Source organism: Medicago truncatula, chromosome 1 (genome assembly GCF_003473485.1).
Source record: "Medicago truncatula cultivar Jemalong A17 chromosome 1, MtrunA17r5.0-ANR, whole genome shotgun sequence".
NCBI classification, from domain to species: Eukaryota; Viridiplantae; Streptophyta; class Magnoliopsida; order Fabales; family Fabaceae; genus Medicago; species Medicago truncatula.
This window is the reverse complement of record NC_053042.1, coordinates 56,207,080-56,268,027: the sequence shown is the minus strand read 5'-3', so window position 1 is coordinate 56,268,027 and position 60,948 is coordinate 56,207,080. Positions and strand designations below refer to the sequence as shown.

Below are 60,948 nucleotides of genomic sequence, written 5' to 3'. Positions count from 1 at the left end.
ATGAAATTCCAAATACCCTATATTTGCAGGGATGAAATGCATATTTTAGCCTAGATTTAATCTCACATCAAAGATAAAACTCTTTACTAGAATTTTTAAATTGATGACATTCTTCACTTTACAAATCGATTTTATAAGTATGAATTAGACAATAAAATTCTACATTACATAATGTGTGACTTGACAATAAGTACTCGTTTGGTTGGACAGTGGGGATCTTAAAACGTGAGTTTAGAGATGATAAAAGTGAGTATAATGAAAAACAAGTGTTTGGGTCGTTATTTTCGAAATTGATTTTGGCATCCAAAAGCGAAGCGATCCCAACCGAAGTTGGTATTTCAAACATAAAACAATCTACTAACATAAAATGACGAGAATCACTTTCATATTAATGTATTCAAATATAAAACAATCTACTCAACTAACTTTTAATCAAAATCAATTCAATCAATCAAAATCAATACTTGCTCACGAGAGAACCAAACAGACACGTAAGAAAGTATTCTAGGCTTTCAGCTGACAATATTTACATATCAAAATGAATAACACCCCAAAATATTAATCTGAAAAAAAAACAATTATTGTGTTCCATTGACGGAGAAAAAATTGAATTGTATTATTTATCTGAAAAATAGTGATTTGTTTGAAAGGAGCGAGTGGTAAATTTGGATTCCCTTCACCGGTGAATTGGTTGATGATGTCGGGCTTGAAACTGAGCGCATCCGCTTCTACTTCTATCTGTTTTCTCCTCCGTTCAGCCAAGTCCAGAACCAAACCCATCCTCATCTCTTTCTCAAACAATATCCCTTATAGAAACATTCACCACCAACATGAACGCGACACAACTAAATTCCCAATTTCTTCTTCTTCTTCTTCTTTCTCAGACAAATTAGGGGTTTCTGGAAAAGCTCTTGTTTCAACACTTCCACCACAACCTGAACAGCCGGAACCTTCGAAATTGCTCACTCTGCCCACCATTCTCACTCTTGGCCGTGTCGCCGCAGTCCCCCTTCTTGTTGCTAGTAAGTCTTTCAATATTCCATTTGCAATTACAATTTCACATTCATTTTTTATTTATGTTTGTATATAGCTTTCTATATGGATGGTTGGCGAGGAACCGCTGCTACTACCACAATTTTCGTTGCTGCCTCAGTTACTGATTGGCTTGATGGCTATATTGCTCGCAAGGTACATTTCAAACACCCACACTTACTAACCCTACTTTTTTTCTTTTTCTAAATTTGATATTTTCAATGCAGATGAACTTAAAATCCCAATTTGGTGCATTCTTAGATCCTGTTGCTGACAAGGTACCTATTCCTATTGCATATTACATTACATGTCAATAATAAGTAACAACATACATGTCTTCTACTCTACTCATTGCAGCTTATGGTTGCCGCCACATTGGTCTTATTATGTACTAGACCCTTGGATGTTGGTGTCTTTGCCCAACTACCCTGGCTACTCCCTATACCAGCCATTGCCATCATTGGAAGAGAGGTAATGCACACTTATCTCATTTCTAAGCCATGTTTTACTTATAAGTTATTAACTCTTCTTTACATCAACGGCAACCATGTGAGGTTCCTTCTTCATCTATCACCAAATTCATGCATCTTAACTGTAATGTGTTATGTACACATTAACAAACTCTTATTACACCTACTTACCAGGACAGTGAATCTGATGTTCATTGTAACCGTCAATGACTAAGAATTGCTAATGATCTTATTTTTCCCATTACTGAATGAGTGGTAAGACTAGACGGGATATGATTAGGAATGACACCATTAGAGAGAGAGTTGGGGTAGCACCTTTAGTAGAAATGATGATAGAAAATAGGCTTAGGTGGTTTCGAAAATAGGCTTAGGTGGTTTCGGCATGTAGAGAGAAGACCGATAGATGTTGCAGTACGAAGAGTAGATCAGATGGAGGAGAGTTAGATTAGAAGAGGTAGAGGAAGACTTAGAAAAACTATAAGAGAAACTGTTAGGAAAGATTTAGAGGTTAATGAGTTGGATCCAAATATGGTTTCGGGTAGAACATTATGGCGAAATTTGATCCATGTAGCCGACCCCACTTAGTGGGATAAGGCTTGGTTGTTGTTGGTATTGAATGAACTGAGCCAAAGTAAAGGCAAGTTAAATAATCAGTTTTCCTGTGTGTTGGATTGGAGAATTCATATATCCCTTGTCTGGATCTACAATGTTTGTTTCTCAAGCAATTGATGATCTACTGTTTTAATCTAGAGTGCTCTGGAAGAGAAATATGTGATAGTTTAATTAATCCAGACAATTTGTTGGCATATCGTGCATATACCTATAATCGTATTTTGCTTTGCCATGTCCATGATGCATAGTTAATATATAATTACTCAAAAGCTTCACTGTTTAATGAACTGAAATCCATATTTATATGGTAATTAGCCATACTCTTGTGTATTTTCCTTATGCTTTTGAGACATCATATTTTCTTCTGATTTACTGGTTTTGCATTAGTGACCAAATCAGATTCCTTATATTTTTTTCTCCTGTGACTTTCCAAGTAGATTACCATGTCTGCTGTTAGGGAATGGGCAGCTTCCCAGGATAGTAAGCTTTTAGAGGTTTGTTTCATCCCCTGTACACTTGAATCAACTAGCTGGTATTAGCACAATGTCATGAGCTTGTATAATGAAACTTGGTATAATAGGCTGTTGCTGTAAATAACTTGGGGAAGTGGAAAACAGCCACACAGATGACTGCGTTAGCCCTCCTCCTCGCAACCCGGGACTCGAGGTATCTATTTACTTTGTATTTTGAGGATATACTCTAACTATTACCTGAATTGCCATGAAAAGAAAAATTATGTGAGAAACTCATTCGTAAATGAGCTAATAATTTGCTCTAAACTTCAGGTGTCCAATGCATAATCTTATTTATATAGAAAAATAACTCCTTTTAGATTTGAATTTATAAGAAGTTGTATCTTAAAATGATAAGCATTCATTTTGCTCCCCTCAAAATTGTGTTTTAAGCACTGTCATTGACTGAGTGGATTTTCTGTCTTTTCCCATTTTTCTTCAGTCATGGAGGAGCTGCCTTTGTAGTGGGGTCTGGTGTTGCATTGCTTTATACTTCTGCAGGGCTCGCCTTATGGTCATTGGCTGTATATATGAGGAAAATTTGGAAGGTTTTGTTGAGGTAGCATGCTTGATGCTCCATGTATTTCACATATATATCCAATTTTTTGTGGCTCTGATTCTCCTGTTGTGTGGTTACCGACGTCACGAAAGGGAGCTGCATAGTGGCATGTAAATGTAATATTTATTCTGCACAATGTCTAACTTATACAGCACCATTTCTACTATTCCTGAAAGTTATCTGCACACATTTTTGTCCCCAGTCACTGTAGGTAATAAAAAGAAAGAAGGCAAATAGATTTTGGAGTCGTCGGAGCTTTGCTACCATAGAAAATTCGAAACATGAACTTTTCTGCGAGCCTTGTTTACTTTTCAGTTGCCTTTTCTTCTGGTATGTTATTATTCATTATGTATAAATATAAGCACACCAGTTAAATTGCAACTACAGTGTGCATAGAGAAGCCTTGATCGAACAAACTATAACTTGAAAACGTTATGATATCGGGTATATTGGATAATGTGGACGTCGGAAAGTTGAACTTGTTTCTTTTCAGTTAGACTCCCTTTGGAAGTTAGTTTAATTAGGTATTTATAACATATACTTATTATTAAAGTGCTCATGTATAAATTATATCTATAACAAAATATAAAATAAAGTCAAATTATTTTCGTATAAACAATAGTATCAAGAAAAACCTGTGGAAATAAATTAAACAGTTTATGGACAGTATAAGTTGTTCTGGTAAGTTCTTCTAAACAGTTTCAAGTTTATTTTTTTGTCAAAACAATTTTAAGTGTTTATGATAATAGTTAAACTCGACTAAAGAATCCAATCAGACCTTTAGTTATTAATTGGAATTACTACTATTACATATGCCGTAACAGTTTACTTGGCCACTGCCTCAGTAGTAATGTCATATTATAAATTTTGGTTCAGAATATAATAAACATGCAAGTCACACGGGCATCTTCATATTATTATCTAATCATTAATTCATTCTGTGGCATTTTCTGGATGACATAATCAGTCTGTCTAGCGATCGGTGCTTGTCGTATGATTCCTGGTCCCTGGATGGATATAATGCATTTGGCTCTGATTTTCTGACCCATTTTGGAACTCTTGACTCCTGCTATGATACCGAACATTGAATTCATGGATTTGCCTACATATAAGAAAGGATTATGGATAACACAGCAATTGAGTGGCATTGTGAATTCAAAAAATGTATTTAGTTCTGTCTTATGATACCAGGAATCGCTTCTTGTAGCTTTCAACTAACTCCTTAGGATCAGAACGTGTTATTTTGTAGCCTTCAATGTTGTTTATTCCCTGTATTAAGAGCACAATTTTAATTCTTGAGCGAAGCTCAGAATACAAGTTTATGTAGTGTTGAACCTGTGACATATTCATGTCATACCCAAGGTTCCACCTTTATTGGTATAGGTTAGCAGCCTAATGTCCAAGTGTATGCTTGAAATCACAGTGAGTTTGCCATAATCACGGTGGCATCATGATTTTGGCAAACTTACCATGAATCCAAACGTACACTAACTTCTGGAATCGCTGTGGAAAAATATGTTACCATAAAACGACCTTGATTCAACGACAGGTAGATTTCCCATATCATGACATATTTTCTCAATAACTGTAATAAGCATACACAAATAAATAATATTTTACTGTATGCTCTACCTCAATCCATGCTGTCAGTCTAGGCCTGCCCACTGTAATGTCATAATTTTTCACATCCATTAAAAACGGTTGAAATCTTTCCATGAAAGGAGCATATGCTATATCCACCTGAAATTAATAGAAAACTTTGACAAGTTCAATTTAATTGTGAAAACGCACAAGAAGAGTATACTATGCATTGCCATTGCTACAAATCAATATAAGTATACTCACCAGACTGAATTGGCCAAGGAAGAAAGGTCCGTGATCATATTTGGAGAGAACAGTCTCAAGGTAATCAAATGCAGTGCCTAATGAAGCAGTGTAAGGTGAGTCATGCTTTACATGCACTAGAATTCTTTTTACACAGAGCTCACATAGATTAAATTCTCACATTCATTCTGTTATTTTCTCTCTCTTCTTATTTCCCTCTAAACAATGAAATCAACGGTTCTCTCCCCCCTTTCTCCAGGTTTAACATTTCTCTTATATCATTATATGTATTTATCTGTATGTAATAAAACAGCATCAAGAAAGAGCCATTTTACCAGCCTCAGTTACATCTCCTTTAAAATAAGAAACAACTGTCTTGTAAAATGTATCTGTGTAAGATAGCAACTCTTCAGCAAACTCCTTGTCATCATGACCCTGTTTATTAAATAGTAAAGTTTAAAATGTTTATATTTTGGACCTGAAAATAAAGATCAAAAGTGAAAGAAAAAAAATAAGTATCTAACACTAGGGTAAAGGGAGGGTCCTTCAAAATGAGTGTCAATATATTTAATCAGATCCAGACTCTCTCCTCTAACTTCATTATTGTGTTCAAGAGATGGAACCTGGAAATGGAAATACATAAATAAGTAAATAAAAATCACTATTAGAATGTGGTACACTTGAATTTCCACAACAAAACATATCATGGTTTTGGCACAAAGTTATAAGGATAAATAACCTTGTTGGTTGGGTGGACTTTGTCCTTGTACCAAGAAGGTCTGTCTTGTAGATCAATGGGAACCAACTGTATCTTGTCCTGCAATCCCTGCTTCCACAACATAGAGATCTTGATACTACCAAATAAATTGTGTGAAAATCACACACCATTAAGATGGTGTTTGGATATGCAACTTAATTAAGTGTTTGTTTTATAGTAAGAACTTATGTATATACTGTTTTTGCAACAGGAGGGGGAACATTGTAAACTGAGCATAAGCTGAAAACTGTTTATGACACTAAACCAATATATGGAGGAGCTTATAATAAAAGAATGAAGAATAACCTTAGTGTTACGGGTAATCCATACACGCTGGGCATAGGGGCATTTGTAGGAGATATACAACCTTCAGTTCACCCACAGTCACAGACACAAAGAATACATAAATATATCATTTAATTTGTGTTAGTTTGTTTGGTGAAAAAGAAGATAAGAAAGTAAGAAACCTGGTAGTTCCATCAAATAAGGAAGGTGGAGGTGAAGTGGAAGTAAGGGGTGGTGGAAGAACTTGTTGCACACTTCAGTTCACAATATAAAAACAAGTTTAGTTAGAAAGAAGCATAATTAGTTAACTGAGCTCAGCTTAGCCTCAGCAGGCAAGCAGACATACCCGGTTGATATGGCTAATGTTGTCACGCGAACATCGCATGATTTTGTAACAGAATTAAACCGCTGCCGGAGGTGAAGCTTATTATGAGGTGAATAATGGAAATGGATGGAAGTTGTGGACATGAAAGGAAGAGAAGAAGTAACCAAAATCTGTGGCCTTGCTGAGACTGAGAACAAGCTGCTATTATTATTGGTTACCAATGATGATGATGATGATGATATAGCCATAATTCCAAAATGATGACAATGAATATTCATCACTCTATGTTGATGCAGCTTAACTCTTCCTCACATCCTATTTTATAACGAACGTGTGGCCATGGCACTGTCTCTAGATCAATTTATTTTTTTATGTTTGAAGTGACTTTGCATTGCTGGATGCTTTTTTTTTTTTTTTTTTGAGAGGATTGCTGGATGCTTTTGTTTACTGCTAATATTAATAAAATGATAAAATTCGTTCCATCTCATCCTTGTCTTAATAAATTCAAAAGTAATATAATACTCTTTGATGATGTGGTCAACCATGTAATGTATAATTGAAGAAAAAAAACATCATCATGCTTTCATAGAACCAAGCTTCATATTTCAAGTCGAGGTTAACAGAGTTATTGTGGCAGTAAAAAAAACTGAATTATTGTAATTTTTTCAAGTAACGAGCTTTTATAATTAAAATAAGGTTAAATATGTTTTTGGTCCCTATAAATATATCAATTCGATTTAGTACTTCTAATTTTTTTTTTCAACTTTTAGTCCTTATAAAATTTTCAATCACTACTTTTAGTCCCTATTTATAATTTAATATTTGCATTTTTTAATGAAAATTGTGCAGAAATGTGTAAAATATTCTAAAACACATTTAGAATTTTTCAACAAAACACAAATTAAATATGAATTTTTAACCTTAAAAAATATAAAAATTCATATTAAATTCATGTTTTGTTAAAAAATTCTATTTTTTTTTTGTGCGTGATTCTTATAATATTATGAATTTTTCTGCAAACTTTTATTCAAAAAATATGAATTTTACATATAAGTTTACTTGAAATGAGGGACGAAAAGTGAAGAATGAAGATGAAATTTTTTTTAGGGACTAAAAAGTTGAAGAAATTTTTTAGAGACTAAAACGAAAAGTTGACATATTTACGGAGACCAAAAACATATTTAACCCTTAATTTCCACCATTTTCTTGAACTATATTATATGTAATTGAAACCATTAACCGATTGCAATCGTTTTTGGAGTTCTCATGTCAAATCTTTTGTAGTAACGTCTTTGTATTAGCATACCATCTTTGTATGTCAATTTTTTTTTTGGGTAACCTTATTGGTGGGAAGTATTCACCGGCTTTGCCAAGTTTAAAGGCGTGTGTCCTTGTGACGAATTTTGGAGGCATGGAAAGAGTTTGTTTTTCTTATCTAAGTAAGCTATAAAATGTTTCTAAAAAAGAAGGAAGAATGATTGCATTGTTATATGAACATACATCATGGTATTCTTTACATTTTTTTAACAATCTCAATTATACGTTAAAACATAGACCTTAACCATCCAAAACACTCTTAGTAGGATCTCCCCTCCCAACCACAACTCTTTGGTTGTTCAAGTGTCAAATTGTTACTTATAATAACGAACAAAGGTGCAGTAAAGATATTTCTCAAATAAAAATTGGGAAAAACCTCATGTATCTGCTCTTCTATGAGTCCCAGTCTCAAATGTAATAGTGCCTTAAGGAAGGGGGGGAATCAAACACTACATAAAAATTTGATGGAAAAGGATGAAAGTTGAAACTATTATCCCAGGAATGGTATATGGGACTGTGAGAAGAAGAAAATTTACATTTTGAATACCAATTTAAGAGATGATAGGGAACTTCAATTGATATCGAAGTGGAAAAACTCTCCAATTAGCCATTTACAATACCAATGCCAAAATCACCACCTCCTTTAATTGAAACGGCCGGAGCACGTGGATTATGCGAATCAAGATACACAACTATAACCGTTATATCATCATGGAAATGTCTTCGTACCCCACGGTCGATCTTTTTCAAGTCTGAATATCTCATTTCTCTTTTCTTTGCAGCTTCACAAAGCGCTGCTTTGATCAGTTTCTTCGCTACTCCCTGTACAACAGACAGCACAGTTGTTGTTTATACAATGAAGTGAACATTGAATATAGCAGATCAGAAGAAGATTTAGAGCTGACAGAAATAGGAAAAGAAAAAAAGAAAAAAACCCAACTAAATTAGAATCATACATTGCGTGGACAGCTCTGGACAATGTCAACAGCTTCTTGATTGCTCAAGTGCTCCCATAATCCATCTGATGCAAATATAAGAAATTGATCACAAGGTTGTAGTTTCTGTACTTGTATTGTTGGTTCAGCTTTGAGGATAGGCGTTTCAAAGGGTTCTGGGAGCCGAAATTTTGTTAACAGTGGTGCTTGGTTAAACTCTTTCTTCTTTAGATAAGCGTCGCCAATGGATCTTGAAATCTACAATGTAAATAAACAATCTAAACAACACAACTCTATGATTTTCAGAAGACATTCATGTTCATGAACACATACCTCCAACATGCACATCAACTCATAATTTTAGGAAATACTAACACTGGCATTGAATGCGTGCACGTGTATCTTACATTACATGAAAAGAGAAAATGAAACTTGAGATATAAAGCTTTTAAATAGTCACCTGAATGAGACCCTTCACGCGCCAGACCGTGTGCTTCATCACTACAATCTGTGGATCATTGGGATGCAACGAGCGTAGCTCCTCTCTTACAGATTCCAGGCTAGCATTGTGCTCATAGGATAGTTGAACCGCTTTAATCTCTTTTGTAGCCTCGTCCAGTCTACCTAACACTGCTCGTGAGTCTCCTGCATTTGCAATATAGAGCTCCCCACTATATATTACACCTACCAAACAGCAAGATCCAACTGACGCTATCTGTGGTTTGTGTTGCCACTGCTTCTTTACAAGAGCAAGAAATTCTTCTTCTGTAGCCAAAAATGCTTTAGTGATAACATCAGCTGACATTCCCTGATTTTCTGAAGTGAACTCTGCATATAGATCAGCTAAGAATTCAGAAATCATATGAACCAGGTAAAGTAATACACAAAAATCACCCTCCTCCTCCCTTATGTCATCTTACAATACTTGTTCAAAGAGTAACAAATAAGCAGGCAAAGGAATAAAAGGTAATCTGAATTTTATCAATACTTCACGCCACTATACTTCAATTTGATCGAGTTTAATAGATAAAAAAAGTTCTGTAAAACCTGGGCTTATTAGTTACAAAGAGTAAGCAAGCACCATCTAGTGACCACTTGAAAACAAATTTTCTAATTAGGGATCAAGTTATTAGATCACAAAATCAGTTAATCCCCGTCGAACTTAGTACCATCCATCTTCCATTGGATGTCATCCACATGAAATTCCATTAAGATAAAAGACAAATATCATAAAGATCTTGAACAATAAAAACAAAAACAATCATATATTGAAATAAATTGTGAATATCATAAAGATCTTGAACAATAAAGACAAAAACAATCATACACTGAAATAAATTAGACTTTTAGAAACGTGGAGAAAAAAGAATCAAAATATGCAATTATTTGTATTACATGGTTCTTAGCATCTAATAAAAACAACAACTAATCCATATCCCATCATCTGCATGAGTTGAATAGGTTGAACAACTCTTTAACAAAAATCTGATTTCCACTAAAACTATTTATGGTAAGGTTTTTCTAGTGGACGTGATTTTTATAGATGAAAAGAAGGGAAAAATCCCTCTATAGCTAAGGAGTCATGCCACAAATAACAAGAATCCAATTAAGACCAGCATGAATATATATCTATCTATTAAAACAAAATTATGTTGCAGGGTGAAGAGAGAAGAAAAGCATACTCTTGATATGTTTAAATAGACGTCCATTGACAAAGCGGGCAGTTTCTGGACCTCCATGCCCGTCATATACACCAACAAAAGTACCTCGAGGACTTCCTTCAATTGAGCTCATGGGTCCTGATTCAACTTGACATTGATCCTCCAACAAATTGTTTGCTTGAACAACAGCCATTGAGAAATCACCATCTGAATGTCTTCCAAAATCTTTATACCATAATAAACCATCGGAACGTCCACTTGCATCACCAGAATTTTCACCCTCAATAGATGGCCTCCAACAGGGTGACACAATTCGCCTAATTGTAGCAGATACCATGCCTTACAACATAACCTCACCCACACAACTGATCAACAAATATATCATCAAATAAAAGTCAATGACAATACAAATAAAAATGACCTAGTTTTTTTTCTTCTCTTTTTCTTTCTATCTTATAATCTACACCATCTATCTACGTTACAGAGCCAAAGTCACTATCACAAGCTCCAGAAATCAAATGCCTAGTAATGAATACTGACATCATAATAATATGTAAAAGTGGAAGAAACCATCAAAGACTTTGTTGTTATTTATTTGCAACAATGTCCCAAACCTGCACAAGGATTTGAGATCATAATCAATACAGATACCCCATCATTGATTATCAATCAAATTAATATCATAATGAGGGTTTCATCAATCAACAACCAAAAAGGATCAATCTTTACAATCATAATGAATCAAGGGCATCTCTTGAAATTATTCAAACAAGAAAAGAAAGACACAATGGCATGTAAAAAAATAAAAACCCAGATATTAAAAATTGAAAAGATTTAATTTTTGATCGTACCTTAGATAGAAAAATTGATTAAGGTTTGGGGGCAAAGAGTTTTGAGGGAAAGAGGGGTGAGAAAGTTGAAGGTTTGTTTGATTTGTAGATTTGGGGGAATTGAATTGAATTGGTATACTATATGGGTCTTTTCTCTTTCTCTTTCCTAATTCATTGTAAATTTTGTACCCATAAAAAGGAATTAATTAAAAAAATAATAAAAAAAGAACTAGGTTTGGTTTGGTGGTGAGGGAATTTCCCAAGCTAAGGGCTTTTGGGGTTGATTGGCAATTTTGGTTTTTTTCTATTTTTTTAATTAATGCATTGGTGGGGTTTTGACTTTGACCTTCAACTAACCACATTTTTAGCCTAATTTTCCTCCTTTTTCTGTTCTCTTCTTAATTTAGTAATAGTAATATTGAAACCTTCTCCTATATTCATATAATAATGTAACTAACTCCAGCTTTTATTCCAATATATCTCACTCTTCTTTGCACTTTCTAATTTTGATGAAAATATCTTGGACCATAACACTCCATCAACTTGTGTATTGTCAATTGACCTAATTATATTCAAAATAACTCACATTGTTGTGAAGTTGAAAATTGTATATTTCAACTCGCATTAAATGTTTTTTTTTTTTTATCACTTTACCTATAATTGTAGGTACTTGACATACGGACTTTATCGTAATACTTCATTCTTCATAAATTATATCGTTTTGAAAAAATAATTGTTCTAAATATACGTCGTTTTACAATATCAATGATTCATTAATATTATTTTTCTTATTACATCCTTAACTATTTAATACTCTCTCTTCTTTCAATTCTTTCATTTATCTTTTTCATATCATTTATCAACGACAAATGTTATTTTTCTTACTACATCCTTAACTATTAAATACTCTATCTTCTTTCAATTCTTATATTTATCTTTTTCATATCATTTATCAAGAACAATTTTGTAAAACAACTTATAGTATTTCCTTCTCACACAAAATTAATTATATTTCTTAATAAATATGAAATGTTCAAAACGTCATATAATTTAGGATGGAGAGAGTAGTATAAACAAATGTTTAAAATTTATGATCGAACGATTTTCATTCAAATTTACTTAGGTCACTTTGGATCTTGTTTTGTAAATGTTGAAGAGATTGAGATAGCGTCAGGTTCAACAACAAATTAAAGTTCTAGGACCACAAAAAAGAGAAAAATAATGCATCTTCATCTAAAATCTCAAGGCATTAGATATATGTGTCACATCTCTCATATATCTAACATTTTACACATTTATAAACGATGTAAACTTGATCACCGATACTTAAAACCCAACAATCTTTCTCTTGAGTGGGAGTTTCCAACTTCTATGATTCTTCCAAACACGTTATGCCGGTCATCTCCCCACCAATCCCTCACTTAAATTGTTTTATTCTAATTACTGCTTCAAAATATATTAAACATTAATAATAATAATAATAATAAATAATCAATCATATCATATCATTTCAATGCATTTGCATTTTTTTATTTTATTTGAAGCAACACTTATGATGATTTAGCAACACTTAAAAATCATATCTATGTTTATAAGATATTCAGGGGTTTGGATCATTTTTAGTTACTTGCTGTGTACTCGATGATATTTTATGTTGGCAAGTCACTGAAATCAGTGAATTCTTTGATTTAGCAAGATAATTTCAATGTATGATATGCATATTCAATATCATGATATTCACATTATAATGAAACTAAACAGATAAGTTTTAAATAAGTGACTACCAAAAACAGTTCACAAGTTAAGCAAGCATCATGTCAATCCTTTGTTTCAACACATAGATGTTAATGATCTTCCTGAACTGATTTATAATCTAAAGTAACAAGATATGTAATCAAGTCTAAGGAGGGAATAAACTACGGTTTGAGTCATTTGACAAGTATTGGTGCTTAAAATTTACTAAATTTTTTTGGGAGTTATCATTATCCTGCAAATTCAGAAAGAAAGAAGGAAAAAAATTACATATAGGAGATGCTTGTAAGTGTTTTTAATTAAGAAGACATCACCATTTTTCTATAATACAAATTCTGCTGAAGCCTTAGTCTAATTTTTTAAATTTCAATACAAGTTTGAGCATGAAACAAAAAATAACTCTTCTATTCTGTACTCAAGCAAAGGAAATCGACCAACTGATTATGCAGCAGATTAAAATCTTGGAGAAGACTCAAAGAAACTTGTAAACTAATAAAATCTAAATTAATCTTAATGGAAACAAGAGTGTCTGCATCATATGGTTTCAGCACACTGTTGTTGGAATGGTTTAGATAACATGTCTCTACCAGAAAATTATTAGACTTAATGCATACTAAACAAAAAGACAACACTTAAAACCTTAACTGAGAAAAAACAAAATAAAGAACTAAGTAGTCTTAGCTATAATCTGTTTCATCCAACTCTGAAGTTCCTTTACATGATCTTCCAGAACATCTATTTCAACTTGCTGGTTTTTCTGATCAACCAAATTCGTGGCCACTGCAATTGCAGATTCGATCTTCTCAATTTCTTCTGAGGAGAGCTTCAAATTAATATCCTCTTTCTTTAAAGCATTTCTGATTTTGTAAATGTAGTCATCCAATGCATTCCATGGTTTAGCCTTCCTTAGGAATTTCTTGTCTTCAATACAGTAATTCTCAGCTTCTTGAATTAATTTTTTAATGTCCTCACTTGACAACCTTTCTTTGTGATTGGTAATTGTAATCTTATTTGAACTGCCAGAAGCAATATTCTTAGCGGAAACTGTCAAAATACCATTTTCATCAATAGAAAAACAAACATTTGAAAAAGGGGAGCCGCGAGGAGCTGGGGGAATACCAGACAAAATAAAAGAACCGAGCAAATTGTTATCACTGGCTCTTGTTCTCTCACCCCCATAAACATGAATAGAGGAAATGGTTTGGTTATCTTTGGTTGTTATATAGGCTTTTGTTTTATTGACAGGGATGCAAAGTGTTTCATTAAATTTCCTATCACTTCAATGACAAGAGACAAAGGTGTAACATCCTGCAGCACCAACTTTGGAACATTCTGAATGCCTTCACTCAACAATGCAGCCTGAACAGCTGCGCCATAAGCTACAACCTCATCAGGATTAATGCCCTTGCACAACTCCTTGTCCTTTGTACATTGGGAAACCTAGAAGACCCACCAACAAGGACAACTTTCAACAATCTTCATACACTCCTTAAAAAGGTCCATATTCATTTCCTCAAACTTGGCCCTATTGATCGATGAAGAAAAATCAAATAAAGAATCTACTTCAATAGTGGCGACAACAACGAAAGAAAGTGTTCTTTTGAATTCCCACTAATGTCCACTCCATTATCACCGGCAGTGACCTTGAATGACCATAACAATATATCATCTTGAACAACAGGATCACTAAACTTCTTACCAATTAACCTCTTAGCACGTACCGTATTGTTCCTGCCATACAGCAACACATGAATACGTAGTACAAAGGTCTATTCCCACAGCAAGTCCTTCGTATTTTCTCTTCAAAAAGGAAAAGAATCACTCGAGAGAGAGGGTCTAATGCCCTAATAGGTTTCTCCACCTCTTTTCAAATACAAAATACCCTTTTTTATTTTTATTTTTACCACGGTTTCACACTAAAGTATAAATGTTTTTTTAAATCAAAATCAAATTCATTTAACACATATAAACCACATTCGTCTCTATAAAAATAAACAATTTCCTTTGAGGTGTCTATCGAGCAATTTCAACAAACTAGCTTGCCAGTGACAAATATATTGACATCAGCCCCTCTCATTCTTATTAAACTTGATTTTATCATATCAAAGGAAAGTGACATCAGCCCAATTTCCTTTGATTGTTATATATTAACAATATAACACATTTACAATTATAATATTAAATTAAAATCAAAATCAATAATATTTTTGCCGTAGTTAATAAAAAAAATCTACTCACATTAGCTTCTTTGATTTAATCAATAAATCATTCATTAAACATAATAAGATGTTCGTAAATAACCATCAAAATATCAATCCTTCAAAAATAAAAACTATCAAAATATCAAATACTTTTATTATTTTGCCAAAACAAAACAAGTATAATTTCATAAGTATTTTCATTATTATATTTCGAAATAAATTTATCTATTAATTTTTCAAAAAATTAATCTATCATTTTACCTAAAAATCCTCCGGACACTACCAAGTTTTCAAACATTCATAACATCATCGGCTAAATTAATCTATTCTGAAGTAATATTTATCAAATAAATATATTTTTTCACATGTACTTGTAAATATCCATTCAATAATCAAAATGCAAGTAGATTTTTCTCGAAATAAGAAATAAAAAAATAAAACTGAAAATAGTAGTTCTAAAAAACTAAACTTCTAAACAATTCTATAAAAAAAACACATAAAAGCTACTATGTTATTTGGACAACTAAAATTGAACAACCAATACAACAACATATAGCATTGTGAGGTACATAAAAATCGATATTTGACAAAATATATTTATAAATATAAAACAAGTTGTTCGTTGTACAAATTGGTTGTTCACGTATCATTTCTCTTGAAAAAAATTAGCCAAAATTTATCGTGAAAGAACAATCAAGCAATGACAGCATTCATGAGCCTGCTCTCACCCTATTCCTCGGACTCGGAGCCCACATGTTCTGCCATCGTCAACAAAAATATTTTAGTACCGTCAAAGCAATACCATAAAACCAAAGAACCTAGAAAGCATGGCTGCCTTGAATTCAACTTATTACTCACAAAAAATTTCACCAGACTAGATGTCAATTAGCTGGGGTTCCTTTGGCAAACATGGGCCGACATTATCGACACATCTAGATAAAATTCTCAGATACGAGCGAAAAGGAAAATTTGGAAGGAAAAAGCTCAATGACAACACTAAATCATATCACGATAAATATAATCTTACATAAAATCGGGCTCATACAATCATCACCAACGGCAGAAAATTCAGAATACACATTAAAATACAGGACAGAATATGGTTATACAATACAAGCAATATATGTCCCTAAACATGGTCAGCCCTGCCATCATCCTCACTCATTCCATCACCAGCGTGTCTGCAGCATCAATGAAAATCAGAGAAAGGTTATTGTTAATGCTCTGAATGCTATCATAACCAACTACAAAGATGGTGATAAAATATGAATGTTTTATGAGTAGTGACAATAATATCGTCAGAATTGAATCAAAACGAACCGCCAAGATGATGTTAGATTCCTAGCTTTTCTGTCCAATTGAAGATTTTCCAGAGCACTTGATGCTTGAATTACATCTTCGGGAAGTTCATCACTGTCATATCGCCAATTGTACTCATCCTTTCTGTATGAAGACGCGGAGGGTCCTCCTCTTCTATCTGAATGCTAGAGTGTAAATTAAACGAAATTTCCAAGCATACAAGTAAATTACTCTAAAAGTTAATCACAGTAAATACCCACCAGATGCCTGAGATGAAGGAACAGCCCTGCAACAAAATACATGTGTTACTTTAAAAATTTCTACTAAGAAAGAAATAGAGAAGTTGTAAAACAAATAAATAAATTTAAAATAACAATAAGGTAGACCAACTTGCAAAATAAAAGCATGTTTTTAACAGCAATTTTCATGAAAAAAAAAAGCATTTCATAAAAAAATATCATGTGATCTTCTGAAAAGAAAAAAAAAAAGTGTGAAGAAACAACAGGATTTCTGGTTATTTTGAAAAGCTACTAAGTAGCATCTAAAAAATAAAAACTGTAATTGAGAATACAGTTTAAACTACAAAGTGTTTTCTATAATGAAACCAAACAAAAAATATATTCTGTTCTATGTGAAATATCTAAAAAACTATATCATTCTTTTATGCAACTTCTTTTTGGACAGAAATCACTCTTTTATACGACTTTAAAAACATTTTTTATGCTTAAACAAATGTTCACTTAAGGTCAGCTATGCACCTTCCTAGTGGAGGTAAGCCACCAGCAACAGATGATGAAGAATGCCTTCGCGTGTTCCGTGATTCCGAGTTTGGCAAAGGCTCGGTGTCTGAAGTGGTAAGCCTCCTACCGCTAGCTCTTGCTTGGGATAAGTTCTATCAAATCATAATCACCATGCAAACAATCAATAAACAGTCAGTACACATTTGCAACTATTCTAATATCTGGTTTTCAAATCGTTTCATTATTTTTATTGCACAGGTCAGATGAAAAAAAATCCCCAATTGTACTATCATCAACAGAAGGTAGAAATTCCTGTACAGATGAAAAGATCCCCAAAATGATTTCTTGTTTTTCTGTTTATATTATTTTGTCGTCAAGTGAGTATACACAATCGCAGTACAACTCAGTCAAAGATCCCTAAGTCAGCAGAAAAATCAGGTTGCGCCGTATAGGTCACTCAAGCAAGGCAGCGGTCTTAATTTCATGTCATCTATACTCTAAATTGTCAAGATGATATTTCAAATTTACAAAAAACATCACTTCATCTGTTTCTATATATCACTGCTTCCTCAATATCTAATTTGAAATTTCAAAAGTCTCAGATTGCAACATTTCACCTCAACAATTCTCAAAATCATAATTAACCCAACCAAAGAAAACTACAGCATTTTGACATAACTCCAGCTGTAATAGGATTTCTAGCTAGCCAAACTTGAGTTATCACACTACATGCAACATAAGACATGTGGAAGGAGAACAGTTCACAAGCTGTGACATTAAACACGGTTAGCGCTTTCTAGCTTGACCAGAAGAACACTAGAATGTGAACAAAAAGGTTTAGCTTAGATTCAATCAAACAAAACCAAATAAAACTGCAGCTTATGCAATCCTAGATTACATTATTATAAGATCCAAAACCCATCATAACCACAATGCAGTACAACCTAGAAAGCCCAGATAAAAAAACAGCACGGTAAAAAATGAAAAAATAACATGATGAGTGCAACTAACTAACCTCAAATTTCAAGAATCCTTCGAGAACATCCAGAAGCACAGGGGCATCTCCATTTCTATTAAGATCGTATCCATTTTTGCTACTAAATTCTTTCAACTCAGACTTCCAGGAATCCTTTTCCTGCAAGAAGGAGTATGTCAAGTCCAAAGCAACATAATAACAGTAATTAACAAATAGCAACGAGATAATAAATACAATGGCAAAATATAAATGGATTGATTACCAAATTACACTCTGGAAGATAAACTTTTAGTGAGTGGTTTAGCTGGGCCCAGTCAAGGTATTCACATATGAGTGCAGTAAGAAGCCTACCTGCATGGCGAATAACCAAAAGTAAGATGAGAATTTGATAATAGATCATAAAAAAGCATTAGAAAAACATGAGCATCTCAAAACATAAGAGTGTGTTTGGTTAAATTATTAGAAGTCATTGGTTGAACTAAAAAGAGCATAAAGCAGCTGTCATTGTGAGCCTCGTAAAACCTAAGTAGGCAGGACAGAACAGAACACAAGGGTCGGATCGGAAACGATAAAGGCAAAGGAATATCTGGTAATAAATAAATTTAAGAAATTTAAGCTCAAATTATATTATGGTTAGGTGCAGATAACAATTGGGAAAAATATAGAGTAGAATATTGGTACTGACCAGAAGGGGAAGCATGAAGCTGTTTAGCACGATCATTGCAGCTACCTAACAATGCAGGTGGCAAAGCTTGGTCCTTTTCAATGACACGATCTTCTTCTTCAATAGCCTCGAATACACTGGCTCTAAGCTCAGCCTGAAACAAAGAATTAAATTGAATTGAAGAAGAACCCAAGGTTAGAGACGAATTAGATCTAAAAAGAACCCTAATTGAAATTGAAAAATGAAAAGGGGGAAAAGTAGGTAACATACGCGGATCCTGGCGAGAACGCCTTTCTTCTCAAGAGTGCGAGTGACGAGTGTCTTCAGGTCCATCATTTCTCGAGTATAATCATCCATCTTCTCTCTCTCTCTCTCTCTTTCAATTTTCCAAACTCCGTTCCCTCTTAATCTATGCTTCTTCTCTGTGCGCCAAATCCCCAATTATGTTATTTCTTAATCCATTTTATTCTCTTTTTTTTTTTAAGCTTTTTTATTTTCTTTTTTCTTTTTTGGATTACCATATTATTGTTTATACAAAATTACATACATAACTTAATTTTTTGGATAATTAATTCAATATTTAATTAACCATAAGAAACATATTGCATATCCTCTCTTATTCCCATCAAAATAGTGTATAAAATATAAGGAGTTCAAAATGAGAAAAAAACCATAAATTAACGGATCTTCATCATCTTTTTTCTTCTCTTTTACGCTTTAAGAATTATCTTTGTTATATTTTATAACCTAAAGCATATAGATGTTCATATATTATTTAATTTAAACTCGTCCTATATAATTTTAGCTGCACCCAATTTTTTTAAATTTTAATATCAAAATTGTCATTTCCATGTAAATTTCTTAAAACTTTGATTATTTATTATTGTGTCGTAGATCCTAACCTTGTATGCATGCTCGTATGTTTATTCTACACAAAAATATAACTATAGTTTTATTTTTATATAAAATAATTTTTTTTTGTAGAATCTTTAAAAATTACTCCGGTACTCGTTAACAAAACCCATAAAATATAATTCGTCTTCTTCCTGACCAAAAAATAAAAAAAATCGTCCTTTTATGCCTTTCTCTCTCACCGCTAAGAAAAGAATCAACCTCAATCAAGTTTAACAAAACAAAACAATAGTATTAATCTCTTGCATGTTCTTCTTCTTCTCCTTCCTCTATTCCCATTTTTACTCCATTCACCAACAACAACAATGGCACCCGTTGATCCTCATTCATACACAGATTCAACTCACCCACCAACCACTCACATTTCCCTCACACTCTACTTAGATTTCCCATCTTCAACCATTCATGCTTCAGCACTTTTCACTCTCCAAACCCCTCACTCTGGTCCTTTCTTCCTCGACACTCGTTCCCTTGACATCCACTCCATCACCGACCCAACTCAATCCACTCCAATTCCCTTTTCCCTCTCTCCAACCATCGACCCAATCAAGGGTTCTAAACTCACCCTCACTCTTTCTAACCACACCTCCTTTCTCATCACTTACACCACCTCCCCTTCTTCCTCTGCTCTTCAATGGCTCTTACCTCCTCAAACTTTCAACAAAAAACACCCTTTTGTCTATACTCAATGCCAAGCCATTCATGCCCGTTCTGTTTTCCCTTGTCAGGACACACCAGCCATTAGGGTTTGTTATTCGGCCCGGTTGAATATTCCCAAAGAATTGACGGCTGTTATGGCTGCAAAACATGTGGCGCTCCGCGAATCATTGGTTGACGACGAGTGTTTTGGGAATTCGTCCAAAGGTAGAGTGGTGGAAGAGTTTGAGATGGAACTTCCAATTCCACCTTACCTTTTTGCATTTGCAGTTGGGGAGCTTGATAACAGGGAGGTGGGGCCCAGGACTAGGGTTTATGCTGAAGCTGTGACTCAACTGTTGGATTCAGCTGCTAAAGAGTTTGATGGAACTGAGGATATGATTAGGGAAGGGGAAAGATTGTTTGGAAATTATGAGTGGGAGAGATTTGATTTGTTGGTTTTGCCACCTAGTTTTCCTTATGGTGGTATGGAGAATCCTAGGATGGTGTTCTTGACCCCAACAGTTATTAAAGGGGATGCAACTGGTGCACAGGTTGTGGCTCATGAACTTGCTCACAGCTGGACTGGGAACTTGATCACTAACAAGACCAATGAACATTTTTGGCTCAACGAGGTATTGCTATAATACTATGCTATTCATTATACCTGTCATACATGTTTGGATTGACTTATTTGAGCTTATATGTATAAGATTGTTTTCAACTCATGTTTACTTATTAAAACAGTTTATAACATGTCTATAAGCTTTTTTTTTTAACTTATTTCCACAACTCCCCATAATAGTTTGGGAAAACAACTTATGACTAATATGACAACAATTTGAATTTGTTTTATTTTTTGTGATAGAAATAACCAATGTTTAAGCACTTATATGATACGTGCTTATGCTATCAGCGCTTAATTAAGTTGTTTATCCAAAAACGTAGCCTTAATGCTTTAGTATTTGTGTGTCTGCAAATGAGAAAGTCACCTCATATTCTGGTTTGCTTATGTCTTCAAGTTATATCAGCTAGTCTAAAAATTTACTTATGGGGATTTATTAAGTTCACTCCTCGTTATATACGTAACGATAAAAATCACTACAGAAACAGGGCAGCCTTATTATGTATGTGCTGCTCCGGTTTTTATAGTTTGCATGTTTGATGATATTGTCGCTTCATCATTGTAGGAAAACATCATGTACTAACAAGTATTATTTTTCCGATTAAAAATGTAACCTTTGTTAGTTTTTGCATTCTTCCTTTGATTGGCTTTCTTTTGGAAAACCAAGAAACTTTTGCTTTGGTATCTTATCTTAAGTTGTTTATTTCATTGGTTGACATGGAGAACAATTGGTCACCCATTTTTGCTTTATAAACCGATTTCTGTTGTAGTTTTTCATACCAAAGTTAAACATTTGAACTTTAAGTCGTTATTGTTGATTGTGGTTTTAGGGATTCACTACTTATGCAGAGCGGAGGATTGTGGAGGCTGTACAAGGAGAGAAAAGAGCCTTGTTGAATATTGGAATTGGTTGGAGGGGTTTAAATGAGGATGTAGAGAGGTTCAAGGACAATATGGAGTTGACTAAGCTAAAAAATAACCAGGAAGGAATTGACCCCGATGATGTGTATTCTCAGGTTCCATATGAGAAAGGTTTCCAGTTCTTGTTGCGCATTGAACGTGAGGTATTTGCAATTGTTCACTTGTTCCTATATTCATAAAGCTTACATTATATCATGCTCCTGATTATTTTTCGTGTTTTAAGGAGTTTCTTCATTTACTAAAAGCTGCAATTGCTAAATTTTATGCTCATACTTTTTTCATCTGTGTTTTAAATGCTGTTTTTGTTTTGGGTTGAAGAACAATGCATATTTTGTCATATTGGAGTTAAACTTGTACTTTTTTTTATTAGTGGATTTTCTTGCAAAATGTACAGATTGGGAGACCTGCATTTGATGAGTTTCTGAAGAAATATATTGCCACCTTCAAGTTCAAATCGATTGATACAGAAACATTCATTGACTTCCTTAAAGCAAACATCCCTGGCATAGAGAATAAGATTGACCTTGTACTGTGGACAGAAGGTACTGGCATCCCATCTGATGCTTTTGAGCCCGACTCCAGTGTATATAAGACAATTGTATCGCTGGCAAATGAGTCGGTAAATGGGAGGATGCCAAGGGAGGATGAAATTGCTGAGTGGCAAGGTCAGGAGTGGGAGCTCTACTTGGACAACTTGCCGAAATCTATTGAAGCCTCTCAGGTATACTGACTGTTTTCACAATTTCTTAGTGACCTTTCTGTTTCCGCCATAGTTGTTGAGAACTTAAGATCAACATCCTACCTAGGATCGGGGAGGGGGTTGCAAAATCACAAAACCTACCAGAATGAAAAATTATATTAACAAACAAAAAAACATTGATTTTTCCTACAGTCCAACTCATTATGAGGTACAACAAAATCGTACTATCTTACAATTTAGATCGTGATCTTGACAACATTGTATGTGCCCTTATTTGGCAACTTGATTGATATTATTGATATGAGCTGCTCATTCTTATATGGAATATGTATTCATTTACAAAATTGCTGCACTCTTGTATGGAATATGTATTGATTGATATTATTGATATATGCTGCTCATTCTTATATGGAATATGTATTCATTTACAAAATTGCTGCACTCTTAGAGGAACTGATCACTTAATGTTTGTGGAAGCTTATCCTTCATTGATTCATTTTACTATTACTGCTGGTCATGGGAAATTCTACCTTTCCTTTCATTTCTTTTACTTCCCCTCTTTATTCTCTTTCTGTTCAATGTTATCAAATAGCAGTCATGGCAGATTGTGGTGTGGATTTTTTGCCTATTGCCATGGCCATTTTGTAAAGGATGACAGTGTCATGACGTTTTATGGCAGAAATAATGGCTTAAAATAGCAGATTTTTTGCTTTTTGCCATGGCCCACAATCCAAAATCGATAACACTGTTCCCGTCTAGGATTCTTTCTGGTGTTAGTAAGTTAGACTATTGAAATGGATCCCTTGATTTCATTCTGCTTATTGACTAGAATAGGATCCATTGATGAAAATGTGTCTGCTCTTGAGAATTGGTTGTTTCTGGTATTTTGATTTGTATTGAACTGCTTAACATGTAAATTTCTAGTTCGAATGTATCTTAAGGTATCTTTTTTATATTGCTAAATCAGTTGAATGTTAAATGGATTGCTTCATAGATGGAGAGATGTGATATATAGTCTGGAAAATATATAGGAAGTTTTATAGACAACCTTAGCTTTCAGTTATATAAATCAGCTAGTTTCATACATTTCTATTGGATTTGATATGTTAGTCACTAGCTTTTTCTGCTACAATACTGAAGAGTACTTCAGGCACAAGTCTAGAAATTCGTGTTTATGGCTCTTTAAAACAGTGCAGAAAGGTAAATGCTTAGTTTCTCTAAGCTATTGCATAGTATAACTCTGTTGTCAAAGCGGAAATACGGCGCGGCGCGGCCACCCCAAAAATTGACGCGGCGCGGGGTGCGGGTGTGTAGCGGGCGCTATTTCGGTGATGCGGACACTAATATATTTAATATTAAAATACTATACTGTTAAAAAAAAATACTAAAATTCCTTAAACATTACTCAAAATTCATGAAGTATTCCTAATTTGAAATAAAAGTCACACAAGTCTTGAGCAAAATATAAAACATATTTGCAAAAAATACTAATAAAAGTCAAGGAAACCGACACTTTACGCCTCTAAAGCTTAAAGTAACAAAAGTGCAAAACATTAACAAGTTCATCCTCCCAATTAACAAATTAACAATTAACAACTAACAAATTGACAAATTCTGAAATCAAGAGATGAAGAGAGGAGAACAAAGATGGGTTCTGAGATGATGAGAAGAGGAGATGGATTTTTTTTGTTGGTACGATGAAGAAGTTGAGTTTGTGGCTGTGTATTTGGTTCTGGTGGAGAAGAGTAATAGTTAGGGTTTTGAAAATTACAAAAATGACCCTTAAAACGGTTTTAAATGAAGGGAAATCTAGTATTTTACACAGGGTTGTCAAAAGCGCCCGCTTTGACCCGCATTGCGCCCGTTTCATCCGCTTTCTCCAAACGCTCCGCGTTGCAGCGCTGCGTCGCGCTTTGTTGTTTTTGGCCGCTCCGCGCCGCGTTCGGCCGCTATTGACAACAGAATATAAAACTAGTTATTGTTTTGATGCTCTTTGCATACTTTTTTCTAAGCTAGCCATCAAATATTTAACCTTTGATTTGAGAGTTGCACCACCTCATGAAATATGAACCTTTAAAACAATACACCCAAGCATAATTTTTTGCAAGAGAAATTCAACTCCACTAGCAAACCTTCTTTATATAGCCCATGCTGCTCATTCTTATTCTAAGCTCTTATGTAATATATACTTTCTTTTCTGGTAGGAGAAAGACAGTTCATATACCAATATGTTGGCCATTGTATTACTTTGAATATCATATACTATTGTATATTATATTGCTCTTTTGCCTTTGGTCCACTTTAAGCTCTTCAAAAGGAAGATAAAAAATAAAGAATAATTAGTATAAAGCTCGGCGGTTGTATTTTATATTGTATAATATTGTGCAGGTCTTAGCCTTGGATTCACGCTACAAACTATCTGAATCCAAAGATTATGAGGTTAAGGTGTCATTTCTCCAACGGGCTATTTCATGCGGATGCAAAGCTTACTATAGCGAAGTGGAGAAAACGTTAAAAGAAGTTGGAAGGATGAAGTATCTCCGTCCACTTTACACTGCACTGGTGAAAGACAGTGGCAATGAAGATGACAAAGTGTTTGCCAAGAGACTTTTTTCTGAGGCTCGTGAGTGTTACCATCCTATTGCTCAAGGTGTTGTTGAGGCCATTTTTGGCAAGCATATGTAGAAGCAATATTTCTCAATATGTGTGTTCGATATATTAGAACATCTACAAAGTGATTCTATCTTGAGCTGTTTGAGTATGCTTTTTTACAATCAATAAAATATGGTTTACTTTTATTCTGATGCTTCTATTTTTTAACATCTACAAGTTCTTTCATAATTCTTCCTCCCGTGACATCCCAACCGATTCATTGGTTTATTATTATAGATTGAGGGAGAAAAAAAAAGTTAATAGTAGTAGTAATGATGAAAGTTGCTTATACTTTGTATTCGGTAAAATATATGTATGCGGCATTTTAATGAAGAAAAAAAAAATTAATAGTAATGATGGTAGAAGTTGATAAAAAAGTATTTTAATGACTGGGTCAAAAAAGTAAGTATATAATAAAGAAATGTAAATGCTCAATGATATTTAGTTTTCAGAAGACTATTGGAGTTCAAAGAGCGATATCATAATGATGAATACATTCAATTTTTTTGCTGATTCTCTCTTGTATCTCTCCTGCTGTCCTGCATGTAATTTTTTCTTTCATAACAAACGAGTTGTAAAAGAAGATCTTGTACTAAAGCTAAGATACTTAGACTCTTGTTTGTGAATGTGGAGGAGGGCGAGCTTTAAAAAATATAAAGGAGAAAGTAGAAGGAAAGAAGGGATTTTGAGTTCATTTTTTTTGTCGTAATACAAGAATTTCGTAGAACTTCGATAAATTCTTCACACATTGTTATAATACACTAAATATTAAAAATATATTAAACACAAACATTTTCTACAAAATCACTCAGTAAAATATTTCTCTTCCCCCCTTAGCCCTCATCTTTCCTCCCCTCAAACTTGCAAACGGAGCCTGAAGAGACCACACGCTTTTTCCTCCCCCAGGCACAAGGGAGAAAACAGTTTCACCTGAGTAAACAAATTGACCAAAATCGTTCAAGACCAATACCAATCCGTACTCTATTTTATTAGGACATGAATGAGGAAAGCAACATCAATTTTACATTAAAACCTTCCCATTGCCCGTTTATTCCAACCTTGTTGAGCATGTTGCTAACGTTAGCGTCGGAAAGCCCATGGGTAACTTGCTCACCTCCATGGGTACCTAGGAATCCTGAATGATATAAGCATCCAACACGAGTACTCCTCAAACTCACATGTGTGGATGTCTCAACAAGATTCTCCCGGAATTCATTACTCTTTTGTATCCATATACTACACATCAGTGTTGCCCATCTTGCTGCATAATTATGATCAATGTTGCATGATGTAAAAAATGTTAGCATTCGCACTACTACGCCGTGCCTTGTGATAGTCGGTTGCACAAATCTTGTTAAGCCACTTTCTTGCCAACATCTTACACTGTTTTGGCACTGGGCGGGAGAATTTACTTATTGATCTTACACTCTGAGATGGGTAGGAAGATGCTTTCTACAAGCACACCATTCAAAGTTTTAAACCTTCAGTGGAGCTTTGATCCCCCAAATTAGATTCAACCGACCTGCAACAGAATAGGAAGTATCTACAGATTCATCAATTTAATAATGGTACACACTTGGCATCGAATAAGTATCCCCTTTTTTTTTATACTTTCCACACCTTCCAATCCTCCTTGACATAATTGAACAAAGGGGAGCTCAATTTTGTTTACCGCATCATGATCAAACCAAGCATTATGGGGCTATTCCAAGTTTTCTGATCATGTCACATCAACTGCACTAAATCAGGCAACTCAAGATCTAGATTTGTTAGCTTGACGATATTTAACCCACCCATAAGCCAACTTTCATCCAATAAAGCACTAGTTCTGTCACCAATGCACCATCTACTTTTTTGTGCCTCATTCCAAAAACTCGTCCATGCATAATTGTGATAAATTTTGGAATTAAGAAAATCACTCAGGAAAATATCTAACTTGGAAAAGAAAAAAAAACAGGTGATTAAGTTATTTGGATTAGTCATATGTTTCCGGACTTATTCCATTATGCTTGTGCATGAAAAGTCTAACCCATGAAAGGCAATGAATTCCTTTAAAATTATTTCCACTAATATCTAGAGGAGGTAGCTGGAACCCATCTCACTATATCTTTTCAGTTACACTGATATCACCATTTTTGTCTATAAAATGGTCTATTTTCAATAACGTTTTTTTGGTAAACAGAACGATTTGTTCCCTCTTGTAATAAGCATTCACAATCGTGATAACTCTGGAAATTTTGTGAAAATAGCTGATTGATATCACTAGTTGCATGATTGCATCAAGTACACATAAACAAAAAAGATAAAATTGGTATACACACTTCAATGGATGAGCATATATAAAGCTAAAATAACATACATTACCCTGCCGAATTCCAAAACCAAAGTAAAGCATACAATAAAAGGGCAGAGAAATAAACTATACAACAGAGAACAAATATGGTTCCCTGCTGGCACAAGTCTCTTCAGAAAGATGTTATATGATAGGGCAGCAGACAATCCATAATTCTTTTTTCAATTAATTTCTGATGGTAAAGGAGATCAGCATACTGTGCGCCCATAGCACAAATGGGCAAGATAAAGGTTTTTTGACCATTTTTCCTGAACACAAAAAGAACCTAGAATCAGAGGACAAGTCTTAATATTGACTTCAAAAAATCAATTAGTGATTCAACTTGCCCTACCTTAACATGAGCGCTGGGAAATTGAGATGTACGCAGAGTTTCCTGAGTTTCATCACCAGGTCTGTTCCTCGGAATGCTTAATATAAGCGCAGATTGATCCAATGTAGCTGCAGTTGCTGTAATCCTATAACCATTATCCCAACGTTTATGGATGCCTTCACTTGGATAGAGAAAATCAAGTTCCACCACCTACATTTACAAGGTTAGTAAGGACAGAAAGGGAAACTACAGTGGCAGAAAATAGAATACAAAACAACAGCAAACCTGATCACTGAATCCAGCGTTGCGAGACATAACAATACCCCAGCGATTTCCAGCAGTACCCATTGAGGTGACATGAAAACCTTCTTTCCACTTCTTGTTTATCCATTTGTAGGGGAAAGATTCGCTTACTTTGTATGATTGTTGAGTATACCTTGTACCTGCAGAAATTAAATCAAAACCATAACAAAATCAGAGGAAATAGCTTGGAATCATCGTACAACAGGGCCTTCAGAAATTGAAATATTTTCTTCAAACAAAAGCAGTATGGGATTTCAGATTAAAAATCAGAAAAAGCCTAGGACTGTCAACACAATCAATAGAAAGGAAGCTGTACACGCCAGAGGGGGGGGAAAAACAAAGAAAAATTATAGGAGAAACCATCAGAAAAAACGTAAGAGGCTGCCAATGGGTTGGCTAGAAATATGGTTTATGATAAAGCATTATGGTGTCCTCTGATCTATTAAACCAGCCCTACCTAGTGGCTAGTGTGATAAGACTTGGTTGTAGTGGCAACTATTCAGGTTAATACATTTTTTTTTTGAAACAGCCAATGTTAGCATGTTAATTTGTTCATATTGAAACTCAAAAGGTGACTGAAAAACCTTAAGTCTGTCAAACAAAAGAGAAGGGAACACCAAAAACCATCCATCCCCAAAAGCAAGAATACATGCTATGGGAAAACGATAACAAATCCTAAAGAAATTCTCCAAGATGTTGGATAACATTGTATATTAACCAGAAAATTAACAAAGCCAATTCCCCGCTGCAAAAAGTAATATTGTTAGCAATCAAACCTTTTGACATCACCACAACAGAGCTTCCATTACTGGCCCCTGCAATAGAAGTAATGTAGAAATTCTTATCCCATTGTTCCAAGATCCATTCCTGCGAAGAAAAATGTCGTATAGATAAGATTCATCACATTAAACTATACTTGTAAAAACCGCAAGGCATACACAGCACATTCCACCTTGTGTAAAAATAATGGTGATAATTTGTAAACTTGAGCCGAATAATTAGTTCCAGCATCCATGATAAGTGCCCAGAGATTGGAACAACATGATACACAGCTAATAAGAAGGTCGTCTGCAATCCCTCTCTCAATATGCTGTGCTAATCTTCCATCAGCCACATTGTAATGATACCTACAATGCAACCCATTCAAAATTCACAAGTAACTCGGAAAGATAATATCATACTCATGTTCATCCTTTTCATGCATATATGATTGCTGGACTAAAGGAGCTAGGAAGAATGATTGCAGTGCTTTACCTTTGTTTCATTGGTTGTCTAGCATTGTATACTGAAATCCATTGTGAAGCAGGAATCCCTGAACGAACCTTCTTTTTGGGCTGTGAATCATCATCTGCCTCAACATTCAATCTACCCCGCTTTTGCCCAACCTACCAAATTTAGGTTTCAAGTAGTCATACACACTCGGATGAGTACAATGGGCAACCAAAAAGGGAAAGAAAAATAAGCCAGAAACTTGAGTACACGTGCACTTAGTGACTACCTTTTGAGCGCCTTCAGTATTAATTGGCCGCAATGCAGGATTAGGTCCGAGCATACCATCAAACAAGGATATTAGCTTGGAATAGTTAGGTTCTTCGTCAAACTTCATGTTCACCACAGTCTCGAGAAATTGTTTAAAAGGAGCGGGGCAAAAGCAGCACAGCATCTCAGCAGATGTTCCCATTTTCTTTTTGCAAACGAGGAAGGATTTGCCATCACCCTAATAGACAAAGTAAAATTTGAAACATAATGGCTAAAAGAATACAACTTGCACAGTTTAGTGCCTGGTAAGCATATAAAAATGTATGTACCTGAAAACCTTGCCATGGCAATCGACCCCTATGAAGGAAGATTAATGTATATGCAAGTGATTCAAGATCATCCCTTCTACTGGCAGTTCTTCCCAAATGAGCATGAACGCTAGCATATCGAACAGTCCCTCTACATAAAAAGACAAGAGTTAAAAACACATACAGATAACCATACAAAAGAGTAAAAAGCATTAATTATAAAAGTAATATGAAAAAATGCAAGGGGGTAAGAAAGAAAAAAGAGGTGAAATAAAGAAAACCTAAACATGTCGGGGCGTTGGTCGTATTCAGTGTGCTTTCCACTTGACGAATCTTTCCACTTTGTTGCTGTGAGTTATGTGAATGTGAATAGAAATTACAAAGTGATTATAAGATTGAGAACTCAAAATCAAATACACATTTATTATTGAATGGCATCCACTAACCTAAACCAAGGTCAACAAGAAACAATTTCTTCTCCTGTGCTGTGTTGGGCTGGCCTAGTAAAAAGTTCTCTGGTTTTACATCTCCATGTACATAACTATAATGAACAAAAGGAACAAAAAAATTATGTTTAAGAGTTTAGAATCAAGATAAATTAAATTAAATCAACTGTAAAACATTCTAAAATTTGTGGTAGGAAGAATGTATCAGGATAAAGAGATACTGTAAAAAGAAATGTTTGACCGATAACTTACCCTTTTGCATGCAACTTTTCAAGTATTGATAATGACTCGACAGCTATACATGAGACCATTTCAGGAGACATCCTAAATATTTATCAATCAAAAAGAAAAAACAGTAAGTCAAAGAACAAACAAGAAATTAGTCACTGAAACAATTCTAGTATAATCAACTCGGATATTCAAAGTACACATAAGGGAGGGTGGGTAAAAAGGAATAAGAAAAAGATTATAAAGGCAAAAAAAGCACGGTAAAAAGGAATAGAAGCTATAAGAGAAAAGAATACAAACAATAAGAGAAACTATTAGGAAAGATTTAGAAATTAATGAGTTGGAACAAAATATGGTTTATGATAGAACATTATGGCGTAATTTGATTCATGTAGCCGACCCCACTTAGTGGGAAAAGGCTTGGTTGTTGTGGTTGAAGGCAAAAAAAACACCGTCGGAGACAATTAAAGCGTACAGTGCGCCAGAGTACTATAAATAGATCTTCACAAAAGTAGTTCTTTATATTAAAAATGGAAATTAGGATATTTAAGAACTGTGCCAAAAGTAATATAGTAAAACTGAATACATAAACTATTTGTCGCTCAAACGCTGTTTCAATTTTTTTATATATTCACTTAACCATGTCTTTGGAAGAAAGCAATATCAAAACCAGTCAACTTGTGTCAGTGTGAAACTTAAAATAGAAAGTCTAATAAAGAAAACAGTATGTTACTATCCCTTGTTTTAATACACATAGGTGTGAATCCTATAAACAAAGCAAGAGCTACAATCAGGAAGCCAAGATACAATTAAGTTTATACTCACGACTGGCCTGAGGTATTCCATACATCCCACAAACTTGGACCAAGAATGTCCATAACCTGCGTATAGAGGAAATGGTTGAATTGTTAAGTTGGCAATGGGATAGTACGGTGTTTGTTTTATGGAATAGATCATACCATCACATAATATTCTCCTTGTCTTCCTTTATAGTGTACTTTAGGTATTCCATGACTACCACCAAGGGTGCTTTTGACACAACATAAAAATCAAACTTTAACTATATTTACAGGATTACAAAATATAATTAAGAACTAACAACAACCCGGTGCTATAAAGCTTTCACCGTGAAAGACTCTATAGAAGGGTCGGACCCATTGCGGGTCTATTGTGTAGAGGTAGGTATACTGTTATCTTGCATAAGCAGGAGACCGAATACATGAGTGCATGACTCAAACCTATGACATCCTAGTCAGACGAGCACAACTAGAATAGTTGTGGCAAGGCTCTCTTTCACAATACATAATGACTTGAATCAAATAATTTAAAAAATAAGAGGGTACTTACTTGTATACTTGCCACTCATAAGGAGGGCCATAGTTGCAACCTTTACTGTTTCTATGTTCAAATTTCAGAGCAACCTGAGAAATGACAAATAGAAATCAAATCAGAAGGTAACATAAAAAAAAAAACCTTGAAGATACAAAGAGAGCCCCAGATGTAAAAAAGAGAAACATACCTCCACAGCTCCTGGTGCATTTGCACGCTCACGACGGCCAACAAAAACCTGGCCAAATCCACCTTTACCAAGTTTCCTTTCTACCTTGTATAGAGGTGATCCACCTACTTGAACCTTAAAAATTGAAATCAAAATCCATAAGTAGTTGTTAAAAACAAAAACAAAAGTATGATAATTAAGAAACAAAAGTATTGAAATAATGAAGTAACTAAGTACCCTTTCTGGAAGAGGTGGAGAGTTGGCATCTTCCTCAGGAACAGCAGCAACAGCCTTATCTTTATTAGCACTAAGACCAACTCTTTCATCACCCATCACACCAACAGCTTCTTCTTCAATTACTATGTTCTCCTTGGGAGGTTCAACAACGAAAGTATCAGGTTGTAATAACAACGGTGGGTCCTCCTCCTGGGATGATTTGTTGATGTTCTTGGCGGCGGCTAATCTAGTTCTGGGTCTACCTCTGGTGGCCGGCTTGGGTGGAGGAGGAGGAGGAGGAGAAGGAGCAGCAGGACGAGGACGTCGAACACCACTACGAAGCTGAGGCATTCTGTAAACCCATGCAATCGATGAAGATGATGATGATCACCATACGCTGCTTTATCAAAACATCAACATCGCTCAGATTTAGATTATTGAGAATCGATTTTGTTTGAATCAATAGATAGATAGATAGGGTTTGGAAGAGACAAACTGAATTGAAAGAAAGAGAGAAGAAGGGAGGAGGGTGAGTTGAGAAATGGAGGCAGGCAGGTAACAAGATCCCCTTGCAAACTAAATTCAAGGTATACCCTCTACACAGACTTTCCACTTAGATATTTCTTATCTAATTATTATTTCCTTTTCTTTTCTTTTCTTAAATATATTTTCCGTCCATACAAAATTTAAATCTTCTTTTTTTTTAGGAACAAAATTTGAATCTTATAAATTAGTTCTACTGAAAAATAAAATGTCCACGCCAATTTTAATGTGAACCGATTATCATGCGCGCGTAATTGTAAAGATTAATCATTGAATCGGTGTAATCGTTATGGAGTGGCAAAACTCCCCCACATGATATTTAACATTTTTGCATTTTCAAAGTCGGATTCGAATTTAATACCAGGATAAATTATTTGTCATCTCATTCAAGTACTGCTAAATGTGCAGTTTTAGTCTTTATTAAAATTAATTTTATTTAATTATATTTAAATTCTTGAACTTTTAAACAATTTTTAGCGTGAATAGTAGAATCGAATTTCATAAAAAAAAGTTCATTTCCGTTTTGTAAATTCTTCTCCTAAAATACTCATCTGCCCACGCGGACGAAACAATTTAATGGTTGTTGATATGTATGTTACTCACTACCATTTTCTTCTATATTAGCCATACTCAACGCGGATGGAATTAGAGTGTTGATTAGCTTTGGTAATTCCAACTCCTATATGAATTGTTCAAATCTCCATATTATGGAGTCTGCTCCCAACAAGCTGCAAGAATTCGTTTTTTCACGATACTTTAAACAAAAAAAAAAAAAACTCTTTAGTATCCATGTTGTTTTGACAATGAATAGAAAGATTTGTAAGTTAAATAGACAAAGATTAGTAACATATAAGTATCTTACTCCGCGTTTACCCTACTTTTCTCAAATATATTCCCCTTTTACATAAGTCACGTTATAAACTTATAATATTTTTAAATTGTGTTTGTTTATATCGACTTTAAATGATTATTTAGAATGGGATTAATTAAGTTTTGGTCCCTATAAATATCTGTTGTTTTGTTTTTAGTCTCTATAAAAATAAATTACAATTTTTAGTTCCTACAAAATTTTCTGTTAGTGTTTTTAGTCCCTGTTAAATTAAAATTTGTTTAATTATGCTTAAACTTCTAAATTTTTGAAAGATTTTTTACATACATGTTCATAACATCGTAAGACACTCTTTTGTAATTTTTTTTAGTTTTATAACATGTAATGAATTAAATATGAATTTTTCTAAAAGCCAAATTTTCAAGATTATATTAATGAAAATTTGGACCAAATAATAAAATTTTAAGTTACTTTTTTGCGGAGGAACTTTGTATAATATTCTAAGTAAGTATGTGAAAAATATATGTTACAAATTTAAAAGTTTAAGCACAGTTAAGCAAATTTTAATTTTACAAGGACTAAAAGTATGTGTTGGTCCCTGTTAAATTGAAATTTGTTTAATTATACTTAAAATTTTATATTTTTAAATGATTTTTAACATACATGTTAAGAACATTATAATAATCTCTTTTATAAAAAATTAGAATTTTTTAACATGTAATGAATTAAATATAATTTTTTTAAAACGCAAAAAATTCAAGATAAAACTAACGAAAATTTGGACATTAAAAATAAAATTTTGAGCTAATTTATTGTGGCCGAACCTTTTATAATGTTTTAAACAAGTATCTAAAAAATCATTAAAAAATTTAAAATTTTAAGCATAATTAAACAAATTTTAATTTAACAGGGACTCAAAACACTAACAGAAAATTTTGTAGGGACTAAAAAGTTTGATTTATTTTTACAGGGACTGAAAACAAAACTGTAGATATTTATAGGGACCAAAAACTTAATTAACCCTATAAAATATTTGCAATTATGTGGTAAAATGGCACTAATGTGTGTGATCGAGTGGATTAACTATCACAGTTGCTAGAGATAAATTGTTAGAGAATGAATGGACAATCGGTGTGGATGAAAGATTTAGATTGTCTTTTTAAAATTTGTCTCGATTGGAGACCTAAATAATGGAAGTAGTGAGTTAGCCGGAAGGTGGAGGTAATGTATAATGACGATACAATCATTGTTGACCATGGCATGAAAGACACATTGCTCTGTTTGACTGCAAGTTAAATGTTTTAGTATTTTGTTGCTTGAGGGCAAACAACAATTTAAGTTTGGGGGTTTCGATGATGTCCCATCGTATCATATATTTAGGTATTTTATTGAGTATTTTCGATTGTAACCAGCCTTTTGTAATCCTCCTCATAATTGTTTTTAATTAAGTTAATTGTCGAGTAGAAACAACAATCCGTGTGGATACGATTTTTACTTACTACTTTGTTACGACTTGGTGAACTGGTCAAATTGTCCATCAACGCCTAATAACCCAACTATTTTGATACAGTGGCTCATTAGAGACATTGAATAGTACATTTTGGATCCCCCTCCACACAAGCTCTCTAATGAAGAATACTATTTGCATAGGATCAAAACAACCTCAAAAAAAACCGGATCGAACTCAACAACGACGATGCATGCAAGGACATGGGAAAGATTGCTAGTTGTGGCTGTCTCTTTTGCGATTCATACGGTAGATGGGTCATCGAAGTTTGCAATGCGTTGCATGTTGAGATACATGGTTTATACTTGGGTCTTAGCATATCTTAGAGGTAACATTTTCCTCCACCGGTAATGGAAAACAACTCAAATATTCTAGTCGACATTATTACTAACAACTTCAAGTTTAGTGGAAATACCTATATTTTGGTTCAACGTACAAGGGCGTTACTTAAACTAATGTAAATTGTGCATATTAGCCATACTCAACCTGAATGAAATTAGAGTGGTGACTTGCTTTGGTAATTCTAACTCTTATATAGATCGTTGAAATCTCCGTATTTTGGAGTTTGCTCCCAATAAGTTACGAATGCTCATTTTTTCACAATATCTTCAAAATTCACATGCAAATGAATGTTTGTTCAGCCTCTTAATTTTTTTTATTGCCTTTGAGATTTGTCCTTAGGTACAAGAACAAAAAGAAAAACCATTCTATAACAAATATTTCGGAATAACATTTACTTGTGATTTTAATCATTACTATGTAAAACAATTATTGACAAGATTAACTTATTTCTTGATTGAACTATGAATTATCAAATCCGTCTACTTACTATATTATAAAGAAAAGTCCCTAGGATTTTACCATTTTGCTCTTATGAGGGGTATTTTAGTAATTTCCTATTGATGGGTGTGGTTAGCGCCACCTCATCATTTTTAGGGTGAATTTCCCATTTTGCCCTTCACCATTTTTTTAATTATTTTATAATTTTTATTTTTTTAACTATTTTTCAATTTTTTCACCCAAATTCAGTTGCTTCTAAATTGCCGTTGTGGGAGAGTAAGGTACCGCTTGACCCCGCTTTTTTTCAACTTCTCTACATTTTTAAGGAGAAGTTAGGTCAAACACACTATCAATTATTTTAATTTCAATATTGTTTAATCATCACAACCTCACAAATATGTTTATTTGCATTGTTATTTAATGATACCAAATACTTTTATTTCCTTTTTTCAACCTCGCAAATATTTACACACACATTAACGTTTAGAGTAATATTTTATGTCCGTCTGTCAGTGTTTTTGTTACGCTGATGCATATAATTTTTTTTAGTGTTGCTTGGTTGAGTGCTACCTCACCGATTTTTTTTAACTATTTTTGCAATTTTTATATTTTTAAAAACTTTTAACTATTTTCCAATTTTTTTATTTTTAACTATTTTCCAATTTTTTCTCCCAAATTCAGTTGCTTCTACACTGCCATTGTGGGATATTAAGATACCGTTTGACCCGGTTTTTTTTTTTACTTCTCTACATTTTTAAAGAGAAGTTAGGTCAAACACAATATCAATTAAGTACTTATTAGAAAGGGAATATTTTTTAATGCATAGAATTGAATGGAATGAGCTTTGACCAAAAGTTGTTGAATGCTACTTTAAAAAACTACTTCTGGACAATATATTTCACAAACACCTCTTTTCAACTCACGCTGGGAACCTTTTCTTTTATTTTTTAATATTATATTTCAATATGTTTTATTTTCATTTAACTTTATTTTATTTTATTTTTTTGAACAGTTCCATTTAATTTTATTATCTTTTTTTCAAAAGATTTTTATTATCTTTTTATCACTTATATATTTAATTTCAATATTGTTTAATCATCACAATCTCACAAATATTTTTATTCACGCAGTCATTTAATGATACCAAATATTTTTATTTCCTTTCTTCAACCTCGCGAATATACACACACACACACATTAACGTTTAAAGTAATAATTTTATGTTCGTCTGTCTGTTTTTTGTTACGCTAATGCATATAATTTTTTTTAGTATTGCTTGGTTGAGTGCTACCTCACCGATTTTTATTAACTATTTTCCAATTTTTATATTTTTAAAAACTTTTAACTATTTTCCAATTTTTTATTTTTAACTATTTTCTAATTTTTTTTTTCTCCCAAATTCAGTTGCTTCTACACTGCCGTTGTGGGAGATTAAGATATCGTTTGACCCGGTTTTTTTTTCAACTTCTCTACATTTTTAAGAAGAAATTAGGCCAAGTACAATATCAATTAAGTACTTACTAAAAAAGGTACTTTTTTAATGGATAAAATTGAATGGAATGAGCTTTGGTCAAAAGTTGTTGATGCTACTTCAAAAAACTACTTCTCGACAATTTATTTCACAAGCATCTCTCTTCAATTCACGTTGGGAACCTTTTCTTTTATTTTCAAATATTATATTTCAATATGTTTTTTTCTTCCATTTAAAATTTTTTAGCCGTTCCATTTAATTTTATTACCTTTTTTTCAAAGAAATTTTATTATCTTTTTATCACTTATATATTTAATTTAAATATCGTTTAATCATAACAACCTCACAAATATTTTCATTTACGCTATCATTTAATGATACGTAATATTTTTATTTTCTTTCTTCAACCTCACAAATATACAGACACACATATTAGCGTTTAGAGTAATATTTTATGTGTGTCTGTTTTTTTGTTACGCTAATGCGTATAATTTTTATAAAATTTTGATTTTAATTAAAAGTAAAATTGTAGATGTCTTTTCTTCAAAAAAGGTATAGATGCCTAAAAAAATTATGCTTATCTTATATATATATATATATATATATACACACACACACACACACACACACACACACACATAAAAAGTATAGATGCCTAAAAAAATTATACTTATCTTTTATATATATATATTGTACCTTTATATTGTAACAAACTATGCATATCTTTTTCTTATTCAAAAAAACTAAACATTGCTAAATAGGAAAGGTGTTATTTTCTATTTTGTCAACATCAGATGATAGAATTTTGTATAAGTTTGATAATGACCTGAAAAATGTCTTTCCATATGTAGTGGGAATATAATTGATGTAACACTATGGGAAAAATACTCCGTAGCTTTATCATTTACCTTGAGTTCCTTGCTTCCATTTTGTAGTTAATGGAAACCCAAATATATGTAACAATTGGTCAGGTTCGAGGTTGCTCATCAACCTACATCATCTGGTTGTTGAGAAATTTAAGACTTAGTAAGTTTGCATTATGATTTCAAAATACAGTGTTAGAGTAACTTATTATTTCACAATCTGATTTGATTGTTTTTTGACCATATTTCTTGAATTGTTGTCGTGACTTTAACACTTCTCAAGCTCAGAGTCAAAACTTCAGTTAGAACTTAAGTCAGAGTTCAACTTCTTCTCAACGTACTTCGTACAACGACTTTTTCAAACTGTCTTAGGTTAGGCCAATTGCTGAATTTATAAACTTAGTCAACGTCTGCTTTTTTTATGAACAAACATAATTTGAGTTTTTTTACGCACAGATTAAAAATACATATTGCATTATTCTTTATTTCATGTGCATAATTTGTGTTATTAAACATATTGCATCACTATTTAGAAAACAACTAAATTCAATCCTAACCACTTTGGATTGTAGTATGAGAGTTGCACCAAATGTTCGAAGACATCAATGTTAAATGGTGCTAGCTATATATGCACATGCGGAAGTGATGCTTAATTTCCATTTGTTTCAACAATGTTAGTTGGTCAACGGGGTACATATAATGTACATGCATGCATTTATCTAGACTTTATAGGAAGATAATAGGATGATAAATTAGAAGTCATGTTACATTTTCTTTAGCTTAAAATCAATTATGCTACCTTTATTTTATAAATTATATGTAACTATATTCGCATACATCTTATCCATGTAAATATGCATTAGACTAATACTGCAGTTATTTTCCTATTTAGCATTTCCCAAACGAGGTGTCAAGAACAATTCTGAAAGGAAAGCGCAAAACAATCACTCTCATTGATGACCAGACACAGAGACAGTGTAACTGTCATCTCATTACCACCGATGGAGCAAGCTATGAAAATTACTTGGGTGGGCAGTGGTTCAATTTCTGCAGATAACGAGTGATGGAAGAAGGTGGCAAACTCATCTTTGATCTCGAAAAGTCACAGAAGAACTTGCAAATTCGAGTTGTTCCAAAGTAGATCTTTGTTGTTGAACTATTATAACTTCTACTATTTTGACGTATCGCTTTGGACTGTAGTCGTAAACTATCTTGACTTTGGGATGTCATTTGTTATTTTCATTTTGTCTGATGTAAGTATTGGCAAAAATCCATTTTTGGTTAGTTTATGAAACTTGCACTCTCTTTTATAAACCTAACTATTATGTAACGTTAATTTGCACATTGTTGGTTCCTTCATTGGTTCTAATTAGTATCATGTTAATTGTAATGTTGTTTTCCTAATGCTTTGGTAAATGTTTTAGAAATGTACATATATATAACTTCTAATTAACACTGCAATTTGTTTTGTACCTAGCACTTCTCAAATGAGATATCAATGACATTTCTAAAAGGAACACGGAAAACAATTACACTCATCGACAAACAAGCTCAAAAAAGGTATAAGTGTCGCTTGATAACGGCAAAGAGAGCAAGTTACAAAAAATACTTAGGCAGCCAATGTTTCAAATTTTGCTGAGAAGATATGTTAGAGGCAGGTGATAAGTTAATTTTTGATCTAGAGAAGCCACCTAAAAATATGCACGTTCAAGTCGTTTTCAAATAAAGATTTGGTGTTCACAATCCGCACTTTCAACAGATCACCTTAACTCTAATCCTAGACAAGATTATCTTCACTCACTGATGTTACTTCTTTGCTTGATTTCATTTGATGTAAATATGGGTATTACAACAACACTCTTTTTTATAATTTTGAATAATATGTAAATTCACATATCATTGGTTCCTTTATTGGTTCCAATTATTTTCATCCTAAATATTATGTCAATTCATAATCTCATAAACTGATTATATGCTCTCTTAATCAGCTCATACGTATTTTATGATGAATCACAATGTTCCGTCGTTTTAACATCTATTCTTTCAAAGATTTTTTTTATCGAATTTCGCACGGGTTTGTAACTAGTTTTCCTTAAAAACAGGAGGTTAACAAAACAAAAAAAAACATTAAAACAAACACGATGATAAACGTAAACATATTTAGTAGTAAACGATCCAATCAAGTTAGGAAAGTGAATAAACCCATTCAACCAAAATTGGGTTAGTCATAATAATTTATTAATTAACTAAATTCTACCACTAATGCACTTAATAATTTAAGCCATTAATTTGTTATCCATATTTTGGGTTGTTGAAAATAAAAATAAAAATAGATGAAAACGGAAGGAAAATATTGTAAGGCTCGGGATTTTCGGTTCTCCGCAAGACGATACAAAAGGACGATGAAAGCGAGAGGTCCCTTTCGTTTCACACCTTCTGAAATATTATTATAATTATAATTAAAAATACAAAATTGGGAGGACAAAGTCATAAATGACCTTATATTGTTGGACTGCATTGCAAGGTAACAAGGACAATGATGTAATTTAAAAAGTGCGTATAAATAAATTGTTAGGGTTAATAATTTTTTATCCTCACCCATCCACCCACCATTCATTCATTCATTGGCATCTCGGAGCCTATTTGTATATTTTTTTAACGGTAAGACCTTTATTTCTCTTAAATTAAAAGCTTCATCGTTCTTTATTATTAGTATTATACACTTTATTAAAATAGTGGTAATTACATTTGCGTGAGTGAGTGATGACGATGCTCTGAACACTGTTCAGTAAGTACTTCCTACTTTATTATTATTCTTATTTTGTATATGCAAACAAAAACTGTTGTTGTTCATGATTTCTGCTTCACCTTCTTCTTCTTCTTCTTCTTCTTGTCACATGCTTTTTATGTACCCACAACACCACACGTTATTTTATACTTCGTCCTTCTTTTTATTTTTTATTTTTTATTAACACGGTAAACCTAAATTAACACATGATAATACGTTCATTATCAACTTTTCCCTTCATTATTGACCCTGCGTATGACATGAATTTACTTTCAACAAAAAAAGGTCAAGTTTTTGGTACTTAGTCATAGATTGACAATAACCCCACAAAATCCCTTTTACCCTGAAACAGTGTCAGATTAGATTATACAATAAAGTTTTGACTTATTTTATTATATTAATGTAACAGTTTTTTGCTACCATACCAAAGTAGACTAATTTATTGTAGTATAGGTCTAAACCACATGGATTCACTGTATTTATAATGTGTAGATATGAGATTTTGACATGTCTTTCTTTCAATGTTTCAGTTTTGTTCAAAATTTAAATGGAGTCTTTGCAAATGGACAATTAGATTGGTCGGTCATATGGATTAATTGATCTTTAAATCAGATACATTTTTATTTATATTTTATATTTTAATTTATTTTGGTAGGCATAGGTCTCTGAACAGTGTCTTGGGTTAGGGAGAGACCAGAAAAGAAAAGGACTTTGTGGTTGCGTCTTTATTACCATAGCGTAAAAGGGTCTCTTTCTCTTTCTCTCACTTTGTTTTAGCTGCTATTACTGTTTTTGTTTCAAAACCTCTGAGCTTTGATGGGTTCATGCTGTTACATCCTCGGTAATCTGGAGGAATTCATGGCTCTGTCACACCTTTTCTGTACCTTTTCTTGGGCCATGTATCATCTATATCCCTTTCTCCTTACTGCTAGTTATTTCATCAGACCTTTCAAGCTTGTTGCAGTTCTGTTTTCTTCAAGGTAGATGTGAATGAGATGAGACAATTTCTCTATTCTTCTTATCCTTAAAAACTTGTCTGTTTCTTTTTTTTTTTTGTCTTTTTTCTTTTTGTGGTCTGCATGTATAGGTAGCCATTATTCTCATTAATGTTTTTGTTTTCCCTATCTACAAATACTGGACGGTTTTCATCTTCATGTTTTCATGTTTTTTTTTTTATATTCTCTTTACTTCTTTGCTTTAATTTCAGTTTCAAATCCTATTTCTCTTTTTTTGTTTGTTTTACCTTTTCTTTTTAATGGTGGCGCAGGAAAGAAAAAAAAACTAAGGGCTGAATATATTAAGTTGTGAATGGCATCAACATCTTGTTTTAGTAAGAGTCCATTACCCATGAAAGAGACAGCTTTGAGCCATGGTGAATATCCTCCACCTATGGCAACTTATGAGGAGGTTGTAGACAATCCCAAGCTCTTCATACTTTGCTTGGAGAAGCTCCACACTCTAATGGGCACCAAGTTCATGTAAGCTCCCTGGATTTATAAACTACGAACTAGAGATTGTGACTTGGTTTACTTTTATATTAAGATGTGGAAAATACTAGCATATCATGTCAAATTCCTTGCATCATAGTGTTTTGTTCTCTCTATATATTTTGATAAGCGATGCATCATGCACTTGTTGCTGCTCTACCTAATCAAATTAGCTTTCTTTGGCTTTGACATTGGGTTTAAGATAATGATTCTATAATAATGGCTATGAAATTGTTACAATGTCTGCAAAGGGTCCATGTTTGTTATGTTTTCTGGATATAAATGGTTTTCTAGTTGGATGGGACCAGGCACTGTGGTAAACAAATTATGGCTTAGCAGTGCAGTCTCAGCATCTAGTTTTGCATTTTTGGAGATACTATACACTATTAATGCCATTTACTTGTATAACTTTGCAACTTCAAAAAACATTTGGAATTTTATTGCAGGATTCCTGTTATTGGGGGAAGGGAATTGGATTTACATCGCCTCTTTGTTGAAGTGACTTCTCGTGGTGGGTTTGAAAAAGTAAGATGTAATTATAATTTCAATATTGTTGGTATGAATGCATGGACACCGATGCCAAACATTGCGTGAATATGTAGACACTGATGATGTCCAAAATATAGGACACACTCACACACACAGTTTGATAAATAAATTTAAATAAGAGCATCATATATAAAAAATCTAATTTGAGAATCAATATTATAGATTCATCATCGTATCTAAAGAGCTTGTTTATATTAACATCTTTGCATGTTTTTGTAAATTGTAATTGACAACTAAATATTTTTTTTTTTTTATTATTCTTTTGAATCATAACTTTGATTTTTCCTATATGTTTGGTTGTAGTGATATAGTTACCTTATCTGGTTAATCTGTCTTGCAGATCATTAAAGATAGAAAATGGAAAGAAGTAACTTTAGTTTTCAATTTTCCATCAACGGCTACAAATGCTTCTTTTGTGCTGCGGAAGTACTATACTTCATTACTCTACCATTATGAACAAATCTATTATTTTAAAGCTCGTGACTGGACCAACACAACTTCCGGTATGTTCATTGGAACCACATTGCTGTTTGTACTAATGTCAGGGCCCCTTCTAATGTATAAATTGGAAATTTCACTATGGCAGATGTTTTGCAGAGTCAATCATCCATCCCAGCTCCTGCTCCAAAGATGCAGTTTTCGCATCCTTCACCCCAAGTTCAACCAGCTGTCTTTCAACAGTTAAAAGTTAATTCTGCACCGCCCGAAGGTCTTTGCTTTGCTTTTCTCAGCCTAAAATAAGATTAACTACTAACCACTAAGAAAAAGGAAGTTGAAGTGTTGTTTTGTTTGAGAATATTTTAGGTTATGTTTAAATTGATGGAAAGGGGTGAAATGAAGGGAGCAAATTGTAGTTGCAATTGTTTGGACTGTCTGAAATAGGATGTGAGGTTATGAAATCTTAAAAGTTCTATCCATTTCCACCCCATATCTATAGTTTTTAACCTGTCGGGATATTGGGGGGTGAACTATTCTAAATTTCTATTGAAGTTAATTAATAAATATAGCTTACCCCTACCCTACTGTTGTTAATTAGTGGCTACGTCGGCACTACAACACTATAGAGTAGTGGAATTTGAACTAATTGCTATTATTTTGTGATATGTTATTTAGTACAAAATATTGTCAAATAGCGGCAATATAGCACTATTGCATATAGTAATTTGATTAACCTGCTATTTTTCTTGATACACGATTGATAAAATTGACTTACCCACCATTTTGATTCTCAAATAATGAAATGGAAACCTAGTTCCTCAATGAAACAATCAAACAATGGAATAGGGATTTTACTTAATTTTCATTTGATTTTATCCTATCTGATTCCATTTCTCTAATCGTTCAATAGTTTTCAATCTAGATATATGGTACATATATGGTTAAGTAGATGTATGTTTAATATGTTATCTTTCTCCTAGGAGTGATGTTCCATGACTTAATCGGAATATACATGATTTTGCTGGTCTTTTAAATCTATTGGTTATATTTAGCAGTTACCTAAGTAACACATTTTTATATATAGTATTTACTATTTTATTTACTCATGTGCTGTGACTGATGGCAAAATTATGTGTTTGCCTTATTTTATCATCAAAAGGACATGTCTCATACAATGTGTTCTGCAGTATTATGAGCTTACATTTAATGGGTGGGGCTTATCTTACTTTCAATGTAATGTTAGTTTGCATAGAAGATTATTTGCAATCCATTGCTAACTCCGAGGGAGATGGTTTTCAATAGGTTAATGTTAGTTTTCAAGGTTTGCTTGGGACGTTGTAAGATGTAGTCACAATGTTTGGTGTTTTTAGATGATAGTATAGTTTTAACTTTTACGGGAAGAATTAGATAAGAAATAAATGAAAAATTATAATAATGGACATAAGCCACACGAAAACAAAACTTCCTTCTAAGCAGCTTAGGTGTAAAACAAAGTATATGAAATTCAAACTTAGCAAGAAACTCACAGATTATGGCTTAGACGTGAAAACTTGTGATCCTATAATTGCACAAATCTTACATTTTAAGTTTAGTATCGTGGAGATTAAACATTAAGATGGATGAGTTGTCGGACAATATAGTACTAGGAATAAAAGTACTAGAATGAAAATTGGGGCAGCTTCAATTGTAGAAAAGATTGTCAAATATCAGTTTGTTTGACAACGTGTAAGTACTAGTAACAAGTTTGTTTGACATCATGTAAGTACTAGTAACGAGAGTTGACCAGATAAAGGATATTCCATTAGTCAGGGTGACAAAAGTAAGCCAAACTAGTACGGAGAGATTTAGTGATAAACGTTCTACCTTTAAACTTAATATAGGATTGCGAATTATAGTGCTGTTTGATTCTTGCAGTCAACCCCACCTAGTGGTATAGGGTTTGATATATGTTGGTTTAAACTTTGTTTTTCCTTGTTAACCATTCTTTCTTTTTTGGAAGTGGGACCTAATCTTATGTATGTTTTTTTTTTTTTTTACAACTCATCAGAAATGCAAATACCTATAACTTCTCTTACTGTTATTGATAACATAATAACTAGTATTGTTTATTCTCTTGTGCTCTCAGCAATGGGATCATCTTCGGCAGGATCTCAGGTTGTCGGGGTCATTGATGGGAAATTTGATAGTGGCTATCTAGTTACTGTCACAATTGGTTCGGAGAAACTCAAAGGCGTACTTTATCAAGCTCCACAAAATCCTGTGCTGCCAGCATCCCACCATAGTGTTCCTGCTAATAACAACAACGTGACCGCCTCTGTCGGTGTCCATCGTCGCCGACGCAGGAAGAAATCAGAGATGAAAAAGAGAGATCCTGCTCACCCAAAACCAAACAGAAGTGGATACAATTTCTTCTTTGCAGAACAACATCCAAGGCTAAAACCTCTTCACCGAGGGAAGGACCGAGAAATTAGTAGGACCATTGGTGAACTCTGGAACAAGTTACCTGAATCAGAAAAAGCAGTAAGGAATTTGTTTAACACATCTTCTATGAGTTGTTTTTTATCTCTAGTAAACTTTCAATCCAGTTCCTAAACTATCCTTCTCTTACCTATTTGGTCTAAGAACTATTGAAATGTAAAAAGTAGTCTCTAATCTATCTGGTTAATCAAGTTAGTCCCCCAGAAGCTTTAAAAATTAGAGAATGATAGCTAAGGGATTAAAGTACAGGATTATTCCTGACGCAGAAGCTCAGATATGCATTATTTGGTTATTTTATCTTGTGTTTTTATGTTAACATGTTAAGTTGCACCAACATTTAAGGTTTATCAAGATAAAGCCGTGAAGGACAAAGAGAGGTACATAACAGAAATGGAGTATTACCGTGAGAAGCTGAAGAATGATGAAGTCATCAGTGATGCTGTGCCACTTCGACAGCGACTTCCTGAACCAGATACTGACATGTTGAATGCTGAGGCAGACTCTCTTCAAACTCCGGAGCAGAGTAGTTTGGACGGAAGTGATGACTATGAAGATGATAAGGCGAAGGAGAAAGACTTTAGTGTGGATTCATTGCCTGTTATAGGACTTGGTGCTGAATCTATGGATTCAGTAGAGAGATCGTCCAAGTTGGGTTTATGAGCATCTTCAGGAGAGATAGAGAAAGAAGAAATGTTAGCTAGGGAATGGAATAGGATTAGATTTTTCTATGAATATTTTTGAAGTTTTATTGCAGTTGAAACTTTGAGGTAGGATTGAGTTGCAGTGGTTACTTACTTAAGCACAATTACAGTGATCAACTGGGTTTTGGCATTTTAGTATTCAGTTTAAGGTGTTTGTTTTGGCTTAATTACAACTATCTAGGCCTTCAGGAGCAATTTGGATTTCCTGTATTTGCATCAGGATGCTGAAACAGATTTCCACCCTCCGATCTCTAAATGGTCAAGATATTTTATAATTAAGTTAACTGATGTATGATCTGAATTGTCAAAACTCAAATCAACGGCTGAAATTGCATACTGCTTGAACGTGCTATTGTAGACAATCCAAGTCCTAGAAGGCTCTTGTCAAGGAAGACCGTAATTTGATCAAAGCTTATAACGTTGCTAATTCATGTTTATGATTTATTGTTATATTTGATCACGGATTCTCATAAAATAAAATGCATTTAGAAAAATATCCACAACCACTTTGCGTGGTAAAAGTTACATACACGCTTTGAATATCAGAAGGTACTACTATTTTTTTTAGATAGATAAAATGATAAAGCTGAAGACTCATATATGTAGATGGTGTAGTCAATCAGGGACGGAGCTACATGCCTTTTAGGGGATGCAAGTGAACCCCCTGAACCTATAATATTACACAAATTATTCCAGTTTAATACAATTTGAACCCCCTGTATTTATTGTATTGCACCCCATGCCCATCTCAAAGATATATTTTTCTCTTCAAGTTTAGTTTACTTTATACTTCACGTGAGGATGTGATTATGTTTATGATCAATAACTGTCTATTATTTATGATTATGTTTATGATCAATAAACGATCCTTGATAAAATTAGTAGTTGTTGTTAAACTTGTTAATAAGTTAACTAAGAGCTTAAAAGATAACAAATTTAATTTGTAGCGGTTGATAAAATTAACAGTTGAGCTTATAAACTCGCGATTTAAATAGCTTATAAAAACGTTATAAGTTAGTAAAAATTGTTATGAGCTCGTCAGAAAAAATTGTTATTAAATAGGTCTAATTTGATAATAGGAACTCATAAGCTATTAAAAAAAAAATCAATTTGGTGCATTAAAGCTCACATACGTAGGAAAGTTGACCTCATAAGCTATAAAAAAATTTGTCAAAAAAAAAAAAAAAGCTATAAAGCTAATGAGGTCACGTGACAACAACTTTTCTGTTGCATCAAAGCTCCCCACATAAGTTATAAAGTTGAAAATTGACCTTAACAAAATGAGGCATAATCCCGCACCCCCTGATATAGGGTCCTGGCTACGTAGTCAAGTTCGAACAAAAAGAAGCACTAGTTTATTTATTTTTTTAAAAAATAGAAATGGGTCTTACTGCAAAAACATTAGTTTCCTATTTATTTATTTTTTTAAGTGGAGCTTTGCTTTTTTTTTTTTTTTTTTACAAATTAAGTGGAGCTTTCCTATTGAGTAATGATAATCATTGTGTCACCACCAAATAAAAAATTTGTGTTTTCATTTGTCCCCTCTTTGCTTTAACTATTTTAAATTTAACAATTATTTTACGACAACTTTCTATTTCATATTTACATTATATTTTTATTTTTTATCTTTATTGTTTTGATTTTTATGCCAATCTACATTCCTTTGGTTGTCCCACAAATTGTTAATGTTAGATTTTGTGACATGTTCTTAAAAAATCTATTATACTAGTAAATTAGCGGCATTCATTCATAATTTTAAAGGTATAAATCATAAAATAAATAAATAAAATTGAAAAAATTGTTGATTAGGGTGGTGGGGGATTGAGAGGAGATACGTGGAGAGCACAATACCTGTGGATTGGAGTCCATTTGTTGACACTGTACAACGAACTTATCATCATCATCATCATCAACAACAACACACTCTATTCTTCATATCTCAATGGATTGCAATTTGCAGGCGTCTGTTATTCCTCGATGCCTTCCTCCAACTTCCATCAAACAAACAGGAAGGACGCGTTGTTTTATTGTTAAATCCACTCTTCCTCAAAATCAAGGATATCATTCTTCCTCCAAGGTATGTATGTATGTTTATATATGAGTTTCAATTCAATTTCAATTACTCACTCACTCACTCATCATTAACTTAATTAATTGCATTCATATAGGAAGAAGAAGAAGAAGAAGAAGAAGTTGTTTCGAGGCGTCAATGTCTTAAATGTTTGTGTTCAACTCCATTTTTAATTAATGCAACCAACTCAGCAGCAACCGCTCTTGATAAGCCTCCTGGTTGCAGAAATTGTGGTGGAAGTGGTAACATCATTTGTGAGTCCTCTTCTCTTTTCTCTTCATTCTTTGTTATAATAATAATAATAATAATAATATTCTTCCTTATTATAATACTACTTTTCATTTCATTTCATTTAGGTGATATGTGTGGTGGTACAGGAAAATGGAAAGCTCTTAACAGGAAGCGAGCACAAGATGTTTATGAATTTACTGAATGTCCTAATTGTTATGGTATCATTCATTCTTCTAATTTGCTCATTTCTTTTTTTCTTAGTAAACGACTAAATTGACTGATTTTCCGTAGGTCGAGGAAAGCTTGTCTGCCCTGTTTGTTTAGGAACTGGTGTGCCAAACAATAAAGGTCTTCTCAGGAGGCCTGACGCAAAGAAACTGCTTGATAAGATGTATAATGGACGCCTACTTCCCAATTCTTAGAAGGTATGTATACTACTCATGGCCGACCCAACCAACTTGTCGTAGGCAAGGCATAAAACAAATGTTAATCTTCTGTTGCTGCTGCTGCTGTTATATTCACTGTACTACATCCTTTTCAGTCCTTCTTGTTTGTGACCACAACTGAATTGAGGCTTGCTAATGCTTATTTCTGGTCCACCAGTGACTGCAATGGTAATCGGCTCCTAGCTTAGAATATATTTGGTCTGGAGGCATTCCAGAACCCTAAATTTTGCTCGGTTACTAGTTAGCACCTATTGAATTTCAATATTTTGTATGAAAGAAAAACCATTTTTCAATACTAAGATTGCCAATATTCACGATTACCAAAATGACTTCCAAAATGTCAGGTATATATAGTGTAAACATTCAACAAACACTTCTACCAAGTATTGCTATGTAAGGTCCTATATAGATAGTTACCAAGTAAATACGTACATTTTTATTCAACTCATGTGTATCTAGGGTATTATATCCTCCAAGATGTGTCAAGCAGATTCAAGCTCTTTATATTGCTCTTAAAAATTGAACAGCGGCTAAAAAATTTATGCCTTATTTGTTCACACCTGTGTTACTTGGACAGAAATTGAGATAACATTTTTTTCGACAACAAGTTTGATGGTTGACACATTTGAAATACATGAATAACAACGTTCAATGAATAATTCATAAATATAATAAGGTGTTGTAATTCCTTAATTATCTATTGAGTACATTGAATTTGTGATCAGTAACAGTGTCGGGAGAAGATGGGAGAAATCTTAGCTCGTACAGCGTTAATTTTTATTTTTCAAGTGGTGATTTATATGTTAACAAAAGAGATGGTGCAAGGGTAGTTACTTGGTTGTGAAGATAACAATGGCTATGGAGATTGTCCCTGCCAGAGTCAATAACGCAGACTTTTGCTTTCTGAGTTATTTATTTTGTTTTTCAAAAATAAAGGGTTAAATATGTTTTTGGTCCCTATAAATATACCAACTTGTCGTTTTAGTCCCTCTAAAATTTTCCTTCAACTTTTAGTCTCTATAAAATTTTCAATCGCTACTTTTGGTCCCTATTTTTAAGTAAATTTTCATATTTTTAATTAAATTGTGCAGAAATGTATGAAATATTGTAAAAATCACTCCAAAAAAAATAGAATTTTTTAACAAAACATGAATTAAATATGAATTTTTTACCGCCAAAAATATAAAAATTCATATTTAATTCATGTTTTGGTAAAAAATTCTAAACTTTTTTGGGAGAGATCCTTGTAATATTATAAATTTTTCTGCAAAATTTTATTTGAAAATATGAATTCTACATATGAGTTTATTTTAAACGAGGGACCAAAAGTAAAGATTGAAAATTTTATAGGGACTAAAAGTTGAAGGAAAATTTTAGAGGGACTAAAACGAAAAGTTAGTATATTTATAGGGACCAAAATCATATTTAACCCAAAAATAAACAAATAGAAGGTTTTAACATACAAACAAATAGGGTTTTTAAGGGGCTCTAAAGGGAACTCAAACTGAAAGGCAATAACACTTTAGACCATAGACTTCACCATTCCAAAAATCAAGATAGATTGGATGCAAATAGTTCTTGTGCTACTACGAACAAATGAAATTAATCTTTGAAGACAAAGTCCATTACCCACTCAATTATGTTGGATGGAAAAAGAAACATCTACGATGCATTTAACAAACCTCATTGAGGGTTTCGATCATCTGCACTGGAGCACCAAAACAAGTTGCACTTGTTGCATTCCCTCCTTGAAACATATCAGGGACAAGTACTCCAAATACTCCACAACCTCATAACCCATGCTTGTTTATCTCTCACGGTATTCGGAAAAGTAAACCTTAGAAATGGTCACATGTCATCAACTTCTGCTTAATGATACCCAAATATTTACCTTCATCAGGGTGTGCTCTACGTACATAAAATTGTGATAATATGAACTTGTATTTTTACTTCTTTTTTATGGGAGCCCCTAATATGGACCCTTTATTTTAAGGTCCATCTATGAACCTTGCAAATTGAGTGGCAATAGTGGGTAGACACACCCCTTCTAGTTTATATGGGAACATCAATTTTTTTTCCTTTATTTCTTCTTCAACTAGCAATGTACATTCTCCTTCCACGTGAATCATTCGCACAACAAATCCCTTACTCACTTTTTCTTCCCAAATTCAATTCCATCATTCACGCAATGATTTAATTAAATTCGGTGTTAACAAACTTCATCATCCAAAAGTAAGCAACATCTAAAGAAGAAATAGCACATTCTGCAACAGAGCTTTCGTTGCAACAATAGCATATGGACTAAACAGAAAATGACAGGCTTCAATTTATTTTCGACAAACAGAATTGTAAATGCCAACACTATTATTGCAACCATTAACTCTTGCCAACAAAACAACCACCATAAACATCTTCACCATATAGACTTCATCCAAACCTGGAATCCAGTTTAATTGGAATAAAATTTTATAGTAGTGTTTTCTCATATTAAAGGACTCGACCTTGGAAGTTCTGCAAAGAGAACATCATGAATGGTGGTTCTGAAATCGGTGGGGGGAAAGGTGACCAGATATAAGGGCAGCAAATATAAGGATTTTAGAATTTTGGAGATTGACGTTCAACAAAGATTTATGAATTGCTGAAATTCGGATGACTATTTTTCTTCTTTTATGGAAACGACATACCCAAGAATCAAAATTCACATATTTACATGGAATGAAGTTGTACGGTAAGAGTTGAAGAAGAAATGGATGACCAAAATTAGGAAAGTAATTTGTTCCGGTGTAAACTTGAAAGTGTATTACCCATTGTTCAAAGGAGGGTGTACAGTGCATTACCCATTATTGCCGGTCAATTAACAAGGACCATGAGTGGACCTTAAAATAAAGGGTCCATATTAGGGGCTTCCTTTTTTTATAATGAAAATTGTAAGTGTAATAGAATACAATTTCTTCATAAGTGACAACAGTCATTTGCAATTTATATGACTTTGAAGAGATTTTTTTTAATGAATCAAAATTATTTGTGCGCAATCAGCAAATCTATATATAGACTTTGGTTTTTGAATCATATGGGTCCAATTCAAATTTTAAGACAACCTTTTTTTTTCTATTGCTTTTTTCACCCTATACTACTCTCATGTGCTCTATTTATTTCTTTATTTTTTTAAATTATCCTCAATTTGGATTTTAGAATCCAAACTAGTTTAGGATTCTAAAAATCCGAAACGAGTCCAAAACTTGATGGCAACCATCTTTGATTTTCATCATTTAACAGGAGTATGGTGAAACCATGTCCGGGATGTGTAATCCGAATTTTATTTACGTGTTTCAGATTGTATATTTCAAAATATCAACTTAAAAAAAAAACGGCAAACTTATAGATTGTATAATCTAAAACGCTTAACTATATAAGGTTCATCCATAGTTCATCACCTTTATCACCTACCACTCCCTACACCTCTAAAAACATACAATTTTGAGCGAAAACATGAGTTGGAGTAGTAATCTGGTCACCAAGGGGCTTTTAAAACATCATTTTCGTATGAATGCACATGTAATGTTTATATAAATTCACCCTCATTCGATTTCTAGGCGCTCTTATTTTTCAAATGATAAGGAAAAAAATTGGACATATACAACTTGTTAAATTTTGTTTTAATATTTGAATCTATATAATATAAATTTAGGACCTATTTCATAGCTTTTTATGGAAATGTTTTTCTCAACCTATTCATATGACATGTGGCACTCTCAACCTATTCATTTTCATGAGTTTTTACAAATACTCTCACCACATTCATCCTCACAAATACTCTCACCACATTCAACCTCACAAATCTGTATTTAATGCTTATGAATAAAAGGAAGTTTTTCAAATTCATATTCAATTCTAATTCAAATATTTCATATCAAATTAAAAATCAAACATTTTGAATTCAAATAATACGGATTTAAATCAAATAATTTAAATTTAAATATTTAATTTCAGGTATTATAATAAAACAAATAATAAAATTTAAATATTTTAATGTCAAAGAGATCAAATCATTGATATATGTCAAATAATAAAAATACGATTTGATTAAAAGTATTGATATTGAAAGAATTTAATGAAATGTAAAATTGTTTCATTTTTATATTCACAATAATAATGTGAGCTATTATAATATTTTTAATTTTAATGATTGCAAAACAAATATGGAAAAGTTATATTTTTAATATAAAATTTAATTAAAAAAAATTGTGCATTTAATCTTTTAAAAGTTGCAAAAGTTACACTTTTAATATAAAATTTAATATTTGTTTTTTATTAATAATGTTAGAAAAAAAAAACACTTATTATTCAAAAAATACCGTATAATAGTGTTTATTCAAAACAAAACAAAAATAATGTTATACGGGTTATTTTTTCGGCCAATCGATGATTTTTTTTGTGAACCTATAAATTTAATAATAATTTTTCTAAAACAAAATATTATTGCAACATTGACCTATTGATACCCTACCAAATTGATTTTTTTTTGCCAATCCGTGAATTTTTTATTTTATTATGTAGTAAAATCTATATTTTATAAATTTAATAATAGTTTATCTAATACAAAATTTTATTGTAACATTGACCTATTGATACCCTATCAAATTGTATATTTTTCTCATAGATGTGCTGCTTTTTTATTTGACCCAAATAAATAGGTTGATTTTTTAGTTTATCATAGATGTGTTCCTCTTTTTGTTTGACCGAAAATAAATAGGTTTTGGAATTTATTGTTAGTTATAAATCAAATTGAAACTTTCTCGAATAAACATTGCAAGAGATATTATTTGCTCTTGATTTGTAGCTTTTTTATTTGACCCAAATAAATACGGGTTATTGGAATTTATTGGTATTAAAATCATATTAAAATTTTCTAAACTAAACAACCTATTGAGTAACTTTCTTTGCTCCGAACAAAAAAAAAAAAAACCTTATGATCTATTGATTTTCTATTTTCGGCTACAAACAGTAGTTAATGAAATCAAGCGAGTGATTATTGTTATTACATGATGATTTTTCCTATAAATATTGTTTATGATACTCACAACTTTTACATCACATGGAAAATGCAACACAAATTTTCTGAAAGTCTCTATAAACTCAAATTTTTTGTTCAATTGTTCTTTATTTTCTTATTTTCTTATTTTCTTATTATTTTATATGACTCCTATTTGAATAATAATTTCAATTTTCATTGTTTTTGTTTTTAAACTTTGGTTTATATGTGATTGAAAAATGTTAATCTCTTATTCTCATTAACATATATTGCCGTTTTCATTTTTAATTTTGATTACATAAAGCTTTTATTTTTATATCTTTTATTGTTTTTTAGTTTAGACAGGGAGACAAAGTGATTAGAAATTGTGACGCACAAAAAGTCGTTTATGAGGAAGAAGAGTCATATGATGGAGCATTGCAAAAGACATTGATAATGAGGCATTTGAATTTAGTGTATTAAGAAATAGTGCACTATTTCTTTAATTTTTTTTTCAAATACAAGAATGACAAAGAAACTGAAGATTGTATATATTATATTGAAAATTTTAGTGTTGCGTGTCGTGAATGCCCCTTTTTCTTCATGATTTGTAATTATTAATTTATTGTATATCACATGTACATGAATAATACAAGAATATTAATACATGTGCATGAATTTAGATTATTTTTTCACGAGTTTTTATCGACACCCTCGGTAACACTTTTCACATAAGAAATTCTAAGGTGAACTCTTACATAATAATTAGAGTAAATTACACTCCCTCCCCTCAAAGATGCTTGAATTACACTCCCCTCCCCTCTTAAGTTAAAATATACACTTTACTCCCTCAATATATTTTTTATGTTAAAATTTATACTCCCCTCTCTTATAAGATGCTTGAATTACAAACCCCTCCCTTAATAATTAAATATGCACTACACTTTAATCTATTTGAACATAAATAAATATTCTTATAATATATATATTAATTTTGAATCACCATTTAAGAAAAATTAATTCATTTCTTTATAGTTTAAATGTCATGATAATTAAATTTAAATATATTGCTATTGATTTTATAAATTATAGTATAAAATTAACTTTTAAATAATCATTTTTTAATGATTTTAGTAATTTTTCACATATTTTAATTTTGTTTTGGGTTGTTTCATGTTTTATAATAGAGTTTAAAACTACATGTTAATGAAATTGTGAATAAAAAATAGCAAAAAATATGTATTCAATTTTTTATTATATTAAAATAGACCCGCAATAATATTTTTTTTAAGTGTGTTAAATTATTATTTTTTGCTAGATTAATAGAAATAATAAAAAAGAATATTGAGGGAGTAAAGTGTAGATTTTAACATAAGAGGGGAGTGGGATGTAATTCAAGCTTCTCTTAGGGAAGGGGGATGAATTTTTTTCTAATATGTTTTGAATAAGAGGGGGTGGGAGTGTATATTCTAACTTAAGAGGGGAGGGGGGTGTAATTCAAGCATCTTTGAGGGGAGGGGAGTGTAATTTACTCTAATAATTAATAGTTATATACAGCCAATATTTCTTTAAAAAAATTTTATATACAACCAATCAAATAAATACAAGTAACAAAGTAATAATAAAAATATAATTATTTAATAAAATATATTAATGCGATATTTCCCTCTGTAACCAAAAAAAATATTAACGTGATACAAACTTCCTAAACAAGTCATCAAATTGTAATATTTTGAATAAACATTAATTTTTATGAGAATATTATCCTTAATGAATAATGATGTCCTCAAATAAGTCATTTTATTATAAGATTTCAAATAATAATTAGCTTTAATGAGAAGATTATCCTTAATGACAAATTTTAATAATAATTGTTATGTAGAATGTATTTAATTTTTTATGAATAAATTGATTAGTTTATTTACTAACTTTTTTATAAAAAAAAATGAAATATTTATGAATAAAAATACTTTGATATTTTTTAAAAAATTTAAACCTAAAGACATTTTTAAAATAATTATATTAATCTTTTTTGGAAAAGCAGTTAATTTCATTTTATCAAGAGTTGATTTAATTTGGTGATATGTCTTTAATATCTAAGATATGTCTTTTTACCACTAGACTAAACTTTTACAAATTTATTACATTAATCTATTATTTGCTAATTTTATTATTATTTTTTTGATACTTCAACCTACTCTTATGTGTGTGTGTCAAATTTTATCAACTTGTGATAAAATGAAATGAAAAGGGTTTCCAATTTTTTTTAATAATACTTATTAGTTTAATCTATTTTTTTTATCAAACCTATTAATCTATTGTTCCTTTATATTATTAACATTAAAAGTGTTTTCTTTTACTTTATTTTGGATATGTAAATATTGATCCAAATTATAGTGCATTATATTTGATTGGATTTTTTTTTCTTCAAAAGATTCATCCAAGTCAAAGTTAACCGTGTTTGATTTTATATTTGGATCATATGATATTTTGCCTCAAAAACATTTCGAATTAGACTTCAAACAAACCTATAAATGATCATTATAGTTTTTTATTTACAGTAATTTCGATTTTTATTGTTTTTTTGTAGTTTTTTTTTATTGAAATCATTAAAAAAGTATTGATTTCTATAATCCTAATGTGCATTAATCATAATTAAAAAAGATATTTTATCAAAAGATAAAGAATGAAAATTGAATATTTAAATGTTTGAGTTTTAATTGTTTAAAAAAAAAAAGTTTGAGTTTTATTAAGGAAATTAATACAAAATAAAAGAGAGTACAACGGGTAGTCTAACTCATATTATACCATGCAAACCATCTCCTTCTCCTGAAAAATAAAATAAAAATATACCTGTTTTTTGTCCTAAAAAATAACTTCTTTTTTTTTAAGTAAAAGTGGGATGAACACTTTCAATATGTCATTGTTTTTTAATGAACTGAAGAGAGTTTCATTGATGAGGAAATTAAAATCAATCAATAGTAAATGACCACTAACATAGGAAATACAATCATTTAATTCCTTCGTCGTTTGTAAGAAAAATCATTCAATAAAAAAAAATTAAATTTAAGCAAACATAAGTTTGTGATCGTCATGGGTATAAAAAAATTTAATTATGGATGATGATAACTATTTAAAAAGAAATTAAGCAACATGCTTCAGCATCCACGCTTACCAGTGTTCACGGGATGAGTCGGTTTTCATTATAATCTATTACCTGATGCAATCAAGTTTCATTAGGTTTGATCAATAAATAATTACACGTAACTTTATTTTAAACAAATCTTAAAAATATATATAATTAAATTACATTCTATATTATAAAAATTTCAAGACTTTGACTAGATTCTACTAATTAAAATTTGAACACACTTGAATTTAATTGAAACACTTTAAATCTCTATGACATGGACCAGGTATATAATAGTGTGAAACTGGGTCAATGCGTAGAAGAAACGCGTTGTATAGCTCAAATACAATGTTAAATGAGCAAGGATGGATACATCGATGCCTGAATGCAGTAAAAAATAAGCAAGGGTCTCCACATCTTTGTAAACGAGTGTGGGTAATCAAGTTAGTTAATGAGAGAGTATGATCTGTTTTAGAACATGGAATAAAGGTACTCTTATTTGAACATATATGGAAATAGTTTTTTTTTTTTTTAGATCACATATATGGAAATAGTTGATGCTATGACTAAAATGAAGATTAATTTTATGTGCCAGCAAAAAACTATGTGGGTAGGTGAAAAGGCGAAAGAATTAGATAGTTCAAGATATAAGCATTGATAAACTGGAAAAGTTAGATTGAGAAATGATGTATGCATTATTGTGGATAAGGAATTGAAAAAGGATATTGTGGATGTAAAGAGGATGTGAGATTTGATTGTATCCCACAAATTTTTAGTTTAATAAGACATCTTTATTTTTTATTTTTTTTAAAGGAAATAAGACATCTTTAATGTTATGAGTGTTTACCCATCTTAGGTAGGTTTGGAAGAATATTCTAAAGTTAAAATTTGAAAGGTTAAATTCAAGATATACCACAAGGAGAAAATGTTTTTCTAGGAGGGGATCTAAATGGGCATGTAAGGAGTGTTTGATAAGTTTTAAAGGCTTGAATGAGGGTATAGCCTTGGGGAGATAAATGCAATGGGTAAATTCATCCTAGATTTTTTTTTTTGTCTTTTAATCTTACTTTAGTAAAATAAAAAGGAAATTTATTACATACAAGAGTGGGATTTCATGTTCTCAAATAGATTTATTTCTTATTAGGAATTATGACAGAAATATATTTTTTTTGTCTTTTAATCTTACTTTAGTAAAATAAAAAGGAAATTTATTACATACAAGAGTGGGATTTCATGTTCTCAAATAGATTTATTTCTTATTAGGAATTATGACAGAAATATTTGTTTGAATTTAAAGTTTTACATGAAGAGAGTTTGACCATCCAATATATAGTATTGGTTATGGATGTAAGGGTTAAGATAAGAGCGAAGATGAGAAGCCATGATTGGGAAACAATGATCAAGTGGTGACATTTAAAGGATCAAAACCAAAGTGTTTTTCTGCAAAAGATTTTGAAGGAAGGTTGTGTGAAGCTACATAGAAGTGAAAATGATACATGGAATAAGATGACATATGAGATTAGAAAAGTAGCAAAAGAGACACCGGAAGAATTAATAGGTTTTGGACCTAGCTAGGAGTAAAAAATCTTGGTGGAACCAAAGAGTTCAAATTAAAGTGAGAATCAAAACAGTACTTCACTAATAAAAAATAGGGATAAGGGTGATACATATGAAGACTATTACACATTAAGAAATTTAGCACATTCCAACCTTGATGACAGGGTTGTTTTCGAGGGGTGTGTTTTTTAGGATATAGTAAAGGCTGATTAGAGTAGTTTAAGTAGTTAAAAGGTACTTTTTTTAAGATATAGTAAAAAAAAAACCAAGAGTTACTAACTCTACGATACCATTCAACATTTTCTACATTTTTTAGGATGATAAGTTTAAATATAAAGGATTCTCATATAAAGCTAATATTTTTTCTTTCTCTTCAACGTGCACACAAATGCATGCAAAGGTGTTAATTTTAATTTCGTTACTTTACATTTAATATACAGATCTGCGTATCGGTGACGATGACTTTAAGAACCTTTGTTTGATTGAAATTGAAATGCTGCTTCAGGAAAACGGAGAGTCGCTTACTGACTTCAAATCTATACCCAGGCCAAACGCAGCAGACATGCCAACTTTCACAAACAAGCTTATTGTTGATGAGCTAAATTACAACAAAGATGAACTGTAAAAGACACATGCTGATACGTTACTGATGCTGATTGATGAATAAAGATATGTGCATGAAAAAATCATGGAGTCCGTTGGTTCTGACGACGATGGTTTCTTTTTCTTATACGGTTACAGTGGTATTGGAAAAACCTTTATATGAAAACATTGTCGGCTGCTGTTAGATCTAAGGGGTTATTGAATGTTGCATCTAGCGGTATAATGACTCTTCTATTACCAGGAGGAAGAACCGCACACTCGACGCTGACAGTCCCTATTAAGATTATGAGGCATCATCGCTTACGATGGAAAAGGATAGTCCTAGGGAAGACCTGATGCGTGCTGCAAAGTTGATAATTTGGGATGAGGCTCCATTGATGCACTGATGGTGTTTTGAGGCAGTTGGCCGATCAATGCGTGATATCATGTCCAAGAATGATCCCCTAAACGAGTTTAAACCATTTGGTGGAATGACAATAGTTTTAGGTGGTGATATCAGGCAGATATTGCATGTTGTCCGAAAAGGAACGAGGCAGGATATTGTTGATGCATCAATCAATTCATCAAAGATATGTGCTTATTTTAATGTGTTGAGACTTACTGTTAATATGAGATTGGGTGCATCTTTGGTACCTGCAGAGCAGAAAGAAATTTCGGCAAGTGGATACTCTGAATTGGAGACGACAACAACGCTTCGGATGAGAATGGTTAAATGAAGGTAGAAATTCCTGAAGATTATTTTTCCAAGAAAGGGGAATACTCGCACCAACGCTTGATTCAGTTGAACATGTTAACGAATATATGATGTCACTGATTCCAGGTGAAGAGAAAGAGTATTTAAACTCTGATTCTGTTTGTCGCTCGGGTGAAAATTCTGATGTCCAAAATGAGCGGTTCACAACGGAATTCCTTAATGGTATTAAGAGCTTTGGAATTCCAAATCACCGGTTGAAACTAAAGGTGGGATGTCCAGTTGTGCTGATGAGAAACATCGATCAGGCCAATGGACTGTGTAATGGTACAAGGCTGACAGTTACACATCTAGGGAAGAGCACAATAGATGCTACCGTAATTACAGGAAAAAGGGCAGATACCAAGGTATTCATTCCCAGGATGAATCTTATTCC

General features: G+C 32.6%; 9 protein-coding genes across 15 annotated transcripts; 4 read left to right on the top strand and 5 right to left on the bottom strand.

Moving 5' to 3' along the window:
- Positions 1–537: 537 nt before the first annotated feature.
- On the top strand, positions 538–3,677 carry LOC11445799 (CDP-diacylglycerol--glycerol-3-phosphate 3-phosphatidyltransferase 2). Of its 2 annotated transcripts, XR_003007936.2 has the most exons (8): positions 538–1,022; positions 1,091–1,188; positions 1,260–1,310; positions 1,390–1,503; positions 2,552–2,608; positions 2,695–2,780; positions 3,069–3,301; positions 3,388–3,677. XR_003007936.2 is itself a non-coding variant. In XM_003592761.4 (7 exons), the coding sequence occupies exons 1-7, from the start codon at positions 695–697 to the stop codon at positions 3,187–3,189; spliced, it is 855 nt and encodes a 284-aa protein (XP_003592809.1). In that variant the 5' UTR covers positions 538–694; the 3' UTR covers positions 3,190–3,677. The 2 variants fall into 2 exon arrangements, 1 of the variants encoding a protein (XP_003592809.1); XM_003592761.4 differs by having other exon boundaries at positions 3,069–3,677.
- A 257-nt stretch (positions 3,678–3,934) lies between these two features.
- LOC11438242 (glutathione S-transferase L3) lies at positions 3,935–6,756 on the bottom strand. The gene is made up of 10 exons (XM_039830074.1): positions 6,398–6,756; positions 6,234–6,305; positions 6,073–6,133; positions 5,749–5,835; positions 5,534–5,632; positions 5,345–5,444; positions 5,031–5,107; positions 4,818–4,925; positions 4,374–4,454; positions 3,935–4,287 (listed from the first exon to the last, which is right to left on the bottom strand). Exons 1-10 carry the CDS (start codon positions 6,652–6,654, stop codon positions 4,276–4,278), a joined length of 954 nt encoding a protein of 317 aa, XP_039686008.1. The 5' UTR covers positions 6,655–6,756; the 3' UTR covers positions 3,935–4,275.
- A 1,241-nt stretch (positions 6,757–7,997) lies between these two features.
- LOC11428348 (probable protein phosphatase 2C 38) lies at positions 7,998–11,340 on the bottom strand. 3 transcript variants are annotated; one of them, XM_003592759.4, is made up of 5 exons: positions 11,141–11,339; positions 10,311–10,903; positions 9,089–9,456; positions 8,650–8,886; positions 7,998–8,515 (listed from the first exon to the last, which is right to left on the bottom strand). In XM_003592759.4, the coding sequence occupies exons 2-5, from the start codon at positions 10,624–10,626 to the stop codon at positions 8,297–8,299; spliced, it is 1,140 nt and encodes a 379-aa protein (XP_003592807.1). In that variant the 5' UTR covers positions 10,627–10,903; positions 11,141–11,339; the 3' UTR covers positions 7,998–8,296. The 3 variants fall into 3 exon arrangements, with proteins under 3 accessions (XP_003592807.1, XP_024628911.1, XP_039686007.1); XM_024773143.2 differs by having other exon boundaries at positions 8,031–8,515; positions 10,311–10,654; positions 11,141–11,340; XM_039830073.1 differs by lacking the exons at positions 10,311–10,903; positions 11,141–11,339 and adding an exon at positions 9,756–10,248 and having other exon boundaries at positions 8,031–8,515; positions 9,089–9,477.
- Positions 11,341–13,538: 2,198 nt separating this feature from the next.
- On the bottom strand, positions 13,539–14,948 carry LOC11443784 (heat shock cognate 70 kDa protein 2). The gene is made up of 4 exons (XM_039831565.1): positions 14,911–14,948; positions 14,515–14,602; positions 14,193–14,311; positions 13,539–14,148 (listed from the first exon to the last, which is right to left on the bottom strand). Exons 1-4 carry the CDS (start codon positions 14,946–14,948, stop codon positions 13,539–13,541), a joined length of 855 nt encoding a protein of 284 aa, XP_039687499.1.
- Positions 14,949–16,040: 1,092 nt separating this feature from the next.
- On the bottom strand, positions 16,041–19,198 carry LOC11428347 (protein TONNEAU 1b). Its single transcript, XM_003592757.4, has 8 exons — positions 19,022–19,198; positions 18,773–18,905; positions 18,350–18,438; positions 18,127–18,246; positions 17,130–17,263; positions 16,632–16,657; positions 16,393–16,549; positions 16,041–16,253 (listed from the first exon to the last, which is right to left on the bottom strand). Exons 1-8 carry the CDS (start codon positions 19,106–19,108, stop codon positions 16,202–16,204), a joined length of 798 nt encoding a protein of 265 aa, XP_003592805.1. The 5' UTR covers positions 19,109–19,198; the 3' UTR covers positions 16,041–16,201.
- A 666-nt stretch (positions 19,199–19,864) lies between these two features.
- Positions 19,865–25,349, top strand: LOC11431046 (leucine aminopeptidase). The gene is made up of 4 exons (XM_003592756.4): positions 19,865–20,934; positions 21,755–21,988; positions 22,240–22,566; positions 24,934–25,349. The coding sequence occupies exons 1-4, from the start codon at positions 19,969–19,971 to the stop codon at positions 25,228–25,230; spliced, it is 1,824 nt and encodes a 607-aa protein (XP_003592804.1). The 5' UTR covers positions 19,865–19,968; the 3' UTR covers positions 25,231–25,349.
- Positions 25,350–27,432: 2,083 nt separating this feature from the next.
- LOC11419592 (casein kinase 1-like protein HD16) lies at positions 27,433–32,933 on the bottom strand. The gene is made up of 16 exons (XM_003592754.4): positions 32,360–32,933; positions 32,144–32,257; positions 31,972–32,045; positions 31,584–31,653; positions 31,450–31,505; positions 30,649–30,720; positions 30,397–30,491; positions 30,232–30,298; positions 29,972–30,101; positions 29,662–29,880; positions 29,418–29,548; positions 29,116–29,290; positions 28,940–29,030; positions 28,146–28,303; positions 27,882–28,070; positions 27,433–27,798 (listed from the first exon to the last, which is right to left on the bottom strand). The coding sequence occupies exons 1-16, from the start codon at positions 32,687–32,689 to the stop codon at positions 27,739–27,741; spliced, it is 2,031 nt and encodes a 676-aa protein (XP_003592802.1). The 5' UTR covers positions 32,690–32,933; the 3' UTR covers positions 27,433–27,738.
- An 8,005-nt stretch (positions 32,934–40,938) lies between these two features.
- LOC11440754 (high mobility group B protein 15) lies at positions 40,939–47,199 on the top strand. 4 transcript variants are annotated; one of them, XM_024773114.2, is made up of 7 exons: positions 40,939–40,992; positions 42,387–42,597; positions 43,053–43,131; positions 43,496–43,658; positions 43,742–43,864; positions 45,719–46,113; positions 46,414–47,199. In XM_024773114.2, the coding sequence occupies exons 2-7, from the start codon at positions 42,428–42,430 to the stop codon at positions 46,729–46,731; spliced, it is 1,248 nt and encodes a 415-aa protein (XP_024628882.1). In that variant the 5' UTR covers positions 40,939–40,992; positions 42,387–42,427; the 3' UTR covers positions 46,732–47,199. The 4 variants fall into 4 exon arrangements, with proteins under 4 accessions (XP_024628882.1, XP_024628880.1, XP_003592799.2 ...); XM_024773112.2 differs by lacking the exon at positions 40,939–40,992 and adding an exon at positions 41,101–41,119; XM_003592751.4 differs by lacking the exon at positions 40,939–40,992 and adding an exon at positions 41,267–42,099.
- A 1,386-nt stretch (positions 47,200–48,585) lies between these two features.
- On the top strand, positions 48,586–49,993 carry LOC11423900 (protein PHOTOSYSTEM I ASSEMBLY 2, chloroplastic). Its single transcript, XM_003592750.4, has 5 exons — positions 48,586–48,849; positions 48,941–49,097; positions 49,200–49,292; positions 49,366–49,499; positions 49,616–49,993. The coding sequence occupies exons 1-4, from the start codon at positions 48,715–48,717 to the stop codon at positions 49,494–49,496; spliced, it is 516 nt and encodes a 171-aa protein (XP_003592798.1). The 5' UTR covers positions 48,586–48,714; the 3' UTR covers positions 49,497–49,499; positions 49,616–49,993.
- Positions 49,994–60,948: the final 10,955 nt, after the last annotated feature.

Bases quoted from the DNA above. Each gene is read 5' to 3' on its own strand.
- LOC11445799 (XM_003592761.4), top strand. From the start codon at position 695: ATGATGTCGGGCTTGAAACTGAGCGCATCCGCTTCTACTTCTATCTGT. The intron at 1,189-1,259 runs GTACATTTCAAA...TTTTCAATGCAG, and splicing joins ATGGCTATATTGCTCGCAAG to ATGAACTTAAAATCCCAATT. The intron at 1,504-2,551 runs GTAATGCACACT...CTTTCCAAGTAG, and splicing joins TTGCCATCATTGGAAGAGAG to ATTACCATGTCTGCTGTTAG.
- LOC11438242 (XM_039830074.1), bottom strand. From the start codon at position 6,654: ATGAATATTCATTGTCATCATTTTGGAATTATGGCTATATCATCATCA. The intron at 5,836-6,072 runs GTTATTCTTCAT...TTGTGGAAGCAG, and splicing joins GGATTACCCGTAACACTAAG to GGATTGCAGGACAAGATACA. The intron at 4,455-4,817 runs GTAGAGCATACA...CTCTTAATACAG, and splicing joins GACTGACAGCATGGATTGAG to GGAATAAACAACATTGAAGG.
- LOC11428348 (XM_024773143.2), bottom strand. From the start codon at position 10,626: ATGGTATCTGCTACAATTAGGCGAATTGTGTCACCCTGTTGGAGGCCA. The intron at 9,457-10,310 runs GTATGCTTTTCT...ATCTATATGCAG, and splicing joins TCTATTTAAACATATCAAGA to AGTTCACTTCAGAAAATCAG. The intron at 8,516-8,649 runs GTATGATTCTAA...TCTGTTGTACAG, and splicing joins TCCAGAGCTGTCCACGCAAT to GGAGTAGCGAAGAAACTGAT.
- LOC11443784 (XM_039831565.1), bottom strand. From the start codon at position 14,948: ATGAGAGGGGCTGATGTCAATATATTTGTCACTGGCAA. The intron at 14,312-14,514 runs GTCACTGCCGGT...TGGGTCTTCTAG, and splicing joins TATTGTTATGGTCATTCAAG to GTTTCCCAATGTACAAAGGA. The intron at 14,149-14,192 runs GTTGGTGCTGCA...TTGTCATTGAAG, and splicing joins GGCATTCAGAATGTTCCAAA to TGATAGGAAATTTAATGAAA.
- LOC11428347 (XM_003592757.4), bottom strand. From the start codon at position 19,108: ATGGATGATTATACTCGAGAAATGATGGACCTGAAGACACTCGTCACT. The intron at 16,550-16,631 runs GTGGGTATTTAC...TCTAGCATTCAG, and splicing joins TCCTTCATCTCAGGCATCTG to ATAGAAGAGGAGGACCCTCC. The intron at 16,254-16,392 runs GTTCGTTTTGAT...TTGATGCTGCAG, and splicing joins AATCTAACATCATCTTGGCG to ACACGCTGGTGATGGAATGA.
- LOC11431046 (XM_003592756.4), top strand. From the start codon at position 19,969: ATGGCACCCGTTGATCCTCATTCATACACAGATTCAACTCACCCACCA. The intron at 20,935-21,754 runs GTATTGCTATAA...TTGTGGTTTTAG, and splicing joins AACATTTTTGGCTCAACGAG to GGATTCACTACTTATGCAGA. The intron at 22,567-24,933 runs GTATACTGACTG...AATATTGTGCAG, and splicing joins AATCTATTGAAGCCTCTCAG to GTCTTAGCCTTGGATTCACG.
- LOC11419592 (XM_003592754.4), bottom strand. From the start codon at position 32,689: ATGCCTCAGCTTCGTAGTGGTGTTCGACGTCCTCGTCCTGCTGCTCCT. The intron at 30,492-30,648 runs GTAAGTTATCGG...TGTTCATTATAG, and splicing joins GAAAAGTTGCATGCAAAAGG to TTATGTACATGGAGATGTAA. The intron at 30,102-30,231 runs GTTTTCTTTATT...CTTTTTATGTAG, and splicing joins CAACGCCCCGACATGTTTAG to AGGGACTGTTCGATATGCTA.
- LOC11440754 (XM_024773114.2), top strand. From the start codon at position 42,428: ATGGCATCAACATCTTGTTTTAGTAAGAGTCCATTACCCATGAAAGAG. The intron at 43,132-43,495 runs GTAAGATGTAAT...TCTGTCTTGCAG, and splicing joins CTCGTGGTGGGTTTGAAAAA to ATCATTAAAGATAGAAAATG. The intron at 43,659-43,741 runs GTATGTTCATTG...TCACTATGGCAG, and splicing joins CTGGACCAACACAACTTCCG to ATGTTTTGCAGAGTCAATCA.
- LOC11423900 (XM_003592750.4), top strand. From the start codon at position 48,715: ATGGATTGCAATTTGCAGGCGTCTGTTATTCCTCGATGCCTTCCTCCA. The intron at 49,098-49,199 runs GTGAGTCCTCTT...CATTTCATTTAG, and splicing joins TGGAAGTGGTAACATCATTT to GTGATATGTGTGGTGGTACA. The intron at 49,293-49,365 runs GTATCATTCATT...GATTTTCCGTAG, and splicing joins TGAATGTCCTAATTGTTATG to GTCGAGGAAAGCTTGTCTGC.